The sequence below is a fragment of the Xenopus tropicalis genome, chromosome 3 (genome assembly GCF_000004195.4).
Source record: "Xenopus tropicalis strain Nigerian chromosome 3, UCB_Xtro_10.0, whole genome shotgun sequence".
Taxonomy (NCBI): domain Eukaryota; kingdom Metazoa; phylum Chordata; class Amphibia; order Anura; family Pipidae; genus Xenopus; species Xenopus tropicalis.
Genome location: NC_030679.2, coordinates 93,463,831 through 93,535,919, shown reverse-complemented (window position 1 = coordinate 93,535,919; position 72,089 = coordinate 93,463,831). Strand labels below are relative to the sequence as shown.

Here is a 72,089-nt window from a genome sequence, read left to right as displayed (position 1 = left end):
AAAGGTAAAAACTAAGTAACTTTATCAGAAAGGTCAATGTAAATACAGCAATAAGCACTCACAGTAATGCTGCACTGAGTCCTCAAAAGAAACACTTGTCTCTTTTTTGTAAACATGATGTTCCAGTGTCTGACTTCCACATCCTTAATTCCCAGGGCCAGAGTCTGCACAGTTCTCTCCTGCTCCCCCCTCCCTTAAGAATGTGTGATCTCAGCTATAATGGCTAGAGCTGCAGGCAGGACACAACCTAAAATGGCAGATGCTGTCTTAAGCAAAGGGAGAAAGCTTCTAAAGCTGTTTACTCAGGTATAGTAATGGTTTCTGCAGAATAAATACAGTGTTCTAGGTGGCACTAATGTGGCGAATCTATTGGCAGTAAAATGCCAAAATGCCTTTCCTTCTCCTTTAAAACAATCCTATGCGAGCATAACAAACTAAATGTGTATTAAATCAAAGGAGAAATATATGAAATCATATATATATTAGTATAATGGAAACCGAATTCTCCTCCATATTTGGTTCTTGTGAGGCAGATATTTAGACTACTAGCGTTCAACCCCCTTCCTTCATTACTTTGTTGTGACTGATTTAGCTTACAAATAAGCAGGACGCCCATTATACATGGGGATTATATGTACATGTTTTACATTAAAAGGAGCAAACATGGAGTCATTGAAATTTCCCTTTTTTGATAAACAAATAAAAACATTTTTTTTTGTGATTAAACAAAAGGTAAAAATCATGTTCAGCACAGGCTCTATTCCTTGCACTAATGTTGAATAAGGGGGTTTACTGTCCCTAACCTTTGTAGGATGATATCCTTACGTGTGTAACACATAAACATTATTTTGACTCCATCACTGTGGCTGATATCATTCAGAGCAAAGTAGTACTCAACATGAAAGTGTCTATAACACTTGTAGCTTTCTTAGATAAGGGCAATTTCAGTAGCAACCAGGCTTCCCTTATGCACAAGAACATTAGTACGAGTCCTATGCAGCCCTGGTACTATGCCCATTTATTTATTACAGAAGTAGGCTGTAGATATTTCATATTATGCAACAGAATGATAATTGGAATAAACTAGTATAAAGGAATAATTCATAATATGTAAAACCCAAGGTCCTCAGAACATTGGATTACAGATCCCATTGCCAGGTAACCAAGAAGTGTGATAATAAAAACAATCATGTATAATGCATACCTCCCAACTTTTGAAAAATGCAAAGAAGGATAAAAAGAAAAAACATTTTGACCACGCCCATTTTTGTTAGAACACCCCTTAAATCTGGGGATTTTTGTGTTATTACAGTTTTGCTAATGAAGTCGAAATTGCCCTTTAAGATGCAAGTCTCAGTTCCCCCAAGAGACCTGCTCATCTTATTAGTTAAAATGTTATCTAAGTGCAGGTGTTGAGTATTCTGGGCTCTCTACCAAAAGCCTACTTGTCTAATTAAATTTGAGAAACTGTATCTTTTTCAGTGCAGGAGATCAAAGGAAAATGATGGACTTTTCAATAGGAATCAGGGACTGTGGGCTGAGCTGTTAAAATTAGAGGTATGATAATGAATTCTGCTGTTGTTGCTAAGGGCAGTGGCAGACGGGGGGATTAGTCACCCCACGACAAATCTTAATTGGCACTGGCGACTAATCTCCCTGCAATGCCATCCCTCCTGCTAGAATGTAAATCGCTGTTGGGATGGCATATGCGTCAATACGATTTCCCAAAGTCACCCGAAGTTTCCTCTCAAGGGCAACTTCGGGAAATTGTAGCGTTGTGTACGCCATCCCACTGGCAATTTAAATTCTAGCCGGTGGGATGGCATTGCGGGGAGATAAGTTGCCCGCGGCAACAAAGATTTGTGGTGGGGCACCTAATATCCCTGTCTGCCACTGCCCTAAAGCATGTTTTTATGTAAATATATATATATTTATTCTCATATGCGCATGTACATACATATTCCTGGTTATGAGGATTTATTTATAAAACAGAGTTCAATCAAAATATACATTAATAAAAGCCATTCCTACACACATCTACAGTAACAACATAAGTAAAACACAAAACAACACTGAATTCACAAGGAATAAATAACATATATTTACAAAAATAATAACAAATGTGGTAATGTTACAGCTACCCCCTGTCTCTCTAATACTCATCCTTCCTCCCTGCAGGAGCTCCAGGAATTCTCTTTACCCATTTTATTAACCTAGAGACTGAGCATAGTTTCATGTGCCAAGTCCTTTTTGATCGGTAGCCAATAAATGAATGTTAGAGAATTGGGCATACATTCCTACGGCAGTCTATTTAAGAATCGGGACAATGAAAGGGGTGAAATGCAGCTTGCAAAGGAACTTAGCAGCTATGTGCTAAATAAGATGTGATTGGGACTCGCATTTGTTGTGTCCTGAATATGTAAACTAGCTAACATCTTCAAATACACAATCTAATATATATATATACATAAATATATATATATGTAAGCACATATTGCACATTTTAAAGACAACACTAGTCCCCCTGATTTAACAATGTAGCTACTATGTGATTAAATTGTTGCTCAATTCACACACTAAAATGCATAATGTAGTGATTACTTAAGTTCACTAGTTGGCAGCACTTGCTTACAATGCACGGTACACACTATTACCCTGGTATATGTAATGTTGATATTATGTATCACAATAAGGATAAAATTCACATACATGTGAATATACATATACCTCAATATTTAAACCACAAGCTGGAGACAGACGTTTTGGCTAAAGCATTACCTTTTTCAAAGTGACTAAGCATACACAAACTTGACATTAAATAAATGTAGTGGCTGGAAAGGCACATATGTGACAAGTTTGTGTATGCTCAGTCACTTTGAAATCATACATCACCTTTTGTACAAAGATAAAACCCAAGAGACATACAAAGAGCATAAAAATAGATGTATAGAGTAAGTTTTTAATCTATTAGAGGGGCAGTTCAATAGCGCCACCTTAGATAAGTGGGCCTTAGATATTGTAAGTGTACTGTGAAACCCAGTGAGGCAGAAGATTAAAGATGATGAAAATAGTAAGGAAATATAAATAAAAGAGAGCCAGACATACCCAAGTTAGAAAAAGGGACAGACACATAAAGGAGAGGGCTACTAAAATCAAGTGTACCAGCATGTATATCACAGCTGAATAAAGTATATAAAGTAGATCATTAAGTCTATTCTCATGAGAAAAAAAAAATGATGTATATATATATATATATATATATATATATATATATAAAAATAAGAGAGAGAGAGAGAGAGAACAGAAATCAGCAAACTGTACTTCTGATTCCAAGGCCAACAAAATCCACTAGTACATCTGAGGAATAAAATATGGGTAAATATGGCTTTCTATTCCGAACTACAAAGCTTTCCTTCATTTGGGATCCAAAAATGCCAGCATGGATTTTAACTAGGAACATACACACAGTATCAGACTGGTATATTTGGGGGCTCATAGGAAGAAGTGAAGGGCCAAGGGCCAACCCCTGCTCTACTCTGCCCCCGCACTACATCTCACCCACCAACAAGCCCGGTGAAAAGGGGCCCAACAGGACCAGGGCTTACTAGGTTTTTTTCCTAGTCCTACTTGAATTCACAGTAACCCAATATCCCTGTGTGGGAGACAGGGTGAATATGCTGCTAGCTGATCACCAAGATGGCTGATGAAAATAAAAGTGACACAGCTAAAGGTGGTCAGTGCGGTCAAGCATCTCTGTAGTTCTGGACATACTATGAAGGTACAGATAAGTTGGGGTAAGTGTTAGTGAGGTGATTAAAAAGGGGTCACTGCTGATAAAACTACAAATTTGCCAGGGAATAAAGATTTATACAATATATTCACTCAAAACACTAATATTGCCTCATACATTAAGCCAGTAACATGTTGCTCATCATCCCCTTGGATGTTGCTCCCAGTGGCCTCAAAGCAGGTGCTTATTTTTGAATTCCTGGCTTTTGGGCAAATTTTGGTTACATAAAAACCAGTTGCACTGCCAAACAGAGCCTTATGTATGCTGCCAGTCCACATAGGGGCTACCAAATAGCCAATCATTGCTCTCATTTGGCACCCCCGGGATTATTTTCATGCTTTTAAAATGTGGTTCACGTGTATAAAAGGTTGGGGATCCCTGCATTAAGCTAAAAATAGCGAAATAATGCAAATGTGGGGTAAAATATATGCAAGATTGTATAAATTAGTGCTGAAAAAAAGTAAATGCGCACTCCACAGAGGCATAAATGGAAACTGTTTACAAAGAAGATACTTTGTGTCATATGCAAAAAACCTGAAGGTTGTGAAACACCATAAAGAAGTGAAAAAGTAATAAAGGAATACCCACTTTATTATTATTATTATTAACATTTATTTATAAAGCGCCAACATATTCCGCAGCGCTGTACAATAAGTGGGTTTCATACATTGGACATACAGAGTAACATATAAAGCAATCAATAACCGATACAAGAGGTGAAGAGAGCCCTGCCCAAAAGAGCTTACAATCTACAAGGAGAAAGGGTTGAGACACAAGGTGTGGGAGTGGGCAAGACCAGAGTTGTGAGAGGTGTGGCACAGGGTGTTGCTAAACTAGATTAGGGTAAGCTTCTCTAAATAAATGCGTTTTTAGAGATCTCTTGAAGGCAGAGAGATTGGGAGAAAGTCTGACAGATTGTGGCAGCGAATTCCAGAGAAGGGGGGCAGCCCTTGCAAAGTCTTGAATGCGAGCGTGTGAGGAGGGAATGAGAGAGGAGTTGAGGAGCAGGTCAGTAGAGGAGCGTAACAAGAGGCTTGGATGGTACCTAGAGATAAGTTCAGAGATGTAGGGCGGGGCAGAGTTATGAACTGCTTTGAATGTGAGAGTCATTCGTTTGAATTTTATCCTGGATGGTAGGGGAAGCCAGTGCAGGGATTGGCAGCGTGGCATGGCAGAGGAGGAGCGTTTGGAGGGGAAGGCCAATTAATAGGGAGTTACAGTAGTCCAGGCGAGATATTATAAGAGAGTGAATAAGAATTTTGGCAGCATCTTAGGTGATAAATGATCGTATTTTGGAAATATTTCTTAGGTGAAAGTGACATGATTTGATAAGTGACTGGATATGAGGAGTGAAGGACAGGGCAGAATCAAGGATAATTCCAAGGCACCGGGCCTGGTTAGAAGGGGTGATGGTAGAATCGTTAACCATTATAGATACCTCAGGAACAATGTGGGCGTTGGATGGGGGAAAGAGAACAATTCAGTCTTAGAGAGGTTTAATTTAAGGTAATGTTGGTACATCCAAGTGGAGATAGCGGACAGGCAGGAAGAGACACGAGTTAGAAGCTCTGGGTTGAGATCAGGAGAGGAAAGATAGATCTGAGTATTGTCAGCATAGAGGTGGTACTGAAAGCCAAAAGAATTGATTAATTTGCCAAAACGAGGAGGTATAGAGAGAAAATAGTAAGGGGCCCAGGACAGAGCCTTGAGGAACCCCGACAGAAAGAGGCAAGGGAGAAGACGATTCCCCATTGTAAGAGACACTGAAGGATTGATCTAGAGAGAGAGATAAGATGAAAACCAGGATAAGGCAGTATCATGAAGGCCAAGAGAGCAGAGAGACTGGAAGAGAAGAGGGTGATCCACAGTGTCAAAAGCAGCAGAGAGATCGAGAAGTATTAGTAGCAAGTAGTGTTTTTTGGCTTTTTGTTTTTGTTAGTCGGGTTAGAGCAGTTTTGGTGGAGTATTGTTGTCTAAAACCAGATTGTAGGGGATCCAGGAGGTTATTGTCAGAGAGAATTAGCGTCAGTCAGTTGTAGACTAGGTGCTCGAGCAGTTTGGAGATGAATGGGAGCAGAGAGATAGGTCGGAGGTTACTAGGATTGGAGGGATCAAGGGAGGGTTTTTTCAGAGTGCAAGAGTTACAAGTGCATGTTACAGTTGGGAGGGAAAGATTCCAGTAGAGAGCGAGAGATTAAATAGATGAGTTAAGGATTTGATAAGACAGGGGTTGGCATTACGTAGAAGTTTGGTTGGAATGGGATCAAGCGGCAGGTAGTAAGGTGAGAGGAAGACAGCAGTTTTGAGACTTCCTCTTCAGTCACTGGGGAGAAGGAGCCAAAAAGAGACTGGGTAGCATGTAGAGAGGGAGGGGAATGGTTATGGGGATTAAGTTGTGCAATGTCACTTCGGATGGTGTCAATTTTATTTTTAAAGTGCTCTGCAATAGCTTGAGCAGTGACCAAAGCACACGGAGGGGGGGGGCGGAGGAGGGGACAGCAGAGAGTTAAAGGTAGAGAAGAGTTGTGCAAGTTTTTTTAGAGAGGGAGTTAATAAGTGCAGTGAAGTAGGTTTGTTTAGCTTGGCAGAGGGTGGTATTATAGGAGCATGGGCATCCACAGAAGGGGGCAAGAGGGGGCACTTGCCCCCCCCTGCATAGGCGGATTTTCCATAAGGCTAGGGGAGGCTAAGCCCCCCCAAACCTGCTTGGCACATTAAAAAAAACAAAAAACAAAAAAAAAACCTTACTCCGTTTCTGCACTGTCCTGTAAAGCTGTTCTTGCAAGCCCGTTTTGCTGTGCTCCGATTGGATCTTTCTTCTTGTGGATTCTCCAATCAGAGCACAGGTTTCTTGACAGACAGTAAAATTGACCAATCAGAGCACAGATGCACACAGGGATCGGGAGATTTTGCAAAAAGAATCTGCAGAAGAATCTGCAGCTGTAACTTTACCTAAGAACCAACTCTCAACTTTTGCTGCAGTTTTCATCCCACAGGTACTATACCCAGGTACTATACAGTTCTAAAGAATCACTAGCTGACATTAAATTGTTTTTTGCCTGACCTGACATCTATAATAATACCCTGACAGATGGAGGGTAAGTTAACTCTTTCCCTCTGAAAAAGCTCATTGTGTATTTGTATATTTGTTGTTGTTTTTTGCACTTACTATTTTTTTTTTTTGTCATTGTTTTGTTCATTTATAGTAAGTTACAGTGGAGCCAATGTTGTGTATCCGTGCCAGTGTTATAGTGCCAGGGCCTGAATATCTGCCATCAGTACCCACTGCGTCTCACTGTATATAATGTGCTGGGTTTGTAAATACGGACTGCGTCTCACTGTATATAATGGGGAGTCAGTACCCACTGCCTTTCTTGCTATAAAACTAACATAAACACATCTAAAGGGGTGGTTTACTTTTAAGTTAACCTTTAGTATGTTATGAAATGGCCTATTCCTAGCAACTTTGCAATTGGTCTTCCTAATTAATTTTTTTGAATAATTTGCCTCTGTTCTGCCTCTTTCCAGATTTCAAATGAGGGCCAAAAATATTGCTCTGTGAGGCTACAATTTTATTATTATTATTATAATTTTGTATTACCGTATATACTCGAGTATAAGCCGATCCGAATATAAGCCGAGGTACCTAATTTTACCTAAGAAAAGTGGAAAAACCTATTGACTCGAGTATAAGCCTAGGGTGTCACCAGTAGGGCTGGTGCGAGCGAGCGAGCCAGCACACAAAGTGTGCTCACACTTTGGTTTAATTGAGTATCCTAAAAATTGCCCCGTGTTTTAGACAGTGATGGCCTAAGAAAGGTACTAGAAAGGGACTAGACATGGTGGAGTTGGCAAAGATCAGGAGAGACTGGAAAAGGCAAAGAACAGGAACAACTGGCCTGGCAAGTGCGGGACAGGTAGGAGCAAGTTGGAACAGGCATAAAACAGGACAGACAAAAGCAGGACGGAACATTTAGATAAACCCCTACTCAGCATAATAGCATTTACATTGCTAATACCAGGAATATATTGAATTCTTACCACTACTTTATATATATAACTTTATATAAATGCCCATGCCTCAGCTTGTAACAACCATAATGACTTATATGGACCTTAAATAACATGGGCAGGGCAAACATTGGGCCTGTACTCCAGTATGACATGTTCGTATAACTAATGAGATGCAATGATTGTGGGACCAATCTGCAGATCAATATTTTTAGCTATTTAAGGCTAATCTGCTCATTTGCAACACAGACCAGGAACAGAAAGGAAAGGATAGGAGGGTAATGAGTTATATAGCTTTATGGCAAAACCTCAGTTAGTCAAGTGAGTATAGATCACATGCAGACCATTACTATTTTTACATAAAGGGCTAACCACTATTACAGTAGGAACAAAGGAATTAAATGCGGTTTACTGAGCAGTACAAGCACTACACTGTGACTTTTCTCAATGGCAATTGTGTATTTTTGTACTGAAACGCAGATTATGTACCTGCCATTTTCCACTCCTTCCTGTTTCTATTCCAAATGATTTTCTTTTTTTTATTGAAATTGGCTACTGATATCCCTCCATGAATTTATGATTATAACTTAAAATTATGGGAAAAAAACATACTCTCTGCCTCTTCCAGCTTCCCAGAACCGCCATCCTAACTGTGCGCTCTCTTCAACTGTGCGCTCTCTTCAACTGTGCGCTCTCTTCAACTGTGCGCCTTTCTGATCTGCTTGGCGCCGCAGTCGCGCCAGTGACGTCACGCGCCCCCTTCAGTTACTCGTGGCCTGATCTTAGACCTTGTAAGATCAGGCCACGAGTAACTGAAGGGGGCGCGTGACGTCACTGGCGCGACTGCGGCGCCAAGCAGTTCAGAAAGGCGCACAGGAGAAGAGAGCGCACAGTTGAAGAGAGCGCACAGTTAGGATGGCGGTTCTGGGAAGCTGGAATAGGGACAGCGCGGGCGCAGGTACGCGGGCACATTGGGCACATGAGGCACATCCATACCATATACTCGAGTATAAGCCGAGGGTACGTTTTTGAGCACATTTTTAGTGCTCAAAAACTCGGCTTATATTCGAGTATATACGGTACTTATTTTTCCAAGTAGGCCCCTTAACTATTCATATTCCCATCTCTTGTTTAAACCACTACCTGGTTGCTATGGTAAATAAGACCCTAGCAACCAGATAGCTGCTGAAATACCAAATGGAGAGCTGCTGAACAAAAAGCTAAATAACTGAAAAACCATTAAAAATAAAAGTGAATTCGAATGCGAACTAGCCCTTTAAGCTAACTGATCACAAACACAAATGTTTGCAGATCCCCTCACAGAAGTGCACGTATGAATACTTTTACATCCTAAACATTTTAGGGTAAAAAAAAGCACCCCCGCACTTTTGTACAGTATCCCTGGGAGTCAGTGGGAACGGCAAGAGGTAGTTGGGAGGTTAATTTTTTACACCAGCAGCGAACCCACTAAGTCTCACATTAGCTGTAGGTCAGTCTGTGTATGGGCCATCTTTAGCCTCCCCAAACAAAAAAAGTCACCCTCCGCCTATGCCCCCCTGGAAAAGTAGCAAAAAAAACCTCAGTCAGACTTCTGACTTGCTGGCTGCAGCATCTCCCCGGCACTTCCCACTCGTGACGTCAGAGGCAGCGACACCTGATAGCAACGCCACCTACGGCCGGCAGACAGTCCAGCGGCAGCTGTCTGAGGAGGGTCCATAGGCGCTTACATGGCACAGGGTTATGTTGGGTTTGAGTGCAGCTGCTCAACCCTCATAAAATAAACCACTGTCTCCTGTGAATGTTTCCCACACCGATGTTGTTTTCATACAGGTTGGAACTGGCCAGTGAGTCCAAACACAGGACTGTAATTTTAGAGGCGATCCCGGGATATTATTAGTTATATTACATATGTGCAACACTATATACTGTTCTACTCCAGTTGCCCTCTGTCTACATGTACATGTGCAGCACTATCGCTGCTCCTATCCATTTGCCCCGCTAAGAGAGAGCCTGCCCACCCCAAGCATTCCTACACATGCACACTCCCATGCCTCCCCCCCAAATCCCAAACAAATGAAAGGGTGCCCCTCCTCCGGCCGCACAACTGGACGCACCACACTGGCCGCTCCCTGAAGCCCTTTCTGTAGCTCCTGTAGCCGCTCGGTACGACCCTCACACCCACCCCAGTTCCGTAAGCGCAGCTCCACTCGCAGCCCCTCTATCTTTACACATCTGCACCGTCCATGCCCCCTATTACTACAACCTTCACCTCAACTCCTCTCCCCGTTTCTCATGTGGCACTGTGAGGAGGCGGGCTTTTCCCTAGCAGGTACAGGCACTGGACACGCCCCTAAGTGACTTCAAACTGTCTCCGCCCACATTCTGGTCAGGTGACTGTGACATCACGACCTCCTGAAAGCCGCTCCAGTCTGGCACCCAGTGAGAGTTTACATCATGTATATGTATATTTGTCTGTTGCAGGATGATGCTAGCTTACTTGCCCCCCCTTGGAAAATTTTCTGCGGACGCCCATGTATAGGAGAGCAGAGCAGATTTGTAGCTGCAGAAATCAGACTCTGACCTTGATTTGGGCCAGCGGTGCTCAAGTGTACGTTTTTGGAGGGATTTGGTATGAGCAGTGTGCCAGGGTTGGAGTGTCTTCAGGCAGACGACCAGGGAAGGTAAGAGACAATTCTTAATGAACTACATGCCAAATCTCTTGGATGTGCAAGGGAGCAGGTGTGTTCAGACCTTGGCAACCATTTTTTTTGGAAGACCCCTTTTGCTGCAGTTTCCTATTCTGCGGAGCGGAGAAAAATCAATTAAGGTACAACATTTGTGTACCATCCTTTTCTCTTTTCTGGCTATTGCCCTTTCACTAGCTCTCACTAACATGGCATTTGAAACATCACACTCAAGTTTTAACCACTGGGGTAATTTAAAACAAAAGCGACCTACCAAACAGGCAAAAAACCCACACAAAGCCTGAAAAAGAGCAAATTAATAATAAACAGGGGAGTGATACCACCACACTCAACCCCACAACAAAATGATTCCAGTCCTTCCTATCTACTCTACGCACTGGGAGGAATTTACTGAAGTAGTGATACTGAGACTAAATAAAGTGGAGATAAATTCCCGTTCCACCCAATCAAAAAATAACAAAAAAGGTTTCTACTCCAACCTCTTCCAGATCCATAAGAATAATGACTGATTTTGTCCAGTCCAGGACCTCAAAATGCATACACATCCTGAAAGAACACAGCTAGCTAATCAATTGAACAAAAAGCACTCTACATCCCACAAAGTCCATTATCTTTTTTGGGGTGTGGTTCAATTCTGCTCAACACAGGGTGTTCCTTACAAACAAGAAATAAACAAAGTCGAGCTGGCAGACAGGTGGGTAGTGTCCAACAAAGGCATCAACCCCAGAACCTACATGCACCAGCTATGCCTTATGACCACTTTACTAGGTCTTACCCTTTGCCCAATTTCAAATGGCCCCTTCAACTAGAATTCCTTGTGAAATGGGCCACAATCACAACTTGGATGCAACAATCATAATGTCACAAGGCGTTCACTACAATAGTGGCACTGAGGTGACAAACTTTGCAAAGGAAAAGTCTGCTCAATTCTACACTGATCCATAACAACCACCAATTCCAGTCTAATCAGCTGGGGCGAAGCTGTGGTTTTTTTTCAGCTGTTTATCTCTCCCTCATTCACTGGCAACACCTCTTGCAAGGTCTACCAGTAAAGGTACAATCTGAAAAAGGACTCACAGCAGAGCAGCATAATTGGAGCAATGGACAGAGTCCAATCACTGCCACTTTGCAGCAGTCTACATCCCAAGCCAGTTAAACTGGAAAATGGACTTCCTAATCCTCTCCCAGGGAATGGTCGCTAAGCAAAGTTGTTTGACCAAATCACAATACCTGGGACATTAACCTAGTGAACCTATTTGCTTTTAGGTCTCTCGCTAGTGAAATGAGGGGCACATGATGATTTCACTGTGAGCAGTGGAATCATGTGTTCCTCTATTACACCAAATACAGAGACCTAAAAGCAATGGCGGTGGGTGCCATAGCCATCCCTAGGCACTTCAACCTCATTTACATCTTTCCACCAAACCCTATGATGCACCCAGTCCTTGTAGCCTCAGTTAATTTCAAGCAATGGTCATTGGCCCAGAAGAGCTTGGAGACCAGATCACAGGGCCCCGTGCAGTACCTAGATGTAAAAATCTTAGCTCTGACGGCCTGGCTATTGAAAGTGCAATTTGGAACAGAAAAGTATTCTTCACTAAAGTAGCCAGGCCGTTTCTTTAGGCTCACAAGCAGATTACAACATCATATCTCTGTATCTGGCGACAGTACTTCATGTGATGCCAGGAGAGGGGCCTGACCCCTTCCAATACTAGGTTCCAGCTATCTCTCTGCAGGACTGCTGTGACAAAGGGCTTGGCCCTAGTTAAAAGTCTAGGTGTCAGTGCTAGCCCTGCTTCTGCAGCATCAACTGGCCTTTCAGACAGATGTCAAAACATTTATTCAAGCTGTAGCACACATTTAACCACCATACTATCACCCCCTTCCACCATGGGACTTTAATTTAGTGCTCCCCAACATCCTCCAGCTCCCCTCAGCGTCCTCCCCAACATCCTTCAGCTCCCCTCAGCGTCCTCCCCAACATCCTCACATTATCCAGCTCCCCTCAGCGTCCTCCCCAACATCCTCACATTATCCAGCTCCCCTCAGCGTCCTCTCCAACATCCTTCAGCTCCCCTCTGTGTCCTCCCCCAACCCCTCCCGCTCGTTCCCATGCCTGTTTCCTCCAACTGTGTCCCCCGTATCGCCGCTGCAGCTTCTCTTTTATTAGGTTGCGCCCCGTGCGTGTTGACGTCACGCGTACGCACGGGGCGCAACCAATAAAATTACCCGCTGACCACCAATGAGCCAAGGGCCTGTAACGCTTTAAAGGAGCCTGTGCTTAAGAACTGTATCACGGCCGGGCCCGGGACCCCTGTGCCCCCCCCCCCCCCCCCGATGGCGGCCCTGAGTACAAGGTAAAGGTATAAACTGGGGTACTAAGATGTTTTTGATACTTGTCAATTTAAATCCCGCTGTCCCTGTTGTGACCACACACTATATATGTTCTGCTCTCACAGGGACGTTGAACCACATAATGGCACCAATGATTTCTTCACACATGAATGTTATGAAAGATATTCTTTGAAACCATCACTTGCTGAGCTTTTTGTTCTGTCCAGGTAAGATGCTTTTTGTGAATGAACTTATATTTAATACACTGATATGTATATTACAATGTCATGTTTCGAAGTTAGTGGTAGAAGCTAAATTAGTGACATTGGGTTATAGTTTGGGGTCGTTTCCCTTTTAGTCTAGATTGCCTTGGGAAAAATACAAGGAAACAATGCAAAATTATTGGCTATGCAACCAATAGGCTGTTCAGGTATTGGGGGAATGAGGCACATATATGGAAGCCAAATGCTGCTAATGTTTATGGCCAGATAATACCTTTTCACATCGGCTGATACTACCAACCTTTTCATATCCTCTGATACTACCAACCTTTTCATATCCTCTGATACTACCAACCTTTTCATATCCTCTGATACTACCAACCTTTTCATATCCGCTGATAATACCAACCTTTTCATATCCGCTGATACTACCAACCTTTTCATATCCGCTGATACTGTTTGTTTGTTTTTCGTAACAATGATGGTATGTAATAATATATTATAGAAAACAGACAGAACCTGGAGGTGTATCAAAAGATGAAGATGAAAAACTAGCTCAGGAGCCCTCAGTTACAACTAACACTGAGGTGACATCCACATCCATTGCAGTTGAGGAACCATTGCTTCCGGAGCCACGCTTTCCCTACCCCTATTTTTCTTCCCTTACTGAGCAAGAACAGAAGATTTATGTACAGCTGATGATTAAGTTTGCTCGTAAGAGATGGGACTTCAAACCTCAAATGCCCCAACAGAAGGATTATGATTATTACCTTGTAAGTCCTGCATTAAAGTGCTTCTTATCCTTAATGTAGATAATGATCTGATTTTATTTTTCAACGAATACGTACAACGCATAATTGCCAGTTTTTATTGCCCCATGTCTGTTAGGGCTCTGGCACATGAGGAGATTTGGCGCCTGGCACTTTGGCGACAAGTCGCCACGACAATACCCACAAAGAGATTTCATGCGAGTTGAGCTCCAGGCGATCTGCTACCCATGGTAAACTCAACAGTTAACCCCCCCTCATGTTTACTCAAGTCGCTCAGAAAAGGGTCTGTGTGCGATTTGAAACAGTAGGCGATTTGAAGTAGCCTCGTATGTTTTGACGCTGGTGATTTCCATTGATTTAGCATTGGCGTCTTGTCGCTCGTCTTGTCGCCAAATCGCTCTTTTAAAAATCACCGGCGACAAATCTCCTCGTGTGCCAGAGCCCTTAGATGTTCTAACTACATATCTATGTATTAAAAGAGAAGGCAAGGTTCAGTCACTTAGGGGGTGCCTAATGTTGGCACCCCCTGTGATTCTAATCACATACCTGGATTAGCGAACATCTCCTGTTAGCAGAAAACTGCACTGGCCCAGGGTAATCAGGAGTGCGCAATCCTCTTCTTCCCATCTCTTTTCTTAAAAATCTTAGGGTCGATGCATGTGCAGTAGAGTGAAAAGGCCACCATTTTTTGTTAAAGTTTGGCTTTCACTCTAATTTGCATGCTTACCAGCCACAAAGAAAGAAGGAGCAAGGGGATAGCTTACACAGAAGTACCCTGGGCTATTGCTGTTTTCTGCTAACAGGAGCACCAACTGGGGTGTTGGGAAAGTTATTACAATTACAGGGTGGTGACTAACATTTGGTATCACACACTGATTGAGCGTGTCCTTTAAAGTAGCACAGAGGTTAGTATTGATGCTTTAAAATACTGGGATCTGTTTAATCTTTGTTGGGTATTCTCTGAGTATATTTGTTTTCTCTGTGTCTGTATAAGTTTCTTGTACTTCAGTTTCCTGCCACTGGCCAAAAACATACTTGTGTTATATGGCAAATGATTATATTGACCCTAGTTGAAGTGTAGATTTTACTGGGGCAGACAATATTTCATATTTATTATACCTTATGTAGCACTGACATATTCAGCAACCAGGAAATTCATAAGCACACAGAAAACATGCAAATCCCATGCAGAAAGTGCCTTGGCAGTAATCAAACCTAGAACCTCAACACTGTGTAAGTCAGCCTTTTTTTTTTTTTTTTTCCCTCTGTAATAATAAAACAGTAGCTTGTACTTGATGGTAAGTAAGCTGCTTGAATCCATATAAAGAAAGAGAGATTGCTCGCGCTCAGTTTGCCTTTAAATATAATTAAAAAAAAAAATGAGGTGTTAGTATCACACTTTGGCCAAAATATGTAAGCTCACGTGCCACGACAAGGCAGTGAGTCCAGCACTGTCTATTAACATTATAAGTCTGTGATGCAATTAAAATCAAGTCCCCAGCAAACAATGTGACTGAGTAGTAAGATCATGTTGCACCTACCCTTAGTTCAGAAGCTCTAGTGAGAAAGCAGGGAGCTTTTAAGCCCCACAGAAAAAGATTGCCAGCGCTCGGTCTAACCCATGCTGTAGTATTGACCAGCTGCTAGAAACACCCTTGTGCCAGTGCTTGGTCTAACCTTATTCTGTGGGTTATGCATGAATCCATAGGTTTAAATCATTTTTAGCAGATTTAAGGTGTAGTGATCCTAATTAAGGAAAGATTCCTCATCCAGAAAACCGCAGTTCCCAGGTGTTCCAGATAAAAGATCCCTTAGCTGTAGTAGCAAACAGAATTTGCCACAATTTACTTCCCATTTCAAATGTAAGGTGCCACAGCCCTAAGCCTCTAATTTTCTTTTACATTGTCTTTGCATTTGGTTTCATGTTAAAATACGTAGAAGATTTATTTAACATTTTCTGTCATTTTAGTATTTAAAGGCAAAGTCAAGCAAAGAAAATGCAGAATTTCTTAAGTTTCTGCATAACAGTGCCAGAAGCTGTGCAAATGATTATGAGTGGCTGTGTCCAGAAGCTGACCGTTATACCCAAGTAAGTAATAATTGAATATTTTATGATATATGAAAGAGGCATGCTTACTAGGCATACACACATATACATGAGATTTACTGTCATTGTCCACTAGTAGGTCGCTTTGCTCCACAAGTGAATGATATTGCTATAACTGTTAGAAGCATTCTCCACATCTATGCACTAGCAGCAATAAACCAACATGTTGCTTTGTCCTATGACTTTTTTTTTTTTTACATTGTGTGGGGGTAGAGTGTAGTAGTTATTGGGTATCAAGTATAAGAGGCTTCTTTTTTAAGATTAAGTGAAAAGTACCAACCTAACATCCTTTCATTTAATCAAAAACTGATGTTTTTTATTAATTACATTGGGCTAATATGTTCTGTTTTTTTGTATAAAGTTTTTTAAAAAAAATCATTTTTACACTATATATATATATATATATATATATATATATATATATATATATATAATATTTAGTATTGCCTTGCATTGCCAACACCAAAATGGAAACTTGCCCATTTAGTTACTTTTTTTTCCAGAAGAGTCAATAATCAAGTGCAGAGTGGGCCGATCTAAATAATCAGAGGTATAAATATACTGCTTATAAACTCATTGCCAGCTTCCATTATTGTTGATAGTGCCTGTATATAAGAACTGGATTCACACTGTAATTAAAGATGCCTCTGGATTAATTTGTGAGTTCTATGAATTGGCAGATTGCTTCTGTTTACTGCTCTTTATAAATAAACCTGACTGTTAACACTGTCTGTATTAAGGAGAAGAAAAGCCTAAATTGCTGGGGGTGTGACAATAGTTTGCCACCCTTATTTACCCCAATATTTAAACAAAAGAAATGTGTAATTTGGTCCTAAACTCTATTCTGTCATTCAAAAATTAGCCTTAACAAATGTTTATTTCCTAGGCACAAAAACTTGTGCTCACTTTAATAACCAATTTGTTTCTAACTTTTAGAATTTGCTGAAAGCTTGTCAGGCATTTGTGAAGAGTTATCCAGAACACTACACTGTGAACAAAATGACCAGCATCCTCGGTGGAAAGTTTATTCCTGACCTGACCTTGAAACTAGAGAAGTGCCTTCTTAAAATGGTATTGCATCTTTGCAAGCTTTATAGTCTATAAGCATTTTATTGTCTGTTGGCTAATGTGACATTGTTTCTGAGTCTTTTTCAAAGATAATTTTGTTTCTGTGTAGTGCTTATATTGTAGAAAAGCTGTCATTATTAGTGTAGCAGTATAATGCACACTTGTGAAAAAGTAAGTGTGCCCCATGGCAGTTTTTGACTGTACTTTGGTAATGAAGAACGTGGTATTACCATACCTACAGTGAAAGAGCTTTCTGAAGCCTTTGGGTATGGATGCTTACGAGTCTGGGAAGGGATTGAAAAAAAAGCCAAACAATTTGATTTCAGTCATTCAGCTGTCAGTTAGAACTAAAGTTTCATCTGAACCAACTTCTGTAACACTGTGTTCTGGAAATATGAGACAAAGATAAAATTATTTGGCCGCAATACCAAAAGACAGCTGTTTACCAGAAAAGTCTGTTACCAACCAGAAATGGAAATGTTGGAAAGGGCCTGGAAACTCCCTTTCATATAATCCCCTATGAATGTTTCATTATACCGGAGGATAATTAAAGTGTTTTTGCTAGACAGCTATAAAATCACCTATTTAAGGTTGTAAGGCGCAATGCTAGGTATTAGGGTGCACACAGAGCTTCTTAGTAGCAGCTGCTTGTCACTGCTACTTAACACCAGAAAATTACCCTGCCATAAACAATACTAAGAATTGCCTCTGCTAAAATACACGTAGAAAAAGGGGTTGTTCACCTATGAGTTAACTTTTAGTATAACGTAGTAGAGAGTAATATTCTTCAATTTTTGTTCAGCAGCTCTCCAGTTAGGAGTTTCAGCAGCTATCTGTTTGCAAGGGTCCAAAGTACCTGAGGGGTAATTTGGACCCTAGTATGAGAGGCCCTAAATAGAAATATAAGTTATAAAAATTACCAATAACAATAAAACTGTAGCCTCACAGAACAATCGTTTTTTGGCTGTTGGAGTCAGTGACCCCTATTTGAAGGCTGCAAAGAGTTAGAAGAAGAAGAATGCAAATAATTTAAAAGCTATAAAAAAAAAAAATAGTTTCTTAGAATTGGCCATTCTATAACAGACTAAAACTTAACTTAAAGGGCCACTGTAATGATGATAAATGCTTATCCTGGATTCAGAATATTGATACTTTCTTGAAAGCATGATCAAACAGATATATAGATATATACTTACACAATACAGGCTACAACACAACCAATTTTTTAGATACTTGGTATTCTCAGTACTGAGAATGTTTTAGTGTTCATAAGTTCTTCAGATGAGTCCTAAAGGAAATGGATTTAAAGGTAAATTAAACAATTTTTGAAAACCCCAGTGCGTGGCTTGGGTTCCTCTTCACTGCAGTCTTCACTACAGGATAATTTGCAGCTGAAGGCAGTCCAGACTTGCCTTTTCATACTCTTTAAGGGGAGATGTTTCCTGCCAACTCTGTTGCAGTTTAAAGCTGGGGAAAAGCAAGAAATAGGGATTGGTGAGTCCCCATTGGTGCAGTGGCAGGTTTTAACCACACAGATTTTTTGAAGAGTTGAAGGTGGCCCCTAGACAGCGTGCAGTGATCTGTAAGCCTAAATTCCAGTATTGAGCCAGACATGCATGGGAAAATAACATGTACATTTTGGGTAATTATGTCAGAATTTGGTGGGTAAAACTGTTTAGTTACATATATTGGTAACCAGATTCAACAGTACAGGATGTGATACCACTGTTCAGCATTTAACAAGTCAGTCAGATCATGCAGGTGCTGTAGTGCTGCAAATCATTTAAATACACTGCTGAGGATCAGATGTTGGGCAATTTTATTGAGAATTAGCAATATTGGCTGGTATTTTTTGCCTTTATGCCTTTTCTTAAAGGAACATTTAAGTGATTTAAAGTAATTATAATGTACAGTTGCCTTGCGCTGGTAAATAAGCTGCTGCGTAGCCACAGGGCAGCCAATCAAGGTGGAAAAAAGGAGAAAAGGCACAGAATACATAGCAGATAACAGATAAGCTCTATAGAATACAGTGGTGTTTTATATGATATCTGCTAGGTAACCCATATTTTTTTCTCATTTGTATGGCTGCCCCCTTGGCTACACAGCCATATAAACTATAGTAGTCTGTCTGATGCAAACACACCAGTTACATAGTAACATAGTAAGTTGGGTTGAAAAAAGACATACGTCCATCAAGTTCAACCATAATGCCTATATATAACCTGCCTAACTACTAGTTGATCCAGAGGAAAGCAAAAAACCCCATCTGAAGCCTCTCTAATTTGCCGCAGAGGGGAAAAAATTCCTTCCTGACTAAGAGCTATCTCCCATAACCCTGTATTCCCTCACTTGCTAAGAATCCATCCAGCCCCTTCTTAAAGCTATATAATGTATCAGCCAGCACGACTGATTCGGGGAGGGAATTCCACAACTTCACAGCTCTCACTGTAAAATATCCTTTCCGAATATTTAAATGGAACCTCCCTTCTTCTAAACGGAGTGGGTGCCCTCGTGTTCGTTGGAAGGACCAACTGGTAAATAAAACATTAGAAAGGTTTTTATATGATCCCCTTATATATTTATACATAGTTATCATGTCACCTCTTAAGCGCCTCTTCTCCAGTGTAAACAGACCCAACTTGGCCAGTCTTTCTTCATAACTGAGACTTTCCATACCCTTTACCAGCTTAGTTGCCCTTCTCTGGACCCTCTCTAACTCAATGTCCCGTTTGAGCTCTGGAGACCAAAACTGAACAGCATATTCTAGGTGGGGCATTTTTTGGTGTTACTGTTCCTTTAGTAACAGTAACAGTAACACAAAAAAATAAAAGTGAATCAAAATAATTAATATGTTATGTACTGTTGCCCAGCACTGGCAAAAGTTGTGTGTTTGCTTCAGAAACCTTACTATAGTTTATATAAACAAAGCTGTGGTGTAGCCACGGGGGCAGCCATTCAAATTGAAAAAAGGAGAAAAGGCACAGGTTACATAGCAGATAACAGATAAGTTGCACAGATTGCCATTTTATTCTACATAGTTTATCTGTTATGTAACCTGTGCCTTTTTTCCAGCTTGAATGGCTGCCCCCATGGCTACACAGCAGCTTTGTTTATGTAAGCTATAGTAGTCTCTCTGAAGCAAACACACTTTTAACAATGCAGGGCAAAAGTACATTATATTTTAATTACTTTAAAACAAATTTTTTTTTTTTTTTTTTTTGGTAATGTTCCTTTAAGTCACTATGCTTTCAAGAAGGTAAAACCTGTAAGAAATTTCTTCAGTACGACATTACATGATTATCTTTACACATTTATATTTATTAAAAATATCTAGAAAATGTATAATCAGAATAAAAAAAAAACTCTTGCTGCCTGAGTACTGAAACATGTCTTTTGAATTTTGCACCTGGAATTCAGGAAACTTGCTACTGTAACAAGTAACTTTTTTTCGTCACGTTTCTTAGGGTTCAGCACCTTTTGTAAAGGTAAAATTTCCAGCTTCTGAAATTGACCTCTCTGCCTCATTCAGTAAAGCGTTCACATATCTCCCTCCAGAAAAAAAGGCTACTGTTCAGCACACAGTAAGTTAATATATAGATTTACATGTCCAAGTTTTAGGTTTTGTTGTTGAAGTATGTAAAAAAAACAAACAAATAACCTACCAGCATAGTGAGCTCTGAGTAAAACCCTTATGCTTTCTCCTAACAGAGTTTGATCACAGATCCAAACGTGGCCAAGCTTGCTTTGAAGTACAGTCCCCAAGTTGTCTTAACATCCCAGGTGTTGTACACCCTACTGAACAATCATGGCCCTAGCTATGTAGAACAGTGGGAGATTCCCTTACGAGTGGAGACCATTACTAAAGCTGGTTAGTTCATGTGTTGTTTATAGGTGAATGTCAATAGGCGCGTGTTCAACAGATTAGCAAAATTCCATACCTCTTCAACATTTTAATGCTTTATTCTGTCGCCCAGTTACTAATACAGGGTGTAATGTGGGAAAAAGAGAACTATTAAGCGCAATAGAGACCCCTTTATAATAAGCAGACAGGGTTTAGCATGCGTTATATAGAAGGTTCTCTATTGCATGGTATTGGTTTATTTTTCAAAATGTATTTAGGTTATTTAGTTTTATCTGGTTTTCTTTTAGAGCCTCCCTTAATAAAAACAGTTCACTGAAAGGAAAGGTACAATCACTGGGTGGGTGGCAAAATGTTGGGTACCCCCCCATGATTATAATCGCTTACCTTCGACCCTGGGCTGGTGCTCCTGTTTGCTCAAAACTGCACTGTCTGTAGCTCATTTGGTGTGATCTTTAGCTTCTTTTCTTCTGGCTTGGACAGCCGCATGCCCAGTACAGTGGAAAAGCTGTTTTTTGCATCTGAAGTTCAGCTTTCAACTAATGTGCATGCTCAGAGTAGAACGAAGAGAAGTCAGGAGAAGAATTTGGCGAAGAGGAGCTTCTACAAAAATACACAGGTGCAGTTTTTAGCCTCTGGCCTGAGGTCTCGGCTAATCAATTATAATCACCAGATAGGGGTGGGGGTGATTCTCCTTTAATAGTAAGAATGATAATTTAGCAATTATAACACCCACATATTAGAGAGCTTAGAAGTTAGGAAATTTAATAAACACAAAATTGTATTTTAAAGACATAAATTTTAGTACCAAACAGTTGAGTGTTGGGTACTTGTTCTATAGTATGATGATCTAAGCTTAAATTAGTTAGGCTGGCTTATAGACAAGTTTGTGAAGTCACAGAATATTAAAAACACGTCATTTGCTATAGCAGAGCTATACCTGAATACTTTGCCCAAGGATTTTGGTTTAGCATTTATATTTTATTGAAAAAATTAAGTTATAAAATTTAAAAGTTAACTTAAAGGACCACTCCTTTCGAACCACTGTAATGATGATGATTGCTTATCCTGGATTGAGAATGTTGATACTTTCTTGAAAGCATGATCAAACAGATGTCCAAATTCCAGTTCATCCACAAACCAATAAAACTAACATCTCTGTTCCCTAACCAAACATTCAATGGCCATATTTATATAATGTATCCTAGTCACCTCTGCATGGTTGTAGAGATTGATTAGAACCTGCTTTCTGATTCTGATCCTTTTCCCACCTTGTTCATGAGTGTACAGAATCACTTGCATTTACTTAATCTTTTACTTACTCAATAGGCGAGAAACCATATAAAATAGTATATATGGACACTCCTCTTCCTAAGAAGGAGCTGAGCATGAGAGAGAAAAACAAAATGTTCCATGAAGCACCGCTAGACCTTTTCTTAAAGAAGAATAACAATCTTTTACTAGAAGCTGTTCAACTAGACAAAGCAGAAGTTTTATGCCAGGTGAGTGATCGGCCTGATGTAAAATATTAATGGCATGACCAGCTAAAAAATGTAAACAGAAATATTTTCTTTCTAAAGCTATTGTCATCATAGCTTTGTCTTGCTTACGTAGGTACAAGTTGCTAATACCGTAATTTTGGCCTCACTTCTTACTTTTAGCCCCTGGTTTTGGAAGACCTTTTTTTTTTTTTTACTTTGGTCTATCCTTTCTAGAGTTCTCTTTGCGGCCATCTCTGGTGATTTTTCACTTTACCTGGCGATACACCTTAAAGGAGAAGGAAAGTCATTTTGCCATTTTACTGCCATTAGATTAGTATTAGTGTCACCTAGAACACTATATTTATTCTGCAGAAATCTTTACCATACCTGAGTAAACAGCTCTATAAGTTCTCTCTGTTTAAGAAAGCAGCTGCCATTTTAGCTTGGTCTCTGTAGCTTCCTGCTGTATCTCTAGCCATTGGTAGCATAGATCACATATTCTTATGGGAGGGGGAGAGAGTTCTTATGTATTCTTATGGGAGGGGGAGCAGGAGAGAGCTGTGCAGACTCCAGGAATGAAGGATTTTTCTGAGAGAAAGTCTGATACTGAAGAACATGTTTACAAAAAAGGAGACAAGAAATCCTGTGTTTCTTTTGATAGAGGACTCTGCAGCTTTTCTGTGAGTGCTTATGGCTGTATTTACATAGACCTTTCTGATAAAGCTTACTTAGTTTTTACCTTTCTTTCTCCTTAAAAGTCTACTTGTTTTGCAAGGTCGCCAAATGAGCAGATCTGTCTTATTTAGCTACCCATGCCTAGTGCCAATTTAGGCTAATATCCTGCCTAACAATCCAATTATACTGGAGCCTTCAAAGAAGATCCAGTCTTTGGCCAGCAGGATTTTTACATTTGTTTGATATATGTATCAGGCCAATTTGTGTTTATATGGGGCCTAGTTGGCAGCTTATATTTCCCAGTTTATGGCCTGCTTTGGATTTACTAGCTTTTATTTATCAATACTTGGTACATCTGCACCTGTGTAGTAGGCCATAGCAGTCAGTCAGTGTCTATCTGTGTTAGCTGCAGACAGAGATCAGTAAAAACAAACACTTTATTTTGTTGCCATAAGATTTTGTCCTGGTCAAAAATGTTTCCAGTCCTATGTCTTGTTGATTTCTGTAGAACAGAATGTATAATTTTCTTGTTCTCATCTGCCCCTGAGTTCATCTCTTTTAAAGGAGACATATTGGATAAATGGAAAAAAAACCTAATTTTGTAGGCAATACTGAATAATATACGGTGCTGGTTTCACTTTGGCCTAAAATTAAATACAGTCTGTAAAAATGGCCTCTTTATTGGAGCTCCCTATAGATCCTCTTAATTCTCTGCCCATTTCAAATGAAGGGTGGGCGTGTCCTAACGGTCCCTGCCAGAAGCACAGTAGGAGGGGGAGAGCCAATCACAGCCCTGCACTCACACAAGCAAAGACAGGCTTCCGTTCCATATCAGGTTAGCCTAGCTGCTGATTGGTTCCTATCCTACAGTGCAGTGTACCGAGAGCTGCCGGCCCCCAAGCTCATCCAGAGAATTCTGCCAGCAGGAAGTGAAACAAATGGGCGGGACTAGAAGGGTTTTGGTGAAATTTCTCAATAAATCAGACCGAATCAACTTTCTTAAGCAGTTTCTTAATCCTTCTATATCTAGAGGAGTATAATTCACTGGACATTTTTAATTTTTATATGGTATGTCTCCTTTAAATTTTTTAATGCTCTCCGACCCTTAATACATCCCTTTTCCCTTATATTTTCATGCCACACCAAGTCTTGATTTTTTTTTTTTTTTTTTTACTGTTTCTCTTTAGGACTATTTTTTGGTTTATTTCAGATAAGATTTTTATTATTACTTGGTCTTTTTATTTGGTCTTTGGTTTCATACATTCCTCATCACTTTTGCTACATTTTTCCAACCCCTTTTCATTTTGTTCACTTTTTCTTCTCTTCCCCTTGTTTAATCCTGCTGCTGTATTATCAGCCTGCTGGGTGCTTTTGCCTGTTTGTTTGTGTGTCTTGCTTTCTTCGGCTTCTTCCATTTAATTGTTAATCATAATTTGTTTTAACTTTAAACCTATCTTTCCTTAGATTCTAAGTGAAAACAGCTCAGAAAGGGTACACAACAGCTACAAAATGGATGTGGATTTTGAAACTGATGTGACAGAACTTGAGACATTTGGATCAACAAAAAATACTGTTTTCAGAGATCCTAAATCTGCCCCAGAATCCACCAAATCTATTTCTGTCAAAACGTCACTTGTGAAAAAGCTTGAGATGGAAAAACAGGTTATTGACACCACAAGGTCTGGAAAGATTGATGGTAAAATATCATCACAGGAAAACTTTATCAGCACAACCCAGGAATTATGGTCTGATTCTGATGATGAATCTTCTTTTAAAGGCTTTCTGTTAGTTGAGGTACAAGATTTCCAAGACGAAAGCTTAAACTCATATCCCACCAAGATCCCTGAACCCAGAGCAGTTGGTTTCACTGCCAATCCATCTGGCAAACCAGACCAGAGTCAGAGTGACTCAGAAGATGACAAACTTGTCATTGACATTGATTGTAGAAAGAATAACAAAGATACAGAGAACTCCACTCTCATGCCCAAGTCTCCTACTTCCACACCATTCACTTGCACAAAAGAATCTGAGAGCTTGCCCAGAAAACCTACCAAAGCACTTTCTAAGGAGTTTGATCCTGTGGGACAAATTCTAAAGATGCAAAAACAGTTGCTAAAATCAGGTACAACAAAGACTCAAGAACAATCTGCTGTAAATCCTGATAGTGGACATGCGGCGCAACAAGAAGTCATAACACCACTAAATCCATCTGTCTCCTTGGTGTCTGATGCAGATAATAACAGTCCAATGAATCAGGCTTGCAATGTTAAAAAGTGTAAGTACCTGTGCTACGTTTTAAAAAAAAAAAAAAAATGCATTCATTTTGTTGAAATATAAAGAGCTGAACCTTGGAAAGTTTAGAAGGCATTCCCTTCAAAGATTAGCATACACAAGACCAGAACTATGGTAGTTGTTCACGCAAAATCCTGTAATTAGTGGCCCGAGGGCAGCCAGTGGATGCAGGACCTTGTTTACTCAGTTTACAACATTTTTTAACCATGTTGGTTCTTTGCTGGTACACCTTAGGCCATATTTGATTGTTGCTTCTTTTTTCATCTAGCATTACTTTCTAAAGACCTCCTGGCTGCTTTAGAAGATGAAACAGAGTATATAGCCCCAACTGAAGGCAACAGTACCTACAAACTCTTCAGTCTGGATGATATGCTTTTGCTGATTCGAAGTAGTGTTCACAAAGCCTACACATATAAACGTGCACATGACAAAACTACTCGAAAGGTACAGTCTGCGCTTAACTGTACATGGGCTAAGTTTATGGTTTTCTCATTCTCACTGTTGTGCTTGTGCAGTATTTTGAAATAAGTTAACTGTATGGGAAATAGTGGTTTGGTCTGTCAGTCTTTGGAAGAATGGGCAAATTATTTTGTCATTGAAAGTGTCAGGTACAAAACATTAGCATGTAAGATAAATGGAGAATGTATTGATTTATCTTAACAATCTTTATTAGGCAATGTGGTGCATGATTTGAATGTTTAACCAGCACAGAATCAGAATGACATCAGTAGAAATGTATTTTCTCATGTTTAGTCACCTATGCTGATTAAGTGCAGGCCCTCTTCCCTGGCCCTCATAAGATATAGATATATATATATATATATAATATTCAAGACTTTCCAGACTACTATTGTCTCCTGCAGGGAACTTTGGAAAACCGAAGTGATGCGAAGGCCTTTCAACTGGCGATTCCCTTTGTTGCTGGTGGAAAGGCACTTAGGAGAGATTAGTTGCCCGCGGCAGCAGAAATCTAATGTGGGCGACTATAATCTCTGTGTGGGACATCAGCCTAAGGTTGAAAGAAAAGGAGATAAACCTTAAAAGGGCAAACAAAGAACATAATGAGAATATTAAATGAATGAAATAGCAGCATAAGGGCCTAAATTAGCATAGCATCTAACTCAGTGCTGTCCAGCTTGTTGAATGTAGTAAGTATATCTGCCAAAACACGTTTTTAAGCATTTTAAAATAGTTTATGCAAAACTAAAATTCACACATTTTATAATTATTTAAAAGAACTTATAACTTAGAAGAATTTTGACAAAACAAAATTAATGCATTTTCTTCATAAACTGAACAGTAAAAATGTACACAAAAAAAATGACACAAACCAAAAACGTACTAAAACATTTTAAATAACAGTAGCGCCACCTGCTGGAGTGTTATCAAAAGAATGGCCACCTTTTAAAAAGACAAACTCCTCATAGAATGCATCAGTAACTCTCTGGGCATACATACTGTTGTGGTGCTCCTACCAAAAAGCTAATACAAATTAAAAAAAAAAAAAAAAAAAAAGGTTTGAATTTAAACCTACCCAAATAAGTTTTTTCAGACCTTTTTGTTTATATAGCAAAGTCAAGTTCACAGTGGCTACCTGAAAAGCACTGTAGAAAAAAAATTGCAGTAAGTACAGGTGTTCTTTGCAGTTACCAAGTCTGGTGGATTCTCTTATCCATAAATATAGATCACCTAACAGATGCTGGGTGGCAGCCTGTAGTGAGGAACCTACTGTCCAGAGCTTTGGGCTGTAGAAGGGCTAAAACAATGGCTCACCTAACCATATTTCTGTGCGATGACTGAATGGAAAGCAACTACCCAAGACCATACAATAGTGTGCTATTGTAGAAGGACTTAAAACTATTGCTCAACTAACCATGTTTCTGTGGGATGACTGAAGGGAAAGCATACAATAGTGTGCTATTGATATGACAATTATCAGCCTGACTTGCCAGATGTGAAAATTACACCCACAAAGAGTGAAATAGGGTGCAGTCATGGATAAACTTTTACCTAACAGTAAATGCATAGGTTCTAGCACTAGGATAGGCCCCCTTGTGCAGCCCCCTTGTCTTTCATCCACTGCAATTCCACAATATAGTTAACCTTATGAGCAAACCCAAGGTACAAAGAAAATAACCGAATACTATTTATTAAATGACCTGGTATCACATAGCGTTACACTCTTAAACAGGTGTCTATAGCCATGTCTTATAAAAAGATACTCTGTTCTGGTTTGGTCTGACTTCTCAATGGTAAAGAATATCTAAGGTAGCAGTAACACTGCTGTGTAAGAAAATACTTTTTGTTTTTATGGGATTATCCTCACAACTTCCACATATCAAATTCAAAACATCTTGAGATATAATCCCCTTGCAACCTTTGTCTCCATGGAAACTGCCACTTCAGATTTTCAATAAATTACTTGCCATGGTGAAGAGTTTTTTTCATGGATTGGCTAAGTGGTGTTAGCCAATGTTAGCATTTTGGTCCTCTTGAAACAAAACTGTAGTTTGGATAAAATTTGGGAGCCTGAAATCTATTTGTGCTTTTAAGAAGTTCCTCCTGAGTTCTCTGGCTAAGTGGTCCTGCCTGAATCTAGAATTCAGAACCTTTTGTCTTTTTTTTTTTTCCAAAATCTTTCTGTGGGGAACAGTTTAACCTTGCCCTTACAAATTGGCCTGTTGCGGTAAAAGAGCATTTTGAATAATGTTAGATCCAAAAAAAGCATAAGATCAGTGCCAAATCCAGTGCCAACCCTGCTTTATATACAGTGGTGTGAAAAACTATTTGCCCCCTTCCTGATTTCTTATTCTTTTGCATGTTTGTCACACTTAAATGTTTCTGATCATCAAAAACTGTTAACTATTAGTCAAAGATAACATAATTGAACACAAAATGCAGTTTTTAAATGAAGGTTTACGTTATTAAGGGAGAAAAAAAACTCCAAATCTACATGGCCCTGTGTGAAAAAGTGATTGCCCCCCTTGTTAAAAAATAACTTAGGCTGATGCCACATGCGGCGTAGGGCTGATTTTTTCGGCAAGCGGAAAAACGCTTGCCGAAAATTCAGCCCTACGCCTGCTACTTGTGCCTGCACCCAAATGAATGGGATACGCTCGGGTGCAGGCACATGTAGCCGATATACGCATGAAAACGCGAGACTTTGCCGAAAAAATCAGCCCTACGCCGCATGTGGCATCAGCCTTAACTGTGGTTTATCACACCTGAGTTCAATTTCTGTAGTCACCCCCAGGCCTGATTACTGCCACACCTGTTTCAATCAAGAAATCACTTAAATAGGAGCTACCTGACACAGAGAAGTAGACCAAAAGCACCTCAAAAGCTAGACATCATGCCAAGATCCAAAGAAATTCAGGAACAAATGAGAACAAAAGTAATTGAGATCTATCTGTCTGGTAAAGGTTATAAAGCCATTTCTAAAGCTTTGGGACTCCAGCGAACCACAGTGAGAGCCATTATCCACAAATGGCAAAAACATGGAACAGTGGTGAACCTTCCCAGGAGTGGCCGGCCGACCAAAATTACCCCAAGAGCGCAGAGACAACTCATCCGAGAGGCCACAAAAGACCCCAGGACAACATCTAAAGAACTGCAGGCCTCACTTGCCTCAATTAAGGTCAGTGTTCACGACTCCACCATAAGAAAGAGACTGGGCAAAAACGGCCTGCATGGCAGATTTCCAAGGCGCAAACCACTTTTAAGCAAAAAGAACATTAAGGCTCGTCTCAATTTTGCTAAAAAACATCTCAATGATTGCCAAGACTTTTGGGAAAATACCTTGTGGACCGACGAGACAAAAGTTGAACTTTTTGGAAGGTGCGTGTCCCGTTACATCTGGCGTAAAAGTAACACAGCATTTCAGAAAAAGAACATCATACCAACAGTAAAATATGGTGGTGGTAGTGTGATGGTCTGGGGTTGTTTTTCTGCTTCAGGACCTGGAAGGCTTGCTGTGATAGATGGAACCATGAATTCTACTGTCTACCAAAAATTCCTGAAGGAGCATGTCCGGCCATCTGTTCGTCAACTCAAGCTGAAGTGATCTTGGGTGCTGCAGCAGGACAATGACCCAAAACACACCAGCAAATCCACCTCTGAATGGCTGAAGAAAAACAAAATGAAGACTTTGGAGTGGCCTAGTCAAAGTCCTGACCTGAATCCTATTGAGATGTTGTGGCATGACCTTAAAAAGGCGGTTCATGCTAGAAAACCCTCAAATAAAGCTGAATTACAACAATTCTGCAAAGATGAGTGGGGCAAAATTCCTCCAGAGCGCTGTAAAAGACTCGTTGCAAGTTATCGCAAACGCTTGATTGCAGTTATTGCTGCTAAGGGTGGCCCAACCAGTTATTAGGTTCAGGGGGCAATTACTTTTTCACACAGGGCCATGTAGGTTTGGATTTTTTTTCTCCCTAAATAATAAAAACCCTCATTTAAAAACTGCATTTTGTGTTTACTTGTGTTATCTTTGACTAATAGTTAAATGTGTTTGATGAGCAGAAACATTTAAGTGTGACAAACATGCAAAAGAATAAGAAATCAGGAAGGGGGCAAATAGTTTTTCACACCACTGTATGTTCCCCCACACAGAACACAAGGAAAGTATACATTTTATCAGCGAGCATACTATATATGTTGAAAATATATAATTATTGAATATATCTTATCAGCTAGCATACTGTATGTTGTTAAAAAACCAAGCATTAAGTTGTGTCGCATTCCTGAAATTGCTAAAAGCTCAATGCGTTCTGTTTTCTTTATCTTTTGCTCTGTGAATCACTTATTTTCCTTACACCTTTCCTTCTCCTTTTAAAGGCCTTTAGTCTCCTCTTTAATAAAATAATTTGTTTGTGTAAGTCCTGTGAGTGCTGACCCTCTCTCAAGCACCTTCAACATTATTTGGACCTGCACCCAGGCAACAGCTACGGACGATTATTATTTTTTGTATACTCATATTTTGGCTGTGCACCCCGTGGAATATTGAGCCTTGGAGTGCTGACACTATTTTGGATATATATAATATACTGTCCATGACAACTGACGTGACCTAGCCGAAACGTCAGTTGTCGTGCATCTTTAAATAAAGCACTTAAAAGGATCACTAAGTCCTGCGTGAGCGGTTCCTTCCTTTAAGATTTTATATATATGTTATATATATATATTAGTCCAAGTCACAACAGGCACTCACTTTAGAACTCTGGCAAAATGCCTGGGTGCAGTCCATAAAATGAAAGTAATGTAACTAAAAATGCAAGGTACCGCACTCACAGGTCTTATGAAAAACAAATGAAAAATTTATTAGCAAAAATGCATCTGACGTATGTATATATATATATATATATATATATATATATATATATATAATATATAATCAAAAATAGAAACCACTGGCACTCACATATAAAGATCAAAAAATGCCTGGGTGCAGCCTTCAAAGCAGGAACAGAACTAGATAATGAAGTTCACCATTTAATAAAAAGATTCTTTGTTTTGTACATAAGTCCTGTTAGATTAGAGGAAAGGAGCTTCCATTTGAAGCAGCGTAGGTGGTTTTTCACGGTGAGGGCAGTGAGGTTGGGGAATGCCCTTCCTAGTGATGTGGTAATGGCAGATTCTGTTAATGCCTTTAAGAGGGGCCTGGATGAGTTCTTGATCAATCAGAATATCCAAGGCTATTGTGATACTAATATCTACAGTTAGTACTAGTGGTTGTATTTATAGTTTATGTATGTGAGTGTATAGATTGTTAGGTGTGCTGGTTTTACTTGGATGGGTTGAACTTGATGGACACTGGTCTTTTTTCAACCCTATGTAACTATGAGAGCGGCATCTTCGTTATCTAGTTATATATATAATTTATTGGTGATATTGTTCAAAGACAAAAAATACTCTGCACTCACCCATTATCAATATATTTAGAACACGAAAGAACCAGTTGGTCAATATTTGTTCTTAAAGGAGAAGGAAAGGTAAAAACTAAGTAATCTTTATCAGAAAGATCTGTGTAAATACAGCCATAAGCACCCACACAAATGCTGCACTGTATCCTCTACCAAAAGAAACACAGGATTTATTGTCTCTTTTTTTTTTTTGTAACATGTTCTTGTTGACTTCCACTCTCAGAAAAATCTTTCATTCCTGAGGCCAGAGTCTGTGCAGTTCTATCCTCGCTCCCCCCTCCCATAAGGATTCATAAAACTCACTCCCCCCTCTCTTAGGAATGTGTGGTCTGAGCTACAATGGCTAGAGCTACAGCAGGAAGCTACTTAAAATAGCAGCTGCTGTCTAGGGCTTTTTACTCAGCTGTGGTAATGCTTTCTGCTGAACAAATATTCTAGGTGGCACTAATGTGGCAAATCTATTGGCAGTAAAATGCCAAAATGACTTTACTTCTCCTTTAATACTGGGACTTTTTCTTGTTTCTCTTGAATGGAATGAAAGCTTTACTTAGATGCTTTGCATGGAGCACATGTATAATCTGTTGATACAACAGTAGAGCAGACCATTTTTTCCTACATTTTTAACTATTGATGCCATGTTCCTTTTCATCTTCTAGCAAGTCCCTGTTTATGTGCTAACGAAGATCAATTATCAGTGGTGTTATGGGGTAGAGATTCTTACTGAAAGTGAAATTTGCAAGCTGTGGACTGAGAGTCTTCTGCATTCCAACAGCGTGTTATACATCGGTAAGTTGATTGGATGCTATCATCTAAATTTACGTTTAAGAAACAATCACTATGGTATAATTATACAGTTGAGTTTATATTGTGGCAGTTTGTGAAATGAATGGGGCTTGTGCTGGACATTCTTTTTACTTATTGTTTAAATCAGGAAAATGTTGTTTCTTGAGTAAACAGGGCAAACAGGAAAATTAAAGCTACTCCATTTTTGGTTCATGCAAGGTGGATTATTAGTTTACCAGAGTATAATTCCTCCCTTCCCTCTATTGTTTTGTTAGCTGGACCATTATGCAAGGGGGTGCAATGAGAATTTAAAGAAAACCAAAGCAGCTTAACTAAAGATGTTAGGAGAAGTGTTGTAGATTGGTAGATTTGGGCTTCTGTACCAGCCCAAGGCAACCACAGTGCTTTAGGAGTGAAGATCTGTGCCTCCAATCCATTAGCTCACCATATTCTTTTCTGCTGATTCACTGCACATGCTCTGTGCTGCTTTCTTAAGGGTGGATGCACAATATAGTATGTATGTATTTATATAATAATATCTCAAAATATAGATGCACACCAGGTATTTTTAGTAAGAAGAAAACTGAACTTTTAATTAGCATCATTATAAAGAAAACAGGCCAACGTTTCGGTCCCCATCTCGGACCTTTCTCAAGACACAGTTTTCAGTTAAAAACAAGTAAAGTAAGTGTTAACTTAAAAGAGAAAAAGGCAGAGCACATTATAGCCAAACATCCACCAAATATTACCATGTTGCTAAGAAAACATCCTTCTATAAACATTCTTTTTATCTCTGGTTTAAAAAACATGAGAGTGAACATTGTTCATTCAGACCACACGGTGACAATGTATTTAATTTTTTAATCCAGAAGACTTCTCTCTGGAGTAGTATGTTAGCACGTTCTAATGCAATTTTTAAGAATTGCATTAAAACCTGCTTTCATGCTAGCTATGCAGTATACAGGTCTGGAATCCGTTATCCGGAAACCCAATATCCAGAAAGCTCAGAATTAGGGCAGGCCATCTCCCATGACTCCATCAAATGAAGAAAATGTTTAAGAATAATTTTTTTCTCTGTAATAACAAAACAGAAACTTGTACTTGACCCCATCTACGATATAATTAATTTTAATTTAAGGCAGAACAATACTATCAGGTTCAAATTATTTTTTTAAAATAAAATGGAGGTCCAAATCAATGAAAAACAGCTTATTTGGGGAAAAAACAGGTCCTGAGCATTCTGCATAACAGGTCCCATACCTGTACTATTGCTTTTCTTATACAAAATGATGTCTTACACAAAGGTTCCATTGTGTGCACAGTGCTACAGGAAATAACTAGTCCTATCTTAGAATGTAGGTGGTTTTATTTTTATAGAAAAGCAGCTCCTTGGTTATGACATGTATAGAAATTCAACTAGAAAGAGTCAAGCTACAGCATTTTATTTTTCTTTCATGAACTTAGTTTTTTTTTTTTTTAGACGGATGTTTTCTTAAAATCACAATATTTTTTTGTATGCCAAGAAAACACCATTTGCACTTTACCAACAAACATTTTACTTCTTACAAAGCCTTTACTAAAGAGCTGTTCTTATACCAGTGGTAGTGATGAGCGAAATGTTTTGCCAGGCATGGATTTGGGGTGAATTTCCGCATTCCGCCATTGGTGGATTTTTTTTTGCGGAACAGCCACCAGAATTCGCTATGGAAAAATTTGCCATGTGACAAAAAGTTGCGCACGTCAAACAAAATTAAGCATGCATCAGAAAAAATGAAGTGCAAATCAAAAAAGTTGTTGCGGGCATCAAACAAGTTGCGTCACGCTGATTTTTCACCATTTGGCAAATTTTTCCAGGGCCAGTGATAACAAGCCAGTTTTATTGTGTTTCTAATCTCCATCACTTCACCAAGCACAAGGATTTGCATCTTGTGTCTGACTTGAATTAGAGGAAAGTTCTATTACTGACCAGTTTTGGATTTAGATAACCATAATCTTGTTATGTGGCTTTTTTGCTTTAAAAAGTGCAGTTGTGACTGGGAGGTGATTAATAATAATTTGTACACTTAGCTTTTTGGGACCGATACCACAGTGCAAGTCATACACAGGAGTGGAACAGATGCTGCTGTTACTTTAATTATGGCCAACAACCCAACCAATTGCAACTGCAGGATATGGAGCTGCTGCTGCTGTCATTTTCTTTATCTGCTAATAACGCTCCTACCAAAAAAATGACATTTTCTGTATTGAGGGACCCTAGGGCCTAATTTACTTAATCTTTTAGTATAGTTGAAGTTGCCAGACTGACCAAATCTGGGCAGATATAAATAGCTTAAGCTCTGCTCATTTGAGTGACTGGACACTATGTAAAACACCATGTACAAATTTTGGCATTACATACACCAATGATTATTAAAATACAGGAAACCTCTCCTCAAGCAGACTCGAAATATGCATAAGTGGCATAAATCCGTGTCTAAGGGCTCTGGTACATGGGGAGATTAGTCACCTGCAACAAATCTCCCTTGTTGTAGGCGACTAATCTCCCCGATATGACATCCCACCGGCGAAAATGTAAATCGCCGGTGGGATGACATACGTGGCGGTGCGATTTGCGGAAATCGCCGAAGTTGCCTTGAGAGCCCTAAAGCATAGCTCAACTTTTTTTTTTTTTTTTGTGTTTTACTGATTTCTGTAACATCCACATTATGCAAAGAAGTAAGGCCCTAGATCCCAGCTATTCTGGATAACACATCCCATATATGTGAGCATATTCATATATATCTAGTTTAGAAACAGTGCTGTGAGGTTTCCATTCCTGTTATTTTTTCCTAGTAAGAAGACACGGATGCAAGGTTAGAGCGCTAGTGTGAGTCAGACTGGCAGCCCTCGTACACTCATCCGCTCTGCTGAATGCACAGCTCTGACCAATTTCCTGTTCTGGAAAGATACTGTGTTTTGTTTCACTGTTTCCATGGCTGTGCCACACCCTAAAGCTCACCCAGCCATTACTGGCTTCTGGGGTTTTTGTAGCTAAGCTACAGTCGATTTAATGATTAACCTCTTCAGGGCTATGGTGCATCTTAGGCTATATAACAAGCCAATACTTACAGAATTGTTGTGTGTGTGTGGCAGGCATTATTGATGCATAAAATGCACACAGCACACTTTATTCCTTTAGGGGAAAATGGTGCTAAACCTTGTAAGCTAAGTGCATCAGTTAAGCCTGTTACATAAAAATGCAGTTAACATAATTGTGTAGGTGCTGGATTTTTACATAATTTCCATTATCGTAGTTACTCATTAGATCAAATGTGATAAAAAAAATCCACACTTTTTTAAATTTCTTGAGCTAAACAGGGCAAAAGCAGAAAGCTACTGCATGTTTGGTCCTTGCGAGTTAGATAATTACATTACCAGTGCACTGAAAATACCCTAGCATGATGGACCTAGCATGAAAAGTATTTCCTTTTTCTTTGTAATAAAACTGTACCTTGTACTTGATAGTAGCTAAGCTGCATGAATCTATATTGGTAGCAAAAATCCTATTTGGTGTATTTAATGTTTAAATTATTTTTTAGAAGACCGGGTATGGTGGTCCTAAGATTCTTTATGCAGGAAAACACCAGGTCCCAAGCATTCCAGATAATGGATCCTATACATGTTCTGTATCATAGAGAAAAAACAAATTGGTAAAAATGAAGAACTAATAAAATTGCATATTTGTCAGAAACACTAAATAAGCTGTGTAGCAATGGAGGAAGCTATTGAAGCTAATCAGGGCAAAAAAGCACATAGGTTAACATAGCAAATAACAAATTAGCTCTTAAGATTAATTAATGCTGTGGGCCATACCATTAGTTCATTTGGGTTGACAACCTGAATGATAAGAACAGAAGGAAGTGGCAAGGAGCAGCAGAGTTAATCCCATTCTTTCTAAGATTTTAATAAAGATTGCACATTGATTTAGCCAATAATGCACACTGTATTTCAATATGAATAAAATATACATAACTGCTTATTTATATGTATGTATAACTTTATTTTTATTTTATTTACTCTTTTGCTGCAGGTCATATCGATGCATTTACATCAAAGTTCTTCATGTTGGAAGAGATCACCTGTGAAAGGCTTAATGACATGATCAGTAACTTAAAGTAAGTTGCTCTGAACGTTGATTAAATTTTTTGTGATGTAAAAATGTCTTCAACCGTAAAACTTTGTGCTAACATGAGCATTACTCTCTTATTGGCTTAAGCTTACTGACTGGTTTAGCTAATTTAACATCTAAACTGTTGCCAACCTGCCAAATTATCTGCTGCTTTAGGCCAGACAGGCTCCTTTGCCAAAGTTTAGTAACTGCAAATAAAACCATAATGTGCATAAACTGTAAACCTATATCTTCTTTTAACAAACACACCTATACATCTACATGCAGCATCTACAGGTTCCCCTTATGTCCAAGCATTCTGCTTTTATCTGTTATTGCCCTTCCAAATATTGATAGGAAAGACATTTTCATTGTTAATGCTTACCTCCTGTGCAGCACAGCAATAAACTTCTCCTGCTCTGCCACTGTAAGACTCAAATCACACGTATAAATATGCTGTAAGTAGAAACTGCCATTCCACTGCCATCTGCCTCATCTTCTGTGAGTACTGACTGCCATGGCACCAGCTTGTCTGTTCTTCATGTGACAGATTTTCAGGCTGAAAATTGCCCCTTTTGACCACTGACAGGAAGATGCCATGTCTGTCAGTGCTCTCAGAACAAGCTGATGGGAACACACTGGGGGTTTCTTGTCCTGCACCAGTGCATAAACTTCTTTGTGTGACATTAGTATAAACTATTGTATGTCAGTACCCACAGTAGGGTTGCACTCCTGAATATGGTTCGGTTAAATCCTGGTACGTTTTGCAGAATTCAGATTTGGCCATTTCCTTACTGGTCTGCTGAGCTGAAACTGTCCCCTTAAACTTAATGTAACAATTAAAGCTGCGGACAACCTAATGTGCTTGGTCACAGAGGAATAATGTATAGTTTAGCTATAGATATAACTAACAATCTCTTTAACATGTTTAACTCATCATCTGCAATAGTGTGTTACATCTGAAAATATATTCCATTTTATAGATTTTTTTTTTTTTTTTTTTGTTTGGATTTTTATTTATTTATTTTTTTTTTTTGCAGGCCCATCAACAGTCTTAATATTCTCCATCACATCCTTAAGTGGGTGTCTGAGTAAGTCCTTTTTATTTTTTTCCAACAATGATGAAATAATTTGGTTTTGCTGCTGGGCTTTTTTTCAAGTATCCCTGACAATCGGTACTGGCAAAAGCAGTAGGAAAATAACCTCTTGGCATAGTAGCAGCCAGAAATAGAACAACATCACTGTAAAATCAGAAGCCATGTTCTTATTGACTTTAGCAAGATATGTTTGTATTATTTATGACTTTATGCAAGGGCGGTTACAATGGATTTTTAAATGGTCAATTACAGTAAACTCAGCATTAAGGATTACCTGACTGCTGCTTTAATAGCAACAGTTACTAGATATATTAAATGATAATTACTATCATAATTATCATTATCATTACTATCATAATACTAGATTTTATTTATCATTTTATTTTTTTAAATAAGCATTACTGGCTGAGAGTCAGTGACATGATACTTTGACATTTTACAGTATCTCTGCTAAACTGTGTCTGTTCGTGTTACTGCTAGATGCTGATACTATATTTTTATTTGCTGACAATTAGCCTTTGTAGGTTAGTGGTTCCCATACTGTGGGTCTAGCCTTCCTGGGGGAGCCTGGAGGAAGACTTGTTAGGGTGAGGTTAGAGTAGAAAGTCTGTTTGTTTTATTCATACACCAGAAACCCTGCTTGAAAGCCAGTTAGGGTTAGCTTTGGTGTGAAAACTGTTCTATAATTGTAACCATGGCTGAGTAACTGGCTGTAACCTTAATGTGAGCTAAGGGGGACCCAGGCCAAAGGTAGAAGCTGCAAGGGGGGACTTGTACTGAAAAAGTCCCAACAACATGGGGCATAGTGTTTGAATGACGCCATTGAGCCCTTGGTTGCACTCAAAGCACAAATGTCCCAATGAGCAGCCCATTAACCAATCCTCTCCTATCTTTTTAGATTGATACTGGCAAGTTTCTGTAATTTATAGCATTGTCATTTCAGTAGGGATGCATTACATCAATTACTTGTTGAGACTGCCACATACCTATTTGGCTAAATATGGAACAAGGTCTAAACTTTGTTTTCAATATTCAGGTTAAAAAATCATGTTGCCTGACCACAAACAACAAAAAATGTTGCTTTAAGTAGTGCAGATCTGTAAAGTCACATGGATTTGGATTCAGTCTGGCGGAACACTTTAGCAAATTATGTAAAATAAAAAGGGCTGAAACTCAGCCAAACCTTTTGATTTGGTGCATTCCTCCTTTTCAGTAGTAATGTAGAACCACACAATTGGTTAAATCACAGAGACATCTTTCTCGATGTGCTGAGGGTGGGGGAATTCTTTGTGGCATACAAATGCAAACCATAAGCCCGCCTATTGAATGATTTGCCCAGTGTGTGTGTGAAAGAACCAGCTCTCCAGATGTTGAACTTAAAGGGACAGTAACACCGGAAAAAATATTTTTTTATAAAAAATTTTTTAAATGTAATTAAAATATAATGTGCTGCTGCCCATCACTGGTAAGTAAAGGTTGTGTGTTTGCTTCAGAAACATTACTGTAATTTATATAAATAAGTTGCTATGTAGTGATGTACCTGATCTGGCTTCTCCCTGCTAGTTGTAGACCTTGCCAACGACCCAAAAATGGTGTGACCAGCAGGTATCGGGCCAGCCCGCACATCACTACTGCTATGTATACAGGAATCTAATCCCATTGTATTCTACAGAGCTTACCTGCTATGTAACCTGTGCCTATTTCCAGCTTGAATGGCTGCCCCCATGGCTACACAACATCTTATTTATATACAACGTTGGCTAGACATTTTGTATGGTCAGTAATATTATAATGCCTTTATGTAAAATATATCAAAGAAAGGAAAGAAACTCTTGTCCTTGTAGGACACTCCAAGCTTTTTTTATAACTCTCCCCAGTGGCAGAGATAGTGGTATTGGAAAAACAGTTTAGCATGAATTAATTATACATGACCCTGAAATAGGTGAATTTATTATATGTTTTTAACTGGTCTTTAGTGTGTATGTTTTTTTTAATATAAGGAATTTAAAGCTACGTTTTACCATAACCACCATCTCTGCCCTTGGGGCGAGTTATAAGAGAAGCTCAGAGTGCCCTACAAAAAGAGTTTCTTTTCTTTCTTTGATACATGTACAGTGGTAGATTTGAAAGCATCCATATACCACCCCAAGTATATACACTACAGGTTCTTCCTGAGTCTGCAGACTGTTCTTTATACATATATACTAATGCCTTTATGTAAGCCAGATATGCCAACGACTGTTCAAATTAAAGGCACAGTGATGGGAACCTTAATGTATATTAATGAAATATTGATGGTCTAACTTTAAAAAACATAAGTGTTTTTAAATGAAAGCTAATAGTATTGCAGCTACCAAATGGCTATCAGGAGCCATAATAAGATCCCTAAAGGAAATGAAAAAGGCACATAAATTGCACAGCTTACTATTAAGGCAATCTACATGGCCTTAAAGACTGGTAGAATTGATTTTAGACACTTGGGAATTAGATGTAGAAATCTGAGTTACTGAATTACCTTGAGAGAAAACTTCCGCTATTTCACTGAAATCGCGCCGCCGCGTATGCCATCCCACCGGCGATTTACATTTTCGCCAGTGGGATGGAAATCCGGGGAGATTAGTCACCTGCGAACAGGGAGATTTGTCGCGGGCGACTAATCTCCCTGTGTGCCAGAGCCCTAAGGCAACACTGTGTGTTAGAGGTAATAAGCAGATATCTTGACTGGGCATGGCTTCATTGATAACTTCTAATTGAGCCAGTGTTATTAGTGGAGTACCGCAGGGGTCAGTCCTTGGTCCTTTGCTTTTTAACTTGTTTATTAATGACCTGGAGGTGGGCATACAAAGTACTGTTTCTTTGCAGAGTTGCCAAGTTATGCACTTTGGTAGAAATAATATAAATACAAGTTATATACTAAATGGTAGTGTGTTGGGGGGATCCTTAATTGAGAAGGATCTGGGGAAGTTTGTAGAAAACAAGTTGTCTAATTCCAGGCAGTGTCATTCTGTGGCTACTAAAGCAAATAAAGTGCAGTTTTGGGCTCCAGTCCTTAAGAAGGATATTAATGAGCTGGAGAGCATGCAGAGACGTGCAACTAAACTGGTAAAGGGGATGGAAGATTTAAACTATGAGGTTAGACTGTCGAGGTTGGGGTTGTTTTCTCTGGAAAAAAGGCGCTTGCGAAGGGATATGATTACTCTGTACAAGTAGATTACAGACTGATAGAGGGTTCGTTTTTTCTCATAAAAACGATCAACGCACCAGAGGCCAACCCTTTAGATTAGAGGAATGGAGCTTCCATGTGAAGCAGCGTAGGTGGTTTTTCACGGTGAGGGCAGTGAGGTTGGGGAATGCCCTTCCTAGTGATGTGGTAATGGCAGATTCTGTTAATGCCTTTAAGAGGGGCCTGGATGAGTTCTTGAACAAGCAGAATATCCAAGGCTATTGTGATACTAAAATCTACAGTTAGTATTAATGTTGGTATATATGGTTTATGTATGTGAGTGTATAGATAGGTCAGTATAGGTTGTGTGTGCTGGGTCCATTTGGAAGGGTTGAACTTGATGGACTTCCAAATGCTTATAAAGTTTGGCACTAGGGATTTTCAGGACAGTTATATGACTTTTTGTGAAATCGTCAAATGTAACAGTCTAGAGTGTGATTTGAATCTTATAGTGCCAATTATATTTAACCGTCAAAGATTGGCATCTGGATATTTGGAATGGCAAGCACATCTTCTGCATAGCCTTGTACTTTTTCCTAAAACCTATGAATTACTTGGAATCGCCAAAAATATGTGGATACTGCTTTTCAAACACTGGTCTGGCTTGGAATAATAAACTTAGATAGCTGATATAGATTACAATATGCTCTATTTTTATTTTTTGTTTAGATATACCTATCCTTAACTGAGGTAACACTGTTCTCTTACAAGTACAGAAAAAATAGTTTTTTTAGTATTGTGTGTGTGTACAAGTAGGAAAATCCTTGCTAATATTTTTTACCATGGAATTTGATTGGTTAACTGATTGAACAGCATTAAAAATGTAATCTGCTCAAGTCAGCCAACTGCAACTTCTCCATACCTCCTGCTGTTCTCCCATACCATGTGGCTACTCGTACAGTATCTGTTCTGCCTGTGGGCTGATTAGATGGTAACCATACTGGATATGCTAGTGTTTGGGCACCCTAAATCAGTTTATTTTCCACCTCATTCCATTATACTTATTCCTGTATGATAAAAAGCATCGAGATTATAATATTTCAAATGGCTAATAACCTTTTTCTCATTTTGTTAAGTCTGCAGGATGGATCTTACCTCCTTAGTCACACTTCAGGAGATTCCTCAGTCTGCCTCTACAAAAGTACTTCAGAAAGCTGCCGTGGATCCTACAATCTGCATGATGCCCATGCCAGCCTTCCAAAAAACCTTTCCACACTGTGTGTCCCGTGGGTAGCAGTGGACTCTAATCTTCTTCTCCCTTACCATATCCACAATGGGCGTCCTCCTTGCACATTCCCACCTCCACCAGTTAGAAAGAAGGAAAAGCCTCAGGTAAGTTGTCTCACTGCTGTCAAAGTGTTAGGTACAAAAATACAGAGCCTCCCCAGACATCCTGGAGCCCCATACAAGTTATTTGTCTGCTTGCCCCCCCAAACATAGATGCATAGTACCAACAGTTTTGCCCACATCCTTTGTATGCACTTCACAAAAGATCAGCTAGCAGTTAGGTAGGTTTTCCTAGGACACAAGGTTGTACTTGAGGCATAGACAATTATTTTTAACCACAGATACTATGATGCAAATGGACAAATCAGATTTTTCTAAGGAGGAAGAGTGTTAAGGTGCCCACACACACCGATATTGTTGTACAAAATGAGGTTTCATACGATATGGTATGGTGGGTGTGCGATCAGGTAGGGTGGAAAATTTTCATCGGACCTTTGAAGGTGCCCAAACATCGGCTGTACGCTAATGCTGAATCATCAGATGGGGTAGAATTATATTGTTTCATATCTGACATTTCAGCTCTTACGGCCGTGTATCTCCCTTGTCACGGGCGACTAATCTCCCCAATATGCCATCCCACCGGCTTGAATGTAAATCGCCCGTGGAATGGCATATGCGGCACCACGATTTCCTGAAATTGTGAAAAGTTGCCTTGAGAGTCCACTCCACTAACATTAAGGGCCGTGGCAGATGGGGAGATTTGATCTTTCCTGAAAGCAATGGTTGCAGAAAAGTTCATTGTAACATATTTGGCCACCTTAACTATAGAGAAAATAGACCCTGCAACTGCTGGGGGCGTAGTAACTATATGGGGTCCAGTTGGACTTTGACTGATAAGCAGCTGTAATATATGTTCCCAAGGCACCCAGTCTTGCTGTGAGTCCCAATAACCAGTCATTCTTCTGCTGAAAATGTTATGTAATAATATAATTAATATAATTAAGTAAACAAATCACAGTATAAACCGTTCATACACATATATATATATATATATAATATATATATAATATATATATATATATATATATAATATAGTTCTATAGTTCTGTTAACTAATGTGCTTATTAGTCAGCCAGTTCATTGGTGCTCAGAGGAACTTACCTTAAAGGAACAGTAACTCCAAAAAATGAAAGAGCTTTAAAGTAATAAATATATAATGCACTGTTGCCCTGCCCTGGTAAAACTGGTGTGTTTGCTACAGTAACACTACTATAATTTATATAATAAGCTGCTGTGTAGCCATGGGGGCAGCCATTCAAGCTGGAAAAAAGGAGAAAAGGCACAGGTTACATAGCAGGTAACAGATAAGTTCTGTATAATACAATAGTGTTGTATCTGTTATCTGCTATGTGCCTGTGCCTTTTCTCCTTTGAATGGCTGCCTCCATGGCTACATAGCAGCTTATTTATATAAATTATAGTAGACTTTCTAAAGTAAACACACAACTTTTACCAGTGCAGGGCAGCAGCACATTATATTTTAGTTACTTTTATACAATTTCATTTTTTGGTGTTACTGTTCCTTTAAGCTAGGTTGGGGGGTCAGTGGAGTTTAAACCCCTCTCTGCCCCTGTCAAGCTGCTATGCCTTGTCATTGCTTGATGTGTAAGTCACATACATTTTTAGTAAGTTGTGTACATTTTGTACATAAGTTAACTATATTTTTGCATACGTTTATGGGTAACTTACATATGGTTATGCTACACTGAGGGATCTAGCCTCAGAACAAAATTTGACTAGGCCTTTGACGACAGAAGGAAGAGGAACACTCACTGCATGTACCCCGGGCTGGTGCGGTTTTCTCCTAACAGGGGCACCAGCCCGGGGTAAAAGGTAAGTGAGGGAGAGGGAATGTGAGGAGTGCAGCAACATCTAAGATGTTCTGAATTAAAAGTGAAAGTAACTGTATGCCACTCCTATATGCCTAAGGCATAGAGGCGGGCAGGCAATATATGATTGACAGCTGGGATTTTTAAATGCATTTATAATGGGTTTGAATGTGGTAATAAAAAATGACTTTGGGTTTCATGTTTAATTTGAAAAGGACTTTTATTATACAGCTTTTTATGTCTGGGTGATGGGTCCACTTTAAAGTCACTTGGGGGTGTCTAACATTTTGGCACCCCCCAAGTGACTTACTTTCCTTCTCCTTTAAAATTTAGCATATGTTATAGATTGACCAGTTCTAACTTGCTATTTTTTTATATTCTGTATGCCTTTGGTCATATTGTATATGCTGGCACCTTCCTGCTTGGCTGTATTTTTTAGTTGAAGTAGAAGGAAAGGCTAGTAAAGAGTTAATCTCAAGCTGCAGGCATACCTTCAGTTGTCTCAATAGTGCCCTTAAGTCTCCCCATACTTCTCCCGTTCAGATGATCAGAAGCCAAACAGGAAAAAAGAACGCTGAGCTGTGTAAAGAAGATTCCCATAATGCATAGCTCTGTTAGACCAGCTCTTTAGTCAGCGGATGAGCATTTAGATCTTGTGTGAGCACGCACAAGCAGGAGCGCTCCCCTTCCCACGGACCCGCTGTCACTCCCACTACGAGTGCGCACCTAGGCTCGGGGGGAGGGAATGATGCGCATGCGCAGTGTAGTGTGGTGAAGAACAGGAAGTGGGCATCCCATTTCAGAGATGGCGGTGCCTTTCACTAAAGCGATGCTAAAGTTTGCAGTAGGTTAACTCTGTTATTCTTGCAATAATAGAGCCAAAAGTAAAGCGTTTTTGATTAACAGTAGTAGAACTATTGAAGGGTATCCTTTATAGATTTTGCCTTTTTCTTTCTCCTTTAAAGTGTCTACTGACTTTGCAAAGTATTGGTGTTACAGGTGACTTGTGAACTCCATGACCAACACCCATTTTCAACAACTGCCATTAAAGTGTTGGGTAGTCATGGAGATCGCCCCCTATAAAAGCCTGTAAGAACAGCTCAGGGGGTTCTTTTGTAAAGAAGTGCAACCAAGCAGATAGATTTAAGTCTATAAAAATATGACTAGAGATAAATAGGTCAGGACGGCCACATTGGGTTTAGTCTTACATTAATGTGGCATGGGGGTTGCAAACTTTATGAACATGATTTTGTAACTGTTATTGAAAATGTAATACTGGGAGCAAAGGAATGTGCATGGACCAATCCCTTCCTTTTTTGTACTTTGCAGCACGTTTTGGATTGATCAGTCGCATTTAAATTACATCTTATTTATATCCAATTACCCACAATGCCTTTGTATTTCTGTTTATCTACTGTTACTTTTAAAAGAAGACAAATCTCGTGTGAAAAAATGATTGGTTTAATGGATTGTATAAACACAGACATAACTAGAGATATTTTTATCTACCAAAATGTTAGGCACCCCCCAGGTGATTGTAATCACTCACCTGAAACCCCTGGGGGGTATTTGGCAAAGCGATGCACTTCCTCCTCCAGTCTTTGTGCATGCGCAGTGGAGTGAAAAGACTAACTTTAAAGGGATACATATTTTTTTTATAAAAACCCATCAGTTAATAGAGCTTTCCCAGCAGAATCCTGCATTCAAATCTGTTTTTCATAAACACAGATTGTTTTGTATTTAATTTTGATATTTCACATGAGGCTAGCCATATTCTTCATTTCCCAGGGTGCCACAACCATGTGACCTGTGTTCTGATAAACTTCAGTCGCACTTTACTGCTCCGCTGCAAATTGCAGTGATATCACCCCCCCCCTCCCAGCAGCCGATCAGCAGAACAATTGGAAGGGAGCAAGATAACAGCTCCCAGTAGGTATCAGAATAGCACTCAGTAGTAAGAAATCCAAGTCTGGCTTGGGACTCCTCCAGTTACATGGGAGTAGGAGAAACTCAGGTACAATGCACTGAGATATATTACAGCTAAAAAAAAAAATACATTTGTTGGTTCAAGAATAACATTTTAAATAGTGAGAGTTATTTGCAATGTAAACAGTGTAATTTAGACATAAAATTGACTGGTGGGGGACCCCCCCCCCCTAATTTGGAAACCTCATCTTGAGAGGGGGGGAAATCGAATCACAATTCAGGCTGCCTGGATGAGGGTCACATCAAGGCCCCCAATGGGAAAATTTTAAACCTGCACTGTGTATATCTTGATTGGTCAGGCAGGTCCGTCGGAGGGTCCTAATTTGCTGATTTGCTCTGAAAGGGATGAATCAGCACCTTAAATCTGCCTATGTATTTCCACCTTTAGTAGTCTGACCTCTGTGTAGGTTTCCTGCTGCACTAGGAGGGGAAGTGCTTGGAATCGGCACTGCTGACTTGTACAGTTCTCATGGGCAGCCGTGTGCTGTGATCCAACAGTGACATGAAACTTCCATTCTGTACAAAGATGTTTCTGTCTCTGGCCGCCCCCTCTTGTCTGGGAGGGGCTCTCTGGCGTGATTGCTTAATGCATTACAGAGCATTTATAGAGCACAGAATCTGCTGTTAGCTGCCTGAACCCTCTGTGTGGTTTTATTTCATTCTGTTTTTCTTGAAAAAAAATGCCAGTTATGCCCGTTGTGATAAGAAACAAAGTCACAAAAATTGGAGCAAATGGATCCCAACTCTTTAACCATTTAAGTACCAGCAGTATTTTCCATTTTGTTTGCTCTTAGTGACAGCAAAATAATTTTTTTTGTTCTATCTCACTTTAGGGGCCATATCACAATCCAGAAATCCTCTGGGAGTAGGTTTGCCCCCCCCCCCCCCCAAAAAAAAGATCTGAAAATGCAATAAAACGGGTAAAAATGTGGTAAAACCGTCAAATTAAAGTACAAAAGGTATAGCACAGTGTGATTAGCAAATGTGCTATTCATATTTGCAGTAAAGCATTTTTTGGGCCATAATAGCACACACGAGTGTTGTATGTGTGCAAAGGCTCCAAACTCTTAAAAGTATGTTTGTGTGTAAATATAAGAGTGTTAGAATAAATGTGTTTGTCAAGGCAGGCAGTCTGAAGAGGCAGGAGGGCCTCTAGATGTGGAGGAGGGCTGCCATCATGGCAAGGATCACTGGAGGGCACAGCAAGTACAGGCAACAGCAGGCACATTGTCTGCTCTGCTTCTGCATAGATACCCCAGGGGATCATGCCTAAGGGCCTGCTCATTGCCTAGGGGTGGGGAATAATGTTTACTGTAAGCTGTAGGCTCATGTACGCACACACAGTTTTGTGTGCAGACACTAGTTTTTTTTTTTTTTCAAATACTCACACGGTTTTAAAAAGTGCACACAAAATAATTTTTTTTGCGCATGCAGCCAAGAAGAAATTCGTGGGAACATTGGATTGAAGCGTTGGATCTATGAACTGCAGCACTTACAATCAAAGTTCTGTGGACAAAAAGCTCTATGTCTTAAAGGGTAATATTATATTAAAATTGAAATGCCAATAAGCAGATTAAATAAATCATATTTGCTTTTCAAAGAACATATTCTGAATGCACAGAAAAATGAACTTACATAGCTGAACCAAGTATATTTGTTATGTCCATTTACTTCAGATCTTGTAAAAGTTTTGAACAAATCAGCAATTCTGTGTTTATCTTTCTTTCCACAAGGCAGAATTAGTCTGAAGCATATGGAATTTGAGTGGATATTATCTATAGTTCTGCTGCAGTTCATTGTTAGACTCACACAAAGTACAACACAGTAGATTTATTTAGCATACAGTAAGTTATGCTTTGGGGCAGTGGCATACAAGATTTTTCACCTGCAGGAAATCTGCGCTACGGCAACGTATCTCCTGAAAATCCCTTAAACATTATATGCATTATTAGTTTATCATGGGAAATTACCTTCTTCTGCACTGTGGAAATACATTTCTCTGATAATACACGGCAGTTTTTTTTATTTTCAATAGTGCATATGAATTGTCATGGAAGTCATTCTAGCTGCTGCAAAATCAACATCTATGCTGACTTATATGTGGGTAAAGGGACAAAAAAAAGTGTGTTTACACCAGAAAACCATGTAGACAGACCTCCCAAAACTTGTTAGGATGGCCACCAACCACACTGCTCAAACCACTAGCCAATAGAGAAGCAGCAGCAGCAGCCATGTTTGCTGATATTTCCCTGGTGCTTTAAGCTGATGTCCCATGGGGAGGTTAGTCTCGCACTAAATTTCTGCTACCATGGCTGACTAATCTCCCCAAGCCTTTCAGCCAGCAATAAAGTGAATGGCCGGTGAAAAGGTCTACGCAACACTTCGATTGCGACGTTGCGCATGTGGTGTAGGCCTTTTCACTGGCAGTTCCCGTTATTGCCAGTGGAAAGGCTTTTTGAGTAGATAAATTGCCTGAGGTAGCAGAGATTTATTAGGGGTGGACTATTCTCCCCATGGGGCATCAGCCTTACTGTTTGTTGGCTAGCTGTCTGAGCAGTATGGTTGGCGCCCATCCTTACAAGAGGACTGACATTTTTTTGGGAGATCTATGTGCCCACTAAGTTGTTGCTAAGTATGAGGCTTCCCAGAGAACAAATAGAACAATTTACAGCTGTTGGAATCTGGGCTGCTGCTTTGTGTGAGAGAGGGGAGTAGGTCTCTAGAGATGTCACACATACCAGGGAAGTTTTATTTCTTATCTCTGTGATGCTTGCACTGGGTGTGCCTGTTCTATTCATAATTAGTTCTTTGTTCTATCTGTATGGATTCTACACCTCCGTGCAGCCTGCCAAGTCCCCAGGCATGCATCCAGGGCATCAACATGACCTATAGGCAACTTTCAATGTACATTTTTGTGAGTGACAGTAGCACTTAAGGGTTAGGATTTGCACCTTGTGTATCACATTTTCTTTAAAAAAAAAAGTTCTTGGTGGAGAGGGAAGCAATAGGACTTGCACTAATAATGTTTTTCAGACAGTCGGAAAAACCCAGTGGGCCCCAGTCCTGGTGGGCCCTGCTGTGCTTCTGGGGTGTGTGAGACAGTAGCAGGGTTGGCCGCAGGGTACCTTATCCGGGTGGCCCGCTGTTCGTTTTGAAGTGCATGGTGGCAGGGCTTGGGCGCTTGTCCAAGTAGACCCTGCTCCTTGTTTAGGTGTGCGATAGAAGGGGAGGAGTTTGTGGCAACTTGTGCTGGCAGGCACCACTGATCTGGTGCTCTGATGTCCGGGCTGTTTGGTGGGAGGGCAGTAACACAAGCTACAGTTCCGGTGTGAGGGAAAAAAAGCAGCAGTTCAGGCTAAATACATGTAAAGATTATTATATTAATACTTAAAAGCAGTTTGCTTCTGCCAGGAATAGGTGAGTGCTGCTCTTTATTATTACCCAGAGGCATTCTTGGGAAAGTTGCTTATCAGAGGAATGGGGTAAGTGAGGGTTTATTGAACTTATGGGCAGGGGGGCGAAGTATTGAGAAAAGCATAGAGAAGAAATGGGGAATGGCACACAATAAAAGGGAATAGCTGGTGAAAAGAGTGAGGATTAAGGGGGTCATATTTGGGGAATGAGAGTGCAAATGCCCGTGGGAAACGCCTAAAAGACTCTGGTTGATGGAAAATGTTGGGGTAGTAGGATAGTAGAGGAAAGCTTAAGGCAGAGAGAGAGAGAGATGTATAATAAATCAAATGGCTTGTGGCAAGTTGTTGCTGGCTGGAATGGTGGGCCCTTGTGGTTGTGTTCTCTGGTGGGCCTAGGTACTCCAGTCTGACACTGTTTTCAGATCTGCATTTACAAACCATTGTGGAAACTAAGTATCGGATATTATCCGTACATCCTGAAGCCCTCTGCCATCATGACCACGGCTGCAGCAATGCGTCAGTACCGTATAAATAATGCTGGGCTCCTAGAGTCTTATGGTCCCCATACAGGGGCCAATAGTAGCTGCTGATATCAGTCCCTTGGACCGATTCGGCAGCTAATCAGCCCGTGTATGGGCACTCCCGACGGGCCTGGCCGACCGAGATCTGGGCGATTTCAGGCCAGATATCAATCGGGCAAGTTAGAAAATCTAGTCGGATCGGGGACCGTATCAGCTCGTTGATGCGGTCCCTGGACCGACTTTGCCTATGCCCGTCATTATAATTCGATCGTTTGGCCCCAGGGACACAGGAAGTGAATTGGCATTTTCTCCACTGGCATATTCAACGCCATGTGTGCTACTAGCCAATTGGAATGCTTCATAACTCTCTTTGTAATTAAGTTTAGCGTGAGCGTTGAATAACAGAATGAATGATGACTGAGTATAAGTATATCACCATTGTGCTTACTGTATCCTTCTTGTTAGGACAAATAATCTTTTAGTCTCATACCCCACTATTTACTCAGCAGACAAGCAGTCACAGGTTGTAATGCATTGTACTGTGTATGAAAGAGAATGGGCCATGGCATATGTGGGGTTATATTACTGCTTGTTGCAGTAATCACATACAGTTAAATTGGAAGTTCTGCCAGTTGCCAGGAATCCTTTACATAAGAATTGTTTTTGTGCTGAACATATTTTCTGTTTATCACTAAAAATCTGTTTTTTCTTATTTTTTGTGCTAAACAGGGAAACACGAAAGCTACTCCATGTTTAGTCCTTGTGAGGTAGATAGGTTCCCATAAACAGGAGTCCATTATATAGGGGGGTATTTGAGCTCTGGTAACTGAATTACCTACCTCACAAAACCTAATACAAGATTTTTTTCGTAATTAAAACAATAGAAAAAAGTATGTTTAGCACAAGCCCTATTTATTGCACTCAGGTCAAACAAGGGGGTATACTGCCCCTTTAACTAGAGTTCCATTACTGACAAACCATGATGGAAAGGTACATGGATTGTATCAGGAGTTGTTGGGTAACTCCTCATCAGCATTCCCACCCCTCCTTGGTTCTTGGCAGAAAGCGTTTACAAGAAGTTTCTGGGGGAAGCTGGAGGTGTGAAGGCTTTCAGGCAGGCTATGCAAGTCTCTACTCGCTCCTGGGGCCTGGTACTGCACATTCTTCTACTCTCTGCAGCCTCTTCCTTACAATCTGCAGTACAGGATTCCTTTCAGAATAGGAATTGTTGGGAATAATGGGGAATAGGGCACATACAGTCTCTTACTGTTACCAGAAGGTTAGGAGGAAGATGGAATGCTCAAGTATTTTATGTCAATACCAAGAATACTAATACAATTACTGTATTTACATCTATTTTTTCCACTAGGTAAAGATTTAATTGTAGGTCATTTAATTACTTTTTGCTTTACTATTTCTTTTTGTCTAAGGGCTCTGGCACACAAGGAGATTAGTCGCCCGCGACAAAGCTCCCTGTTTGTGGGCGACTAATCTCCCCGAAATGCCATCCCGTCGGCAAAAATGTAAATCGCCGGTGGGATGGCATACGCGGCAGCGTGATTTCAGTGAAATCGCGGAAGTTTCCTCTCAATCTCCCCATCTGCCATGGCACTTAATGTTAGTGGTGTGGACTCTCAAGGCAACTTCCGCAATTTCGGGAAATCGTGCCGCCGCGTATGCCATCCCACCGGCGATTTACATTTTCGCCGGTGGGATGACCTATCGGGGAGATTTGTCGCCCGCGAACAGGGAGATTTGTAGCGGGCGACTAATCTCCCCGTGTGCCAGAGCCCTAAATCCGCTATTGGTATGCTTTTTACACTTCAGAAGGGTACTGTGGATTTTTATATTTCCATACTGAGATTAAACGCACACATTCCTATCTTTCCAGCATATCTTCATATGTTGCACTTAAGGTGCCCATACACGTAGCGATATATGAAATGAGATTTTGTATGATATTCGCTGCGTGTATGGTGGGTTGAGTCGACTGACATCAGCAAAAGCCTTGGGAATAGTCTGGCTTATCAACTGGCCAGGATTTTGCTGAACATCAGCAGTAGGTTAATGCTGAATCGTAAGATAGGGGTAGAATTCCTATTGTTTCTGCCTCCATGTCTGACAATTCAGCTTTTAACGTTAGTGAAGTGGATGAACAATCTTTCCTGCACCAGGAGTGCCTTCTGTGAGTGGCCATGATGTGCAAGTGAAGGAACAACTGTCCCAGTGCACTTTGAGGGTAGTACTGATGGCCATTGTATAGTACATTATTCACTGTGCCCCACAACACAGAGAAATGGCCAACTGCAGAGACATTTCAGAGTGTGTTGGCCCAGGTTCCAGTAGAAATTCTGATCTATCATTTCTGTAATCATTGCTTTCAGTTCCAGCTCCTTATTCAGTAGCAGAGGGGCTGGGTAGCTCTCTTGAAGACAGTTGAGTTGGCTTAGGTATTACAGTGATCACTAACTTGAAAAGTGACTTATTTCCTTATCTATATATTGGTGTATCTGCCCTGTTTCTGTATAATACATACTTTTCCCTATTTAGTCATTTTACTTCTTTGTTTTCACACAAGATTATAGTGCCATGTAGTTTTCTGTCACGTAAGGGCTGTGGCACATGGGGAGAATAGGGAACAATAATCTCCCGGAAATGCCTGGCATATGCGGTGCCGTGATAGGCAACTTCAGCTAATCGCTGTGCTGTGTATTCCATCCCACCGGCGATTTACATTTCTCCACCGTCTGCTTGGGGGACACAGGAACAGTGGGGTATAGCTGGTACCACTAGGGGCAGGACACAATAATACAAAGAAGAAGAACTAGCTCCTCCTCCGCTGGCTATACCCCTGGCAGGTGGAGCCCAGTTCAGTTTTAGTTTTGTCCTCAGGAGGATAGGACGTGTTCTCTCACTAGCACTGACCACCCAGCCCTGATCTATTTCTCTCCTTCCTACTGCAGGAGGAGAGCTGGCTGGCCGGAGGACACTGAGCTGGTGAGTATATCTCAAGACAGCTCTCACTAAAGTGGTCACTGGGAGATCCGGGTGCTCCTCCACTCCCAACCCATCACCCCCCCACCCCCCCAGCGCAGCCGCATACTTGCGCTTGCTGGGACACGCGCTCGCTGGGACTGAGAGCGGCTGTGTAAATGGGCGCACCTCTACTTGGCGCGCTTATGCGCCGAATACCCGGAAGTGTGCAACCGGAAGCTCTCTTGTAACGCTGCTTGCGCAAGCTACCGTTACGCCCTCATCATGTCTGAGGGTTCTAGCGACAGCCTTTTTACTAAAAGCGCTTCTTCCGCGCCAATAAAATTTTTAACTTGTGCCAAATGCCGCAAACGTCTGCCTGCGGGCCACAAAACCCCTTTTTGCGCTTTGTGCAATCTGCCTGAGCAGGGTCCTGAGATCCCAGGACCTGCTCCCCCCCAGGTGAACCAGGTCCCCCCAGAGGAGCCCTCAGCCACAACTAGGGAGGCGCCGCAGGCTTCACAACCCATACCAGAGTGGGCTTCCCACCTGGCCACCGGGATTCCAAAGCTGGCTAGCTCCTTAGACAAGTTACTCTCGCGACTTGACAACCCAAGGCACAGATCCTCCAAACGTAGAGCTCCCTCAGACGAGGACAGCGAGGATGGCTCCAGGATACTCTCTCCTTCCCCTCTCCATTCCAGTCTTTCAGAGGGTGAATTGTCCCCCTCATCAGACCAGGAAGGAGAAGGATCTCCCAAGAAATCTTCAGACAGGGCTGATTCTCTTATTGCTTCCGTGCTAGAGACCCTTAATCTCCAGGAGCCTGAAGCCCCATCCGATTCGTCCAAAGTGCTCTTCAAGCGCCACAGCAGGTCGTCTCCAGTCTTTCCTTCACATTCTCAACTCAACCACATTATACAACAGGAATGGGACAAACCAGAAAGACGTTTTCAAGCTAATCGTTGATTCTTGAGACTATATCCCTTCTCAACTGACCTTATTGAAAAGTGGTCTGCTCCCCCATCAGTCGATGCTCCTGTGTCTCGCCTGTCAAAGGCCACAGCCCTACCCGTCCCTGATGCATCCTCCTTCAAGGATGCCATGGATAAGAAGTTAGAGGGGCTACTACGTTCCCAGTTCACTTCATCGGGCACTGCACTTCGACCCATCCTGGCTACGGCCTGGGTCAGCCAAGCGGTGCAGTCATGGTCAGACTCCCTCTTGCAGGATTTTGCCTCTGGTGCTCCGCGCCACAAACTCTCTCAATGGGCCTCCCAGATCAAGGAAGCCAATGAGTACATCTGCGAGGCGTCCCTTGACGCGGCTCAGGTCACAAGCCGAACCTCTGCCCTTGCAGTGGCGGCCCGCAGATCTCTCTGGTTAAAACTTTGGTCAGTGGATTTCTCCTCTAAGAAATCTCTAACCTCTCTCCCATTCAAAGGAAAACTTTTCTTTGGCCCCGACCTTGACAAAATTTATTAGCCGAGCCACAGGGGGCAAAAGTACCTTGCTCCCACAGCCTAAGGCGCGCTATTCCTCTCGCAGAGGAAAGTTTTTTTTCGTCCCTCACAGAACAAGAACACAAGACCGTCCTCCCCACGTCAGTCCACATCGGGTAGAGGCCATTCGGGGGCAAGCCCAGGTCCTCCTGGCAAAACCGCAAGCCCATCACCAAGCCATCTGATAAGCCCACGGCATGATGGTGTACCTCCTCCACTGGGCCACACGTCCATTGGGGGAAGACTTCGTTTTTTCGCCAAGGCCTGGCTCGATCTCATGCAAGACACCTAGGTTCACGAGGTTGTGTCACTAGGCTACCACCTCGAGTTTTCTACACAACTACCCTCCCACTTCTTTATGTCCAGACTTCCACAGGACCCAACCAAACGAAGAGCCTTCCAAGACGTAATCTCCAAGCTCTTACACTCAGAGGTAATCGTTCCTGTACCTCCGGGAGAACGCTTCAGGGGATACTACTCCAACCTCTTCGTAGTCCCCAAGAAAGACTGCTCGGTCCGCCTGGTACTGGACCTCAAGGAACTCAACAGATTCATCCGTTTTCGGAAATTCAAGATGGAGTCCCTCAGATCTGTCATCGCGGCAATGATGCCAGGGCAGTTCCTAGCCTCCCTCGACATAAAGGATGCTTACCTACACGTGCCCATTTTCCCTCCCCATCAGAGATTCTTGCACTTTGCTCTCCAGAATTTCCACTATCAATTTACCGCTATCCCGTTCGGCCTGACTTCGGCCCCCGCATTTTTACCAAAATCATGGCGGCGGCCACAGCAGTGCTCCGGGAACACAGGGATATCGATAACCCCTTACCTGGATGACCTTCTCATCAAGGCACCCTCTCTGGCGGAGGCCCAACAATCGCTCCAGTCCTCCATGGCCACACTGCAGGACCTGGGCTGGTGCATCAACCTAACCAAGTCCTCCCTAATCCCCAACCAGTCGATGGTCTTTCTCAGAATGCAGTTTGACACTCAGACTCAGAGAGTCTCCCTGCCATACACCAAGGCGCTCCACCTACAATCGCTGGTCAGATCCCTTCTGTCCAAACCTCGCCACACAGTCGGGTTCTGCATGAGGGTTCTGGGTGTCATGGTGTCCACCATCGAAGCAGTCCCCTTTGCTCAATACCACCTCAGGGAACTTCAGTGGAACATACTCTCTGCCTGGAAACAGAAATCCCTACACCAGGAAATCCGCCTAACCCACCAAGCGAGAGTGTCCTGGTGGCTGCGATCCGACCGTCTCTTAACAGGGAAGCCTCTGGGAGAAAACTCTTGGCGCCTTCTGACGACTGACGCAAGCCTCTCGGGCTGGGGAGCGGTCCTGGAAAACCACCCAGCACAAGGTCAATGGTCCCCGGAGGAGAGAACCCTACTGATCAATATCCTAGAGATCCGAGCGATCCGCCTGGGCCTTTTCACCTGGCAACACGAGCTGAAAGGTCAAGCAGTCAAGGTCCAGACGGACAACTCCACAGCGGTGGCATACATCAACCACCAGGGTGGCACAAGAAGCAGAATGGCCCTGAACGAAGTCAGACGCATCTTCCAGTGGGCGGAGAACAACCAGACACACCTGTCGGCCATCTACATCCCAGGCCTGCAAAACTGGGAGGCGGACTTCCTAAGCAGACAGGTCCTAGACCCAGGCGAGTGGTCGCTAAAGGATGACATTTTTCACGAGATAACGCTCAAATGGGGCATACCGGAGGTGGACCTCATGGCGACAAGGCAAAACAGAAAGGTGCCAAACTCGCCAGGTACTGGGATCCTCTGGCGCTGGCGGCCGACGCTCTAACAGCCCCCTAGGACTTCCCCTTCTTCCTCTGCTCCCCAGGACAATAAAGAAGCTGCAGATGGAACACACTACACTCATCCTCGTAGCTGGACCAGGTGGCCTCGCCACACTTGTTCCTCAGTAGAGGAACCTTGGACTCTACCCCTGCAGCCGGATCTCCTATCCCATGGACCGATACTACATCCAAACCCAGCCAGTCTCAGCTTGACGGCGTGGCTGTTGAGACCCGCATCCTGTAGCACAAAGGGTTCTCCGACGCAGTGATGCACACCATGGGGGCAGCTCGCAAACCAATCTCTGCCAAAACATACCACCGGATATGGGCGACCTACCAACACTGGTGCAACCAAAACGAAGCAGACTTCGAGACACTATCGGTACCTCACATTCTGGAATTCCAACAGAGTGGCCTATGCATGGGACTGTCCTTGGGCTCCACAAGTTTCAGCCCTGTCTATCCTTTTTCAGCAACGGTTAGCACTCCTACCAGATGTCAAGACCTCCCTTCCTACCGAAGGTGGTTTCGACCTTCCACCTCAACCAGGAAATCACAGTCCCAACCTTCTGCCCAAATCCCTCCAACTCGAAAGAGGTGGCTCTACATTCCCTGGACCCCGTTCAGGCCCTAAAATTCTACCTCCATAGGGTCCAAGACTTTTGTAAATCGGACTCTCTTTTTGTATTCTTCTCGGGGCCGGGACAGGGGGCCCCTGCCACAAAAGCATCCATTTCCCATTAAATCAAACAAACTATCCAGCGAGCATACTCTGCCCAGGGCCGGACACCTCCATTGGGCATCAAGGCCCACTCCACCAGGGGTATGAGTACGTCCTGGGCCTTCCGGAACCAAGCATCAGCAGAACAGCTTTGCAAGGCGGCCACGTGGACTTCTGTCCACTCCTTCATAAAATTCTACAAATTCGATACCTTTGCGACAGATGACACCCGCTTTGGCAGGAAAGTTCTCCAAGCCTTAGCGGAAGCTCACACCTGGGTCTCGGGCCCACCCTTCTATCAAAGGGACAGCTTTGGTACGTCCCCACAGTTCCTGTGTCCCCCAAGCAGACGGTGGAGAAAAGGAGATTTTGTGTACTCACCGTTAAATCTCTCTCTCTCTCTCCAGTCGCTTGGGGGACACAGGACTTCCCTCCCTGGATAGACACCTAACACAGACATGATCGGGTAACTACCGGTTCTTTTATAGTTTACAGTTAAATAGTTAAAATCGGTTCCAAGTTACATTTACACACCTGTTCTTTCTTTGGTACTAAACTGAACTGGGCTCCGCCTGCCGGGGGTATAGCCAGCGGAGGAGGAGCTAGTTCTTCTTCTTTGTATTATTGTGTCCTGCCTCCTAGTGGTACCAGCTATACCCCACTGTTCCTGTGTCCCCCAAGCGACTGGAGAGAAAGAGATTTAACGGTGAGTACACAAAATCTCCTTTTTAGCCGGTGGGATGGCATTTGAGGGAAATTAGTCGCCCGCGACAAGGGAGATTTGTCGCACGGCGACTAATCTCCCCATGTATCACAGCCCTAAGAGGCTCATTTTCAGATGTTTACATATTTTAAAAGTTCTTTGCGTTGCCTCAGCCAATCTCCTGTTTTCTTACTGACACCTTCCCTCTCCAGCCAGCAATGTTTAAAGCCAGCTTTAAGTATTTTGCTTTTTTGTCTGTGTTGTGTCTCCAACACGCCTAGAGGCCGCCCTCATTATCCCCCCTCCCCCTCCGTATCGTGCATGCGTGTTGATTTAGCACACCTACAGAGCATGGGTGACAGGATGTGATGCGCTTCCTATATCTTGTGCTCCATATGCGAGCAATGTGTATGGGCGGAATGCGCCCCTTAAGTTGTGCTGCCCTAGACCCGGGCCTTTGTGGCCTTGCCACAAATCAGACCCTGCTTCTTATAGAAACTTTAAAATAAAACTCAGAATAGCAGAGGTGAAGTTACATTAATATGTGAGAAATGCCCTTGAGGTATGGCACATGGGCATGTTGCCTAAAAACAGGACATAATTGCATTGGGTGCCGTAACCAGCAGCAGTTCTGTTATATTATCATGTGAACTGCTCTCTGTTTTCCCCTTACTTTGTTTCATAGTTTTTCTAAAAGACGTCTTGGGTAGAAAGGAGCCTTTTGGATACAGGGGCCTTTCATGGAGTCTTTTAAGCTTGTTCTTTAGATATGGAGTCACTATCCTTGCAATAAAGCAAGTCAGGTCTGCTGTCTGTTTGAATAAAGCACAAAAGTACATTGGGGTCCATGTCAGATTGTGTCAGAGACACAGTCGCTCTGGGATGTTACTTTAACTTTTTTAAAGATATTTTAAAGTAAGTTTGAAAAGTACTCCGAATCACTGGTACCATTAGTACATTTCTGTAAGATTGGAGGCCCAGTAATAAACACCTGGAGCACTCTTTACTACTAGTGTAGGCCAAATTTTTCCCATTCCTCTTTACCTATTGTATCACTCCTCATACCTGCTTCTTCCAACTGGAGCTGGGAATGATGCAAATGATGGACAATATTTCTAAAGCACAGTGTAACATGTAATATTGTAAATAATGGCCAATAATAATAATGCTGCTCTTTTATATGCTTTCACTAATTTTAGCTTGGCCATGCTTAACTTAAATGTGTCTTTACATTTTATGATTTGTTTGTAGGTAGATGAACAGAAAGAATCCCAGAACAATAAAGAGACCCTTGCAAAGCCAGCAACAAACAGTGAAGGTCCCGAACCTGCAAAGAAGAAGAAGAAGAAGAACAAAGGAAAGAGAGCAGCCCGGCAACAAAAGTTGAAAGACAAAAAAAGAGCTTGCAAAGCTGAAGCAGCAGCTAAATAGACTGAAGAACATGAAGCTAATAATATATAGTGATATGAGGGACACTGTTCTGAGCCTCAACCTGCTGTTCTATAGGGCCTTGCTGTAAATGTTTTCCGAGTGGGATTGGATTTTCTACCAATTATTCCCAACCTTACCACTCCAAATGGAAACAATACCGGTACAGGATCTGTAATCTGGAATACTTGGGACCTGGTGTTTTCCAGATAATGGCTTTCTCTGTAACTTGGATTGTTGCTAAAAATCATTTAAACATTAAATAAACCCAATGGGACTGTTTTGCTACTAATATGGAATCATGCATTTTAGGTACCCTCAAGTACATGGCACTGTTTTATTATTACAGAGAAAAAGAAAATCTATCTTTTCATAATGGACTCTATGGGAGATGGCCTTCCTGTAATTTTTGAATAAGGGATCCCATACCTCTATTTTAATCTAGCATGTAACTCATCCCTGGTTGAGTGCTAATTCTACACATCTTATATTATACACTATTTAAAGGAACAGTAACACCAAAATTATTCATTAAAATCTAATGTGCTGCACTGGTAAGAATTGTGTGTTTGCTTTAGAATCACTACTATAGTTTATATTAGCAAAGCTGCTGTGTAGCCAGGGGGGCAGCCATTCAAGCTGGGAAAAAAGGAGAAGAGGCACAGGTTTACACATAAGATAGGCTGTGTAGAATACAATGGGTTTATTTCTTACACCGGAAGATAAACAGGAGTCAAATTCCATTCATGATTTAATGTAAAAAAATAACTTTGATGTAACTGGTTCTTTAAATGCAGGACATACTGTACAGCCCAATCATAGTTTGAATAGCTGCCCCCATGACTACACAGTAGCTTTTTAATTATCTAACATAAAAAGGATTATTTTTATATAATATTTTAATATAAATTAATTCACAGTACAGTACATTATATACCCTTTTTTTGTGTGTTACTAGCCCTTTAAAGTGATAATATTTCTACCAGGTAAGCAACAGCACATGCCCTTTAACAAAAAGGGAAGTGGTTTGGTACCAGTGATGGTGTGTTTGGTGCCACAGGTTTGCAGCAGTCTAACTTTGCCTGTGGCATAGCCCTTCACATAAAATGCCACATATGCTTTTTTACTTGTGATTCACTTTATTGCCAAGGGGAAGCATTTTGGGGAGATTAGTTGCCCATGGTAGCAGAGATTTAACCAGCGACTAATCTCTCTGTGTGCCATCACCCTAACCATAAGCTTGGTTTTAGAGTGCAATGATATAAACATGGTCTCATAGCATGGTCTTTCAGTTTTCTACGTGCATTGCTGCTACTCTGAGCCCTGTTCAATAATTATATTTTACGATAAACAAGAGAGTGATATGTTACTGGGCCAACAGCAAAACCATTTTAGGGTTACCATAAACTTTGATAAACAGCGTCCATTTATGTTAATGAAAAATGTCAGTCAGTGCCGCAGTGGGCCCTCTATACATTCGAGCACCCCAGCAGTTGTAGGGTCTGTTTCCTCTACAGTTATGCCCCTACTGGGAGCCCTCTGCTACTTCTGTGCAAAGGTAAGGAATGTACAGCATAGGGGCAGGCACAGAGCTCTTTGTGTAACCGTTTTATCCATTGCCCTAATGTTTGTTAGCTGAGAAATGCATGTGCTGCCAGTGGTTGCACAATTTAAATTTCCTATCCACTGTCAGTTCACACTAGCCGTGGCCTTGAAGAAGTTAATGCATTCCCAGATCACTCTGCACCATAAAACAAAGTTTTCAGATCAAATTCCATGGATCTCACGGCCCCACCCCTTTATATCCCCATGACTCACTGGCAAGTTATTTGTGCTGAATTGCTCCCAGAAAAACATGCTTTCTAATCTCACCACAATGAGCTGGATATGTGTGTGTGTGTTGGGCACCTCAGAGTAAGATGGGAATAAGGAATGAGAAAGTTATGATTGTGACCGTTGATCCCTGTGCCTGAAATAAACACTCTGCAGCTGTGCAGGGACAGTGAGGCAGAGAATACCCCCTCCTACCTGTGTGCCACAGAGAGGCATAGCTAAGGATGCTACTGCCAACATCGTGTATGAGGAAATTCATTTGGAACATGGTTGTTAACTCTCCAGTATTTGTATCAGGCGTGGGGCTTGTCTGTCAGGACTAATGTCACTTTAATCACTTCTGAAACGGACTTTTCATACTGATCACAAAATGTACAATAAAGTCTATAAGGTACTTTAAAACTGGAACTATGATACCTGAAAAATTAATAATTTGTTATTGCAGCAAAGCTGAACACACATGGGACAAGTTACTCATTTAGGTCAGTATCTATCGAATTATCCAGCCACAGTTCAGTGTGTGGCCCCTGGTTCAGAATTCCTAAAACCCACATCTAATCAGATTGGAGTTATTCTTCTTAGTATGAAAACCTGTTTATAAGAGATCCCATTTGCATGTGAGGGCATTAGTCAACAGAAAGTGGCAATGCCCACACCTCCACCAGAATCCTAGAGGTTGTTGCTACCCCACCTTCAGGCAGTACATTTTTGGGACCCCAATCTTTCACTTATAATCCCCCAGAGTATTCAAACCTTTTTATTAACCAGCCAGATTAGTTGCATCTCAATTTAACATAAATTACTGTAAGAGTAATTAGGTCCCTGCTTTCAGTCAGTCCCTATGATGTCTATTGAGTGGTTCAGACATAAAGCAAAGATTGCTAATGTACTATGCTCAGTTGTAGTGTTCCAGTATGTGATATTTACTGGCAATGAGCATTATGTATTCATTATGATTCAGAAAGCAGCCTAACTAGATTATGCTGAGGCAGAGTGTGCCCAAAGGTAAGAGCCTTACAGCCATGATGTCAGAATTAGCAGTAGGCTGTTCATTGACAGTTTTTCATTGCTGAATATCCTACATATTATATTGGTGGGACTGTGTACTTAATGCTGCTTGGAGCAGCAAAGGCAAAGTTGTTGCTGAATAAGAATTGTAGCATAGACACTGCTTACTTTACATTGCTAATGGTGTACACAATTCTGTTGATCTCTTGCAGTACCTTGATAGTTCAGACCAGGGGCAAAACATCATGTAAAGAGAGAAATGAAATGATAAATACAGAACCTTGCAAAAGTATTCAGGCTCACAGCCAATTTGCTGAATAACGCACCCTGCCATGAAATGTTTTCTCTATGATGTATTTATTCAAAGCACCAAACATTGTTTCAAAAACGTACTTTACCAGCAGAGTATCTGCAGCCCTACAACATTTCACCTTGGGATGGCATTCGGTTAAATAAGAGAATAAGGCCTGGGGCACATTTTGCATTTACTCCGCTGGCATAAAATGTTGTCTGTTCTCTTCTGTCCTGTGTCTGCAAATACAGTGATAGACACAGCATCTGCCAGTCTGCGCACATATGCAGATTTCAGCACAGACATGCTAAAATATTTTTGTGCCAAAGACAACAGAGTAATTTCTCTGCTGGAGCATCTATGCCAATGGAGAAACATACTGTGTGCTGCTGGATGAGGGGGATGCTTCTGTGGTAACAAAAAAAAACCTAATCTGGATTTACCAACATTAGCCAATTTTTCACAAAATAAAAGACGGTGGATATGATTTGTGCAGATGTAGAAGATTTTAGCACACAATGGAATTTGACTGCTAAACGGTGGAAAGCACTTTCTGCCTGAATAAAAGCCATTGGGAGAAAGGGGAAATGGTTCCACCAAATCAATAGCACAATGCTCAAAGCCAGCAGAATGTAACTGTGATGAGATTCAAACTGCAGGAAAATGCCAATATTCCCAACAGTAGTTGCTTTTGCACTAGCGCACTGTAGTCGGGCTCCGTGGCAGAGGGAGGGCCCCAAAGATAAAGGGTAACTGTGACGTGGTCTGGGCAGATCAATAGTGTAGTCGTACATTCAAGGGGCATTTTACTTTCCATTCATTTTACTTGTTAGCAGGACTCAACATCCAGGGAGCCCAGGTAACTAAAATAAATGCCCCCCCCTAGAGTGAGGGCCCTGCTAATGTAAGGTGCCCATACATGCACCGATATTATTGTACAAAACAAGGTTCCCAACAATATTTGGTGCGTGTATGGTTGGTTGACGAGGAGACCAATATCACAAAACCCTTTGATATCAGTAGTCTCGTCAAACAGCCAGGGTGGATATTTTTAATGGACACTGGCAGTAGGTTAATGCTGAATTGTTAGATAGGGGAAGAATTCTATTGTTTCTACCTGCATATCTGGCAATTCAGCTCTTGACATTAGTGGAGTGGACAAACTATATTTCCTGCAACCAATGGTCGCAGGAAAGATCGCTATTGTAACGTGTATCGTCACCTTTAGTAGTTTGGGGCCCTATGATTATGGGTAGCAGCCTTGCTAGTGTATAAAAGCTTACAATGCTAGAGTGCCATATGTACCTGCCCAGCAGAACTCCATGGGTAGGTACTGGTATCCTTCTGCCCACAAATTCCAGCAGCAGTAAATGATATTTGGTCTTTCTGAATCTTTCCCCACTAGTCTGCCTGCATGTAACTAGTGAAGAAGAATCCTCTCCAGCCCAGATATGTACCCCCATATATATCTGAGAATGAGGAGAAAGTTTGATTCTTACATAGTCTTATTTAGTGGAAATATGCAGAGCCAGAGTATCCATGTTCGTGCCTCAGATTTTCCAGAAGCAGGAACTTGCCAGAGGATGCCGGGAGTACAAAACAGACACCTAGTGAAATAACAGTGTATTCTGCTGTTTGGGGTGTGAAGGTAACTGGGAAGCTTCCCAGGAATGTAGGCAGGTCCTGAATTCCTAAGCTCTTCAGCCAGGAGGGAGGGGGAGGCTAAGTGGGCAAGCTGCTATAAGTAAATAATGAATAGGCGGGGGCCTATTATTGGCAATAATACCAGTTTTTACACAAGATACAACATACTGTGAATGTGCTGCTCCACTGCCTTACTAACCATTTTTGTTAACAAAAAGGATGCTTTTCAGAAGGTTGATAAATTCAGTGATGATCTCCCTAAGTAGTACTAATAGTAGTGACATTCTTAGGTTACCAGCTTTTATAAAGTTACAATAATTTGGTACTATGAGTCAAGTCATTCTGCCTTGTATAGCTTTCTTAATCCAACCACTTTTATTTTTTCAAATTGTTTCTGTTAAATGGGATCTCTACCCAAAAACTGCTTTGCATAAAAAAATGTAATCCTGAGAATCATGAAACTTTACACTATACATTCATTTAACAGTTTGTAATTGCTACTGAAAGCAGTGTCTGCCTGGCTGTTTATAATCTCTGCATTTTTAAGTTTTGACTCCTGAAACAATGTATCAGAAACCATATGATTAAGAGAGCTGGAGAACTGAATTCTGTTGCATCATTCCAAGAATCATAACCAGAGAACAAAAAGGAGATTAAAAAAAAAAAAATACTGTTTCTAATTGCAATTACATTTGCATAATAACATTTCCTTTCAGAAAGCAAACCACTAAAGGTGGCCATAAACTATAAGATCAACTTGTTTGGTGAGGTTGCCAAATGAGCAGATCTTTCCCTCGATGCCTACCCAAGATAGGCAAGATCATGCTAATCCAAACATTGGGCTCTAGGGCCAAATGATCAAATTAAAATGACAGGAATGAGAGGTGGAAAAATGATCAATGTTTTGATGTGGTCCTCAATCCGACGGGAAACCTGCCTAATCGACATCTGGGCAATTTTTGGGTAAGGATGCACAGACCTATGGAAAAAAATGAAGGCATCGCTAAGCTTTACATTTTATTAAACTTAGTAGAGTACAATTTTTGGACTTAACAGCTGTGCGTGCAAAATTCAAAATCTGTGCTAGTAATGTTAAGGGCTCATACTCATGTGTATTTCTTCCTGTGTTTCCCTATGGTGGTGTTTCCTGCATTCCCTCGCATAGGAGTACAGGAAGAAATGTGTCCAATTCTTTTTAATGGGACTTTACTAACGTGTAAGCACCGGACCCAGGAGAACACCACCAAAGAGGAGCACAGGAAGAAATGCTCATGAATACGAGCCCTTATGAAAGGTGAGTAAATTGTTTTGTTTTTTTCTTTTTAATCCGGGCCTGTCCATTTTGTTCCTAAAGTAAATACTGGCTCCTTAGCAATTTGATGGAGTGGGGATACCTAACATATTTTCAATCCCAGTGAATCAGATTTTTCTTGTACTTTAAAAGTGATGTGAGAAGGGGAACTCAGTGCTGCAGGAGTGAATGTTTACATTTCTATAGAAAGGTTCTGTACATTCCGCTCAGATGTATGTTGAGGAGATGATTACTTTGTTACATTTTATATTAGCTTGTAACAACTGTGATCTTTGCCCAGATGTGACAATCTCTGCCTGCAGGAAATGCACTGGTGTATGCTGGGTTATTTCTGTGGTGTGGGGAAAGGAGTCTTAGCTGGGGGTGGGGTTGTGCTCACAATAGAGAGAGAATTTATACTGGAGAAAGGTCAGCAAGGGAGGAGGGCAGACTGGATCAGATCCTCAGCCAGGGAAAAAGTTCAGGCCAAAATAAGTTTGTATGTAGGATGAGGCAAGGGTGTATTCATCCATTACTGACCTAAAATCCTTCAGTGATCTCTTCTGCATTCCTATAGCTTCTCCATTGCTGTACATAAGCAATGTGGTTTATATCCCAGTAACATAATAGGATTCCACATAAATCATTTGTTAGCTGAGTGGTAATACAGTGGCTTGCAAAAGTATTCTGCCCCCTTGAACTTTTCCACATTTTGTCACATTATAGCCACAAACATGAATCAATTTTATTGGAATTCCACGTGAAAGACCAATACAAAGTGGTGTACACGTGAGAAGTGGAACGAAAATCATACATGATTCCAAACATTTTTTACAAATAAATAACTGCAAAGTGGGGTGTGTGTAATTATTCAGCCCCCTTTGGTCTGAGTGCAGTCAGTTGCCCATAGACATTGCCTGATGAGTGCTTATGACTAAATAGAGTGCACCTGTGTGTAATCTAATGTCAGTACAAATACAGCTGCTCTGTGACGGCCTCAAATACAGCTGCTCTGTGACGGTTGTCTAAGGGAATATTGGTAGCAGCAACACCATGAAGTCCAAAGAACCCACCAGACAGGTCAGGGATAAAGGTATTGAGAAATTTAAAGCAGGCTTAGGCTACAAAAAGATTTCCAAAGCCTTGAACATCCCACGGAGCACTGTTCAAGCAATCATTCAGAAATGGAAGGAGTATGGCACAACTATAAACCTACCAAGACAAGGCTGTCCACCTGAACTCACAGGCCGAACAAGGAGAGCGCTGATCAGAAATGCAGCCAAGAGGCCCATGGTGACTCTGGGGGAGCTGCAGAGATCTACAGCTCAGGTGGGGGAATCTGTCCATAGGACAACTATTAGTCGTGCACTGCACAAAGTTGGCCTTTATGGAAGAGTGGCAAGAAGAAAGCCATTGTTAACAGAAAACCATAAGAAGTCCCGTTTGCAGTTTGCCACAAGCCATGTGGGGGACACAGCAAACATGTGGAAGAAGGTGCTCTGGTCAGATGAGACCAAAATGGAACTTTTTGGCCAAAATGCAAAACGCTATGTGTGGCAGAAAACTAACCCTGCACATCACTCTGAACACACCATCCCCGCTGTCAGATATGGTGGTGGCAGCATCATGCTCTGGGGGGGCTTCTCTTCAGCAGGGACAGGGAAGCTGGTCAGAGTTGATGGGAAGATGGATGGAGCCAAATACCGGGCAATCTTGGAAGAAAACCTCTTGGAGTCTGCAAAAGACTTGAGACTGGGGCGGAGGTTCACCTTCCAGCAGGACAACGACCCTAAACATAAAGCCAGGGCAACAATGGAATGGTTTAAAACAAAACATATCCATGTGTTAGAATGGCCCAGGCAAAGTCCAGACCTAAATCCAATCGAGAATCTGTGGCAAGATCTGAAAACTGCTGTTCACAAACGCTGTCCATCTAATCTGACTGAGCTGGAGCTGTTTTGCAAAGAAGAATGGGCAAGGATTTCAGTCTCTAGATGTGCAAAGCTGGTAGAGACATACCCTAAAAGCCTGGCAGCTGTAATTGCAGCAAAAGGTGGTTCTACAAAGTATTGACTCAGGGGGCTGAATAATTACGCACACCCCACTTTGCAGTTATTTATTTGTAAAAAATGTTTGGAATCATGTATGATTTTCGTTCCACTTCTCACATGTACACCACTTTGTATTGGTCTTTCACGTGGAATTCCAATAAAATTGATTCATGTTTGTGGCTGTAATGTGACAAAATGTGGAAAAGTTCAAGGGGGCCGAATACTTTTGCAAGCCACTGTATCTCCTCAGCCACACCCCGCCTTACTGTGCCTTACAGCAGGACTTTTTGCACTGTACCTGCATAAATATGACTGCCATCAGAAACCTGTACAAGTTATTTATGCGAGTCCCTCTACATAAACACAAGCTCACAGTACCACATTTCTGGCCATGCATATTGCGTGCACTACACAAACATACATTGTTTCCTCAGGGCAAAGGCTAGAAAAAGAGAAACACTGCTTTTAATAGCAAAAATATATAGAAAAAAATTGAAAAAACATTTAAAAGTTGTAATGAATGTATACTGCAAATACCATTATTGAAAAAATTATTTTTGAGTTGACACGTCCTTAAATCTGCTCAAGACTGCTACATGATTTGTGCAGTGGTGCAGATACTGCCTTTAGAAGAAAAGAAGAAGGAAAGGCAAAGTCACTTGGGGGTGCCAAAATGTTAGGCACCCCCAAGTGACTTAAATCGCCTACCTTTTACCCCGGGCTGGTGCCCCTGTACGGAGAGAACAGCACCAGCCCGGGGTACCTGTAGCGCTTCCGTCTTCTGTCGCGCGCGCATGCACAGTAGAGTGAAAAGCTGAACTTTAACAGAGAAGTCGACTTTTCACTCTACTGCGCATGCGCCTGTCGTTTAGTCGTTGCAAAACGAAGCCGGAAGGAGGAAGCGCTGCGCTACAGCTACCCCGGGCTGGTACGGTTTTCTCCTAACAGGGGCACCAGCCCGGGGTACAAGGTAAGTGATTAAAGTCATTTGGGGGTGCCTTACATTTTGGCACCCCCAAGTGACTTAGCCTTTCCTTCTCCTTTAATATCAATTACATTTATAAATAACTTTAAAATCATGGAAAAAGTGTAATTTTTTTTAAGATGCTTGGAATTACATTTTTTGTATGTATGCCAAAGAAAGTTGGAGGATGACATTGATAACTGTTCAGGGTTTTTATGATGTCTGATAATACAGATATTTCTTATAACACACCAATTTTTGAGATATTTGGGATATGTGTCCCCTGAAAATGATCACAGAAATTTTTCTTTTAGGAAAATTTAAAAAAAATAAGACTTACAAGTGACGTCATTTAGATATCCATGCCCTTGGTCTGTGTGGCTCTAATATAAGGGCAGGCTACATTTCACACAGAAAATATTGGAAGCTGTATATATGAATAAACTGTATGCAGTAAAAACAGCATTACACAAACAGTATACACAGGGCATCAGCCCTTGCAGATAACTGACTAAAAAGTAAACAATATACAACACTCTAAAAACAGCTCTGGTTTATCTTCATGATATAAATGTGAGTCACTGTGTGAGCTAGCTGCACATTGCTGCTTACATGCAGACTAAGGGCAGTGGCACACGGGGAGATTAGTCTCCCGCGATAAATCTTCACTATTGCGGGCAACTAATCTCCCCGACATGCCATTCCACTGGCAAGAATGTAAATTGCTGATGGGATGGTATACGCATCGCTTTGGTCACCCGAAGTTGCCTCTCATGGAGACTTCGGGCAACTTCGGAAAATCGTAGTGTTATATGCCATCCCATCGGTGATTTACATTCTTGCCAGTGGAATGACATTGCAGGGAGATTAGTAGTCAAACAGTAATGAAGATTTGTCGCGGGGCAACTAATCTGCCCGGGTGCCACTGCACTTAAGATGCCCTCCCTAATGACCAATTTCAGTGCAATCCAACAAATCTGTCAAATTATCATAAGGTTAGTGGGCACCAAATGATCACACATCTATCGGATAGTTCACCTTTGTTCAACTTTTAGTATTTTATCACATGTCCTACTCCTAGCAACTTTGCAATTTAGGATTTATTTTTTATAGTTTTCATATTATTTCCCTTCCACATATTTCCAGCTTTCAAATGGAGGTCACTGATTCTGACTAAAAACTATTGATTTGTGAGCTTACAATTTTATTATTACTTTTTAATACTTACCTTTCTATTCAGTCCCTTTCCTATTTATATTTCAATCTCTCATAGAAACCACTCCTTGGTTGCTAATGTAAACAAAACCCTAGCAACCAGATAGTGACTGGACAAAAGTGAAATAACTGAAAAAAAACACAAAAAGTAAATGTCTTAAATAAATTTTATCATGATTTTTTGGTGTAATTTTTATTTCTAAATTAATTACACTGTTTACATATCAAATAATTCACTCTACCATTTCAAATGTTATTCTTGAACCAACAAATGTATTTTTTTAGCTGGTGTGTAGGCGCCATCTCAGTGCATTGTGCCTGAGTCTGAGGTTTCAGAAGGAGCCAGCGCTACACATTTGAACTGCTTTCAAGAAACCTATTGTTTCTGCTACTCCCATGTAACGGGGAGGGGGTGATATCACTTCAACTTGCAGCTCCTATGATCCCAGGGGACAGCCCTTAATTCTTAAAATTGCAAAATTCTATTTAGGATTACCCAATAGCACATACTACTAAAAAAGTATATTTTTATGAAAATGGCTTATTTAGATGAAGCAGGGTTTTACATATGAGCTGGTTTATGCAATATATTTTTATAGAGAGCTACATTGTTTGGGGGTATAGCTTTCCTTTAATAATGAACATTTTCAAACCTGTATGATCAATTTTCTGACATCTGTCATCTGTCAGATGAACTACTGCTAGATGTACGATCATTTGATTCACACTAACCTTACGTTTTGACAGTTTTGTTGGATCGCACTGAACTTGGCCGTTAAGGAAGGCCGGATTTGTGATTGGGCCGCCCCCAATGGCTGCCCGCCCACCTCAATCGCGCATGCGCGCACCGCCCCTTCCCGCGCATGCGCATCACAACTCATATGGAGCATTGGAGAGAGGACGCGCTAAAGTTTATGCGCATCCTCTCCCCATTGCTCCGTATGCGGCCAAAATTTTCTGGTGCGGCAGGGCGGCAAATCCGGGCCTGGTTACATGAATGGCCAGCTTTAGAATATCATTGTCCACATCATACTAAAAGTTAAATGAAAGGTGAACAACTCCTTTTAGGCAGTAACCCCCCCTTCCCCCCCAAAAAACATGTATTCCTAGAGTGGTGGGACTAAGGCAGCAACACCTTAGACATAATCCCAGTGCTATGCAGGCCCGGATTTGTGGCAAGGCTATGGTATGCTATGACCAAAACTCTATTTACCTGTTCTTATCTTAATTGGTCTGCCTGCCGTTTGTGACACAATGTTAAACTGTTTGGAAACATTCATTAATCATACACTTTTAAAGACACTGTCATGGTGCTGAGGCATGAAAGTATGACTGCAAGTAAATTTTCCTGTTCTAAAGAAAACCCGCCATGCTTACATTACAGGCCAAATCCAGTTAAAAACTGTACAGGTGGCAACCCTAATGTGTTTATATAAAATGTTCTGTGTGCTGAACAATTGGCAGAGTGTGTTTGTTTCATAATTTGTGTCAGCACACATAAGCAACATTTTAGAGGGAACAAGTTGTAAGGGGCTGTGCCGTGGGGCTCAGCAAGAGTGTATTTGCCGCTTGTACTGTACTCAGGAAGCTCAAGCTTTAGCATTGTGTCATGCAGGTATTCTTCTACTAAAGGTTATGCATTTAGGATTTAAACCTAGAGACATCCTTGATGGAGAAAGGCCTGGATAATAAATTTAATTTTTGTCCTGTCTTAAAAGGGGGACAGACTCAGGGAGGAGAGGGTCATTCTCCTTCTTTACAAAGTTCTAGTAAGGCCCTGCCTAGAATATACCATGCATTTTTGGCCTGCAGTGGATAAATGAGATATAAATGAAATTCATATCAGAGAATTCATATCATAGATGAAAAATTATTGGTGAACTTTGTATAAAGTACTTACGAAAAATGCTTTAGCTCCTAGTTGTTGCTCTGTGCTGCAACCAAATACAACTGCAAAAATCCAAAAATAGGAAAAAAAGCTCCAGCAGATTAACTGCAAAACATTTATTATGGGTAGTGGTAACACGACATGTTTCGGGTTAATACCCTTTATCAAGTGTACAAAGACCATAACCATGTGATCTCATTTAAAGCCAAATTGACCTATGACCCACCAAGCACACAGCATTTCAGGAAACTTTCTTAAAGTGATAGTATAATAAGTTAACAAGTTAAACATAAGTGAAGGGTCATTATATAATATACCTTGTGTAAAAAATGCTATAGTTAAATATGGTAATGTTTCATTATACATTAACATTAAAGTGATAGTGCAGCAATTAGCATAAATAATGCCACAATGTGCATAGATTTGTTTAGGTTTGTTAAAATAGCATAAAAGGTAATAATTTATAAGATAATCAAAAACAAGTGCAAAGTGAATAAAGCATACAGTCCAAATACTAAGTCCGTAAGTGTTGATCCAATGTCCTTGGAAATCCATTAAAAACAGTTCCATAAAAGAGGAAGGGAGGTCCAGTTGAACCGAATCCACAATAACACTCCTGGGGGCCACTGCACGTTTACACGTGTCTAACCACACCAATGATAGGAAACTGCCCATACAGGGCCTATCCAGGGTAATGTAATCCTTTATATATTGAAATTGCCTATACATGTTTAAATGCAACATTTTCAAATCATTTACGTATAAATTATTGTTACGAAATGGATACAATAAGCTGCAAAATATGCAAAAAGTTACTAATGAAGTATTACTTTTAACAGGCCAGCCTTATTATATATCTCTATCTCCTGTAATAGGTGACTCACCCATACCAATTTTTTTATTTTTTTATTTTTATACAGCAGGAAATCCGTGTTTCGCAACGACTAGCAGGCTAACTTTATTCACCTGAAAAATAGAGTGGACAATACATAATTGAACCTACAGGAAACAGAGTAAACTATATTGTTCATTCATACCTCTGGGCATGACACAGTCTAGGCGCCTTATCCACCTAGCCTCTCTTTGTAATAGCAGCTTCTTCCAATCCCCACCTCTTACAGGTTTTTGTACCACCTCCAACACTTTCCATTTTAACTGACAGGCACTGTGCTTATTATCAATAAAGTGCCGTGACACAGATGTATCCGTGTAAGAATCCTTCTTAAAATTCCGAATATAGTTCTTA

The 72,089-nt window shown here is 41.0% G+C and overlaps 1 protein-coding gene across 3 annotated transcripts; it reads left to right on the top strand.

The window, feature by feature from the left end:
• The first annotated feature begins 12,744 nt into the window (after positions 1–12,744).
• Positions 12,745–59,215, top strand: ice2 (interactor of little elongation complex ELL subunit 2). 3 transcript variants are annotated; one of them, XR_004222024.1, is made up of 16 exons: positions 12,745–12,863; positions 12,966–13,067; positions 13,567–13,834; positions 15,801–15,920; positions 16,875–17,009; positions 20,471–20,587; positions 20,715–20,874; positions 22,195–22,367; positions 24,486–25,296; positions 25,582–25,757; positions 31,891–32,020; positions 36,087–36,171; positions 37,205–37,255; positions 41,561–41,816; positions 47,020–47,121; positions 58,481–58,568. XR_004222024.1 is itself a non-coding variant. In XM_031899135.1 (16 exons), exons 1-15 carry the CDS (start codon positions 12,844–12,846, stop codon positions 52,510–52,512), a joined length of 2,634 nt encoding a protein of 877 aa, XP_031754995.1. In that variant the 5' UTR covers positions 12,745–12,843; the 3' UTR covers positions 52,513–52,516; positions 58,481–59,215. The 3 variants fall into 3 exon arrangements, 2 of the variants coding, with proteins under 2 accessions (XP_031754995.1, XP_012822356.2); XM_031899135.1 differs by lacking the exon at positions 47,020–47,121 and adding an exon at positions 52,483–52,516 and having other exon boundaries at positions 58,481–59,215; XM_012966902.3 differs by lacking the exon at positions 47,020–47,121 and having other exon boundaries at positions 58,481–59,215.
• Positions 59,216–72,089: the final 12,874 nt, after the last annotated feature.

Excerpts from the sequence above, each read along its gene's own strand:
- ice2 (XM_012966902.3), top strand. The coding sequence starts at position 12,844 with ATGGCGGCCCTGAGTACAAG. Across the intron at positions 20,588-20,714 it reads AGGCTACTGTTCAGCACACA|AGTTTGATCACAGATCCAAA; the intron begins GTAAGTTAATAT and ends TTCTCCTAACAG. Across the intron at positions 25,297-25,581 it reads GGCTTGCAATGTTAAAAAGT|CATTACTTTCTAAAGACCTC; the intron begins GTAAGTACCTGT and ends TTTTTCATCTAG.